Below are 72,089 nucleotides of genomic sequence, written 5' to 3'. Positions count from 1 at the left end.
ATAGATTCATGATGCGAACTGTGAACTGAAATCCATCTCTACTAGAACCCGTCAAAGTCAGCACAGACAGATATAGAAACAGTGACAGAAGGTCAGAACAGATGAAGAAGAAACAGACTTACAAAGACTTGATTTTGATCATTTTCTCATAGTACATGAAAGTAGCAGCACAAACACAGACACGTTAAGTCAATCTGTTCCTTCTATCGATTTCAGACTGTCTCCCATTGATCTCCATATGTTAATGCAGAGGAATGTGTGTGTATTTGAGATGCTAAATAGCAGCGATGTTCACTCACTTGAACAACAGTTGGGTAGTATTAGAAGCAGACCACTTTCATGTATATTCATGTGTGTTTGTGTACTGGACTTGTGTATGTTTATAGTGAAGACTTTACCTTACCAGTTTTATTTTCTGACATTATTGCTTTATTTACACAGGAAGACAACAAATTGATCTAAAAAGACTCCCTGGGTTTTTAAGCAGACCAGGTTCTAGAGGTGGCTGAGTGTAGATTCATTCTATACAGATAGATTTCAGGAAGTTGCTAATTTTATTAAAACATGGTGACCAGCAAAAAAAAATGTATAATGATTTTGGACAAATTAAAAAAATGGAAAAGGCATATAAACACGTTTGTGTGCTCTGTGCCTTTTAATGTTCTTTGATGAATGAAGATACATGTATAAAGTGCAGGGCACTCCAGATATTAAGATGGCAGTTGTGTGGTATTTGTTACAAGTCCTCCAAATTAAATGACCAAATAGGTTTTTTGACCATGCTGAATGACGCGTATGGCTTCCTCAAGACTGTTTACAGTTTCACAATTTAGTGGTAAGTCTGTCATGTAATTTTTACATTATTTTCAGGCTTTGAGGAGCATTTTAAGCTCTGAACCAGATTTTTAAGCTCTGTAGAAGAAAGTAACCCTCTGTCAGCCACACTGGTTGCCTGAATGCTGACTGATCACATTTCTTATATGTAATATTTTGTTATTTTTTCCAAATATAAGTGGAAAGATAGAAAAACATGGCAGCCTTAATAAAACCACACTGCACAAAGCAATATTACAAAATAAAATTAATTATTTAAAATATATATATATATATACATAGTTCGAGATGAGACAATTTGTCAACCAATGGATCGACATAAAAAACAATTTACAGCTATTCTGCAATCGCTTAATCATCCAAATCAGTTTTTAGAGCAAAAATGACTCTTTCCTGGACTCCAGACTACAGCAGCCTGTTGCACCAGCTGTGTGTGAGTTCAAACTTAGCCTGGTTATAACATAAATTATTACTAAGTTGTTGTGATTTATGCATTACTAAAATAAAAGTTGGTTGCACCACAGAGATAAGTTACAACATAACTCTAAATAACAATTAAACAGTTACACACAGGCCCTCGGGGTGGGTGTAAATCATAAAATGTCAGAATTATACTCACTAAATGTAAAACGGCAGATTTTCTGCTACACGGCATCATTTTTTAATTAATTGCTGCCATTTTGCAACACCGTAATCCAGCAGAGACCTCATTTATTGATAGCTTATTAAAATGTGCTCTGATGCCAGGTGGCTCATGCCAACCAGAAAGCTAATGCACACGGTAACCATGACGATGGAACTCTATCTTTGACTGCTGATTGGCCACTTGCTATAGTTATGACTTTATATCCAAATTAGTTAAGTTGTGCCCCAAGTAATCGTGGTGCAACCAATTTTAGTAGCTGATTTAGTTACAAACTATCTAGTAGTTACTGAGCCTTTCATGTTGACTTTACACTCTAACTTAGGAGAGAACTCACACATACAGTAGCTGGTGCAACTCAGTGCAATTTCTGGCCTGCAGTGGTTTAATTTAACACATTATCAGTTTCTTAACCATACCAGGTTATCTAGCTAGTTTATTTGCTACCAATATAAAATACATGCTACAGCTACAGCTATGAAGTAGAGCTAAAGGGTACAAATACAAAACTATGTATGTAAAGACTGTGTCACAGAGCATTTGCTTTTATTTAGACAGAAATGTAAGAATTTCTTTCTGGATATAGTCGTGATGTTTTTCCTCCTCTCCTGTTTTCTTTCTCTTTTGTCTTTTGTATTGTTTTTACTCTTTTTATGTTGTTTCATCTCTCCGTCTGGCGTCATCTGCAGTGTTTTTTTCATCCTGATTTCAATCCCCATGTCTCTCTCTCTCTCTCTCTCTCTCTCATCCATCTCTCTGTGTGTCTGCCAAAAGCTTTATGTACCTTTTCTCTCTTTGTTTTCTGTCTCCATCACTTCTATCTCCAGCATTCCTCGCAGTTTCTTTTTCTTTCTCTTTTTCCTCAAAGGGCATGTTGCAAGATCCAATTTGTCAAGTGGGGCCAACTCAAGAATCAAAACAGTCAACTCCGTTGTTGCTGCAGTCATATCGCCAACTTGTTTGTATCTCCAAACAGCTTCTTATACAGGAAATAAGACAACAGCTTTATGACGTTTGCCCCTTTTGACTTACCCTCAAGTTTTTTTGTTGATAGAAAGTTTTCTTGTTTTCATTTTGTGACTCACAAGTCCCCTGTAAGTCAATTTTATTCATAGAACAAACCTTCTGTTTGTCACAAAGAGCTTCAGAGGCACAACAGTAGATAAAAACAAGAGTAATAAAAACAAGCGATAGAACAGCTACATCACAAGCTCATGGAAAGGACCTGGTTTTAATTCTTTTTATACTGTAATTAAATTGCTTAAGGCCATTTCCTGAAAAAAAATCTATTTTTTATATTATTCATACAGAGAAAGTTGGCTAAGCATACATTCTATTTCAGAAAAAGTAGGCTTTATGAAAGAGTTTTATCACGTATGATATTTTATTAATAGATGTAGAGTAAATTACTTATTAGCATATTTGCCCTTTTGCAGTTGCTCTGCAGCCAGCTTACTGTTCTGATACAAATGAGGGATTCTTTAATGTTTCTGGGAATGAACTCTTCCATTATATATAGAAACATGTATGTAATTTACAGTGCTGAAAAATGAACAATTACATCCTAGACTACAGGTTAATTTGCAGCTGGTGACTTTAAAAAATATATAGTTAGTATAGTCTGCTCATGTAAGCAGTGAAATAGAGCTTCGGATCAGTAAACTTATTCATTCATTTCTCACATCACATCCAATTTGGATAGCCTCGGGCTATCAGTAATGTATTCATTTCATATTAAATCTGCAGCCATTATTTATTTTCAACTTAAAGAGATCCAGTGTCTCTATTATACTTATAAAATTGTTATGAAACACCACAGTGGAATGAAATGGAATAAAAAAAAAAACTGTCTCTGCTGTTTTTAAAAAAAAAAGTCTTGCAAAGCATTATTCAGATTTTCTGAGACAGTCCTTAGAAGAAAAACAACAGCATTTGTCATCTGTTCAATTGTTGAATACAGTTAATGTTTGCAGCAGAAGAGAACTCATAATTCACAAGGCCATGTGAATTATGAGTCTTGTCTGTCAGGAACAGACATGGGTGTAGTGTCATGTTATTACAGAGCCACAAAACTCTGTAGGAAGGATGATTCGGTTAACAAAGCATTGGACTTTAACACAGGAAACCACTTCTTGTTTCAGGTTTCCAACGAACAGTCAACGTTGTTTTCTTTTAGCCATGATCATGATCTTACTCTAACATTAACCTGATGATGATTGTTTGCTTTTAACTTTAACAAAGTAGTTTTTGTGACTAAACCCATTCAAACCTTATTCATACTGATGGTAAAGCAAATAACAGTCATACCTATCTTTTTTTTTTCTTTTTATGTAATTGTTTTGAGGAACACTGACAAATTATGTTCCTCTGCCACTTTGATATTGGCATTTAGCCATTAAGACTAACTCGATTTATTACCACCCAGGTTTTCATTTATCAGTTATTGTCTCTCAGATTTGTGCTTCTGACCCAATACAATGGAGACAAATTAAATTTCATGTATCATTGTCACTGAAAAACTGCATTCACAAATTGAGCAGTAACTTTGTCAGTGTCCATATTACTAGCTTTTAAAGCATATTTCCTACACATATTAAGTTGTTTTAAATGTTTTCTACAGTAAAGTTTCGCCTTATTCTTTCTTGTGTATAAAACAAGATGATTTTCTTACTGCATTGGCAGATTTTTTCACTCGTTTTACAAACATTAGTCCCAGAACTCAATTTCAGGGAGAAATTACTTGATAATATGCATATTCCTTGCAGTGTGTTTGTCATTTATACACTGTATATAGGTGTAAACCTCTCAGTCCATCCAGCGACTCAAATTTTGAAGTGTACTCATGAATGCACACCCCTTTGCAGAAGCATCTACACCCTTCACATGCTTCTCACGCTGGTCTCCACAAAACACACGCAACCCGGCACAAGAAGCATGCCGACGAGAGATCTCCCATTAACAGTCTTTTTTATTGATGAATCCTCTAGCCATGCGGAACTCTGTTTACCCACAGTGCCACTGGCTTCAGGGGCGCCATGGCAACACGGTAAGTAGGATAAATGACATCACAGCTACCTGCCACTGCACAGCTGGAGGGTAAAGAGAGAGAGAGAGAGAGAGAGAGAGAGAGAGAGGGAGACTGACAGAGAGAGCACAGAGAGAATGAGGGAATTTGGGAGAGAGATAGAGACAGATGCTGAAAGAATAAAACAGAAGTGATGCTGTGCTGTGGCTGAGAGGTGGAGGAGGGAAGACAGATGAGAGAGTGGGGATAGAAAGGAGATCAAGGAGGAAAAGTGTAATGAAGATGTTGAGTGCAGGAGTGAAAGGGGAAAAGGGTGATGGATTTACATCTAGATGAATCTGTAATGACCTCTCTGGGGAAATTAAAAGTTATTGTATAATTATTTATATGTGACGTTGGTGGCTCTGGTGCAAGCGCATGTCATCAACTAACCTGATGTCATTAATCGCACACTGGCTCCCTTTACACCTGCTATTAAAATCTTTGTTGTATTCAGATTATGTTTAAATGATATGTAGCTGCACTCTGCCTCAACCCTGACTCCTACCAAATATATTTATATTCTACTTATTTGCATTGTCAGACACAATGTTTCAAGGAAAAAAACTGGATTACATTTACTGGCCATGTTTTTCCCAGGAAAACATGTTCCTCGTCTACTGCTGAGGGGATTTAAGGAGGAAGTTGAGATGGTTTGTGTACAAAGTGCACAACTTTTGTCGCTTGAGTTAACCCCTGGAGGCTGTATCCCATGTTAATTTAAGTTCATATAAGAATTGTCACCTGAACATAAAACCATAAAAGCATTCATCATTTTAGTGCCAGTAGTGGATGTTGTGAGGAACGCAAAGATAAGATAAGATCAGATAAGATGACACTTTATTGATCCCACAAAGGGGAAATCTAGGCATTACAGCAGCGAGCCACAAGTAAGAATTGGACGACATACACAACATAAGAGCGCAACATATGAATGTCTATATAAACAATGTACACAAACAACAAACACATAGCAGCCAAAAGTGTAAGACCTGGGATATAACTGCTTCAAAGTGACAAGAGTAAGATTATGTCAGCACAGACCCTGGGGTTGGGTGGTTCAGTGTGAGGAGATACAGCACATATCAGTAGTAATACTAATAATACAATATTACTGCTACTATTAATCCTAATGATACCGCTATGAGCAGCGATGACTGCTGTTGTAGAGTCTGATTGCTGCAGGGACAAAAAGATTTGTGGAACCGCTCCTTAGAGCAGCGTGGGTGGAGCAGCCTGTTGCTGAGGGAGCTGCCCGGGGCACACAGGTACTCGTACAGGGGGTGGGAGGTGTTGTCCAAGCTGCCCCGGAGTTTAGCCATCATCCTCCTCTCACTCACCACCTCCAAGGTGTCCAGGGAGAACCCTGAGACAAATCCAGCCCTGCCAATCAGTTTATATGGTCTCTTTTTATCCGTTGCAGCAATGCTACTGCCCCAACAGACAACCGCATAAATGATGGCTGGTGCCACCACTGAGTCATAGGATGACTTCAGAAAGGACCTCAGTCTCTTCAGCAGGTAGGGTCGACTCTGGCGCATCTTGTACAGGGCCATGGTGTTGTCTGTCCAGTCCAGCTTGTTGTTAAGATGCATACCCAGGTAGGCAAATGAAATAGTTACTAGAAATTCAATTTCTAGTAGAGTTCTAGTTTGCTCATTCACACACACACATCGATGGCACAGCCTTTGGGAGCAAGTTGGGGTTCAATATCTTACCCAAGGACACTTCCAGATGCAGACTAGAGGAGTCAGGGATTGAACCACCGACTTTCTGACTAGTGGACAACCTGCTCTACCACCTAAGCCACAGCCACCCCAAATGATGAACATAGATAAGATAGACACAGAAAAGTAAAAGTAATAAAAAGAATGAAAACAACAGAAATCAAATGAGCGATCAGGTGACAAATTATTTGAATGTGAGAATTAGGACATTTCAGATAAAAATGAACTCATGTATACTGCAAACATCCCTGTGTTAAGTCATGAGGTGTTCGGCACCTACAGATTTTATCAAGAGAAAGAATGATTCATTCAAATGAAAGAACTCTACTCCAATCTGCATAATCTTATATCATATATCATGGCAAACAAAGGGAAAGGGAAAATCCACTACTTTAATGAAAAGCATAATTATAATGTATTGAGACAGTGAGCTGAAATTGGGTCTTTTTAATGCGCTGCACGTTGTAGAATCATAACTGTGTTTCACATGAAGGCATTCATGAAGTAAGACTAACAACACATTCTTATTTTATCTCTGAGCACTTTCATCTACCAAAAAAATCAAGTTTAGCTCACTGCTCATATGTTTGGATCGCTTGGGTCATACTTGATAACACCTTACCAACCCACAGCTGATTAGGTTTGAATTTCTCCCCAACAATGTGTAGGTCTCATTCTGCCCTCTGTGAAACAAGACAGCATCATTCAGAGTCATAGTTGCTGTTAAGTATTTTATTCATTAAATAAATAAAGTTTATGAAGTTTACATGGCCTCCCCACCGTCGTGGCTTACACCTCTAGGATGGAATAGTTGCACCCACAAGTAAAATGTTGGACTTCCCTCTGGAGTATTAAACAAACAAAAATGAGCTGACTGGCCTCAATGGTGATTTAAATCATCGGTTCTCAAAGTGGGGTTTGTTGACCCCCAAGGACCCTTGAGGGGGTTCACCTAAAAATGGGGGATAGTTTAATTTTACTAATATTCTATTCACTAGAAGTTATGTATAAGAATGACTACTCTGATCAGAGGTTTCACTCTCTCCACGGTTATCTCCCCACCTACAGTACAGACAGTTATAGAATTCTCTACTAAATCATATCTATCAACTATCTCCTCAGATAGGGGTCCCCCGGGACAAAAACCTTATCAAATCAGGGTCCATGGCTTGTTACATGTCAATATGGGGGTCTTTGACGTGAAAAGGTTTGAGAACCAATTGTCTAAGTACCAATGGTTCAACTGTCAACTGTAGGACTGATTAAGAATAATGCACTATAATTGCAATATTCAATAAACAGCATCCAATTCTATATCTTAAATATGAATAATAACCTTATTAATTTAAAGTTCCAAAATCAAAATGTAAGGGGTGAAGTGACACCATAACCATGGCTAACCGTACAGTAAACTAATATTAGCTATGTAATCGACTTAACCTAGCTTGTAGCTGTTGGTTAGCCATGAACAATATGTTAGCCCGCTAGCTAGCGGTCCTACTAAGAGTCCTAGTCCTATTTAGCACATGGGATAGTGGTGCACTTGTGGCTGAAATAAGTATTACCCCAACACATGGCAAAACTTTTTCCTTCCACCTTTTTCACAGATGAAAAAAAAAATCAGGGAATTTAGAAAGATTATCCTGGCAAAACCCTTTTTTTCCCTCTGTTCTTAAGTCACAAAGGAGAGAACATAATTTAGATCAGACTTAGAAATTGGATCTCCAGAAATATTTTTTTCTCACTTGCCTCTCAGGGCTTCCGTAAAGTAGTAGCTCTGATGTCCTGAATATTACTTACACAGGACTTCCTGGAGGAATCAACATGCAGAAGTTTGTTTCCACTAATGTTCCACTTGTCTTATGCATAAATAATAAACATTTCACTCAGTGGCTAATATTGCCAACGCAGCTCTCATTATCTGCTGGAGGTGGTTTGGGTCACCTCACTGGGTCAGTGTCAGTCATGGGTACAATAAGACGTCACATTCAGTGGAAAAGGACCGAGCAGGAAGTATAATAGACTGCAGCTCAGCAAACACTATGACGTTAAGTAGATGTCAAAGGGACGGCCTGTACCAACACTGAGAGCCTCTGCAAATATAGTATCAGAATGAAAGCTGAGACAGCGACCGCGGTTGCTCATATCCGCCAAATGGACTGCTTGGTGATATCAGCACTGCCGTATATCAGTTCAAAACAGTTCCCACAGCTATTCTAATAGGATTTTTCTTTTACCTTCTCTGTAATATTACACAAGACGTTAAGATTTATGTTGCAACTGCATGTCTCTGTCAATCGGATTTTTGCTGAGGAGCTGTACGCATCACTCTACATAAATACAGAAACACGCCTTGTTTAATTATGCACATATAGGAAGCAGGTTGTGATGCAGTGGAACAACAGGAAAAACCTACCTACCTATGACATAGGTAGTGAAAACAAATTGAGCCTCATAGCAAACAATTTGAGAACCGTAACTGATTTGGACGTTCAATACAATGTATCCTGTCATATTATTTCATGAGTCTTGATAATGATCTTGTGATACTGAGCCAACTCCATTACCCTTCATTCCTCTCTGCCTCCCCAGATGGTTATCGGACATCAGCGTACAGCTTTGCAAAAGAATCCTTCACCTTGGCAGTCTCCTTACTGTGAACAGGTAATGGATACACAGGCAGGTGAATGCACTGCAAGTCAGTTCATATTGGTTTCACACACGCACAGGAACACACACACACACACACACACCTCAGAGTCTGTTAATGTTGCAGACAAAGGAGATGCCGATCGATCGCTGGCAAGACCAGACATGAGAAAAGCACTATAGTCAGGAAATAATGCCACACACACACACACACACCCTGCACAGCTGCTTGCTGGGTGAGTTAAACGCTGATGGAGGCAGCGGTATGAAGGTGAATGCTTTGTGATTAGAAAGCCCTGATGATAGAGGAAATGTTCAGAGACATTCTGCTGGCAGTTACCAGCTCGCAGGCCAGGAGGTTCATTTATCAAAGACTCTTACCAGGGTCTCTGTCAGTATTCTCAGGGTCTGCAATAAAACTTGATGTTACGGAGCCAAGTGGGAGGGTGCCAGGTTGGCACAGTGCAGGTTTTTAAGTCCGCCAACACAGATACTGACACTGACATCAGATCAAAAACACTTACAGGAATGTTTGTTCCGGCTGTGAGCTGGCAGGAGAGGGCCTGCAGGTAGTAAAGTCTCAGTCTCAGTTGGGAGAGCATCAGACTCTTAATGTGAGGGTTGCTCTTACTTATTTATTTGATTTTATCTGTGGTCTTGAATTCTGAGTGCAGTTGGGGCTGCAGCTCAGTGGCTCACCGTCAACTCTATCATCCCTCAGGAGGAAGGCGAGAAAAAGAAAATGTCCTTAAAAAGAGCAATAAATCATCACATAATCAGTGTTGCTATTAGATATATGCTAGGCGAAGGAATTTCCCCTGTCATCTTTTATTGTGACTTCTCTGTGGGAGTATTAAAGACTATGAGGGTGTGTTTCTTGTTTTTCTCATTGACATCTTATGCTGGAATCAAGTTCATCTACATGTAAACTGTCAAGATGTCTTATTAGATGATGGTAGTATCCTCTATTTTTGAGTGAGAGGCAAAGTGAGACTACACACTGAACCCCATCCAATCATAACATGTATGATGTGTAATTGGGGAGGAGGGGTTAGAGACAGACTTCTAGGATCAGGAACGTCGACAACCATGCCTTGTTGTTGTAGACATCGTCAAATCACTGTAGACAAGAGGAAGCAAAATAACTTAGATATGCTAGTGTTTCTTTTGGGGCCTTGGCATCATAACCCTAGGATCGGCTGTCTTTCATTGTGTCATCATTTGGAATAAAAAATGGCATAAAAACAGTAGTTGTATTGAGCCATTTTCAAGCTTTTACCATGTAGCCTGTGTCACCATTATGGTTTGTATCTGGCACAGATTATGGATGTTCTTCTGTTATGCAGATTTATTTGCACAGAACTGCCCTGAGATGGACAGTCAACCTATTTAAATTGATCCAACATTACACGAGTTACATTTCCTTAACCGGTTCATAGTAGTTCATGAATAAATATTCCATGATCAAATATCATGTTCATTTAGCTTATTTATGCCAATTTCATGTATAGCTGAAAAACTGATTGACATGATAGACACCTGAATGGACAGGGGTCAGACTTCTACTCAGAAAATGACCATTGTGGTAAAATCGGATTTTGCAAAGCAATGCAAAAGAGTGTGTTTCAAACGTGCATTATTAGACATTTACAAATTTAAAGAGGGATAGGTTAGACGACACTTAAACCAAAAGGTTCCCTCAGTGTTTGTTTTACTGATCAATATAGAGAAGCTCCTGTTGTCACTTTCAGGCAGTTAATGAGGACAGACAGCTTAATTTCAGTAAAAAATGTTTGTCCTCAGAGCTTGAGGCAAACCAGAAGAGCAATTTGTTAAAATTATGTTGGTGTCAGAATCAGCAGTTTTGATTCATTCACCTAGATTTTGTGTTGCATCAAAAAAGTAAAACTAATTTCTGTCTCAGTGAAAATACTGTCTTAATATATCACTGCACAATATAAATAATATGAATGCATGAGCAGTAAAAAATAGAGGATAAAGGGGATAGATCTTTATAAATTAGCTCTTCAAACACACTAAAAGGATGTGCCAGCAGCAAGACCATATAATTTAATTTGCTTCTTAAAATGACAATCAGTCAGGGGTTAAAGTATTTCTCTGACTTCCCTCCAACCCATCACACACAAACCAAAGCACCCGACTCAAAGTTAACCAACCATCCACCAACTGTGACTCTGAATTACAGTCACACACACACACACACACACACACACACACATACACACACACACACACATTTTGAAATAACAGTTGTGGATTTATGAAAAAAATAAATCTTAGTGTCAAAATCAACTGTCTGCACTGATTTTTTCCAGTTTTCTTAGTGTATCCAAACACAATGAAGGTGTACAATATTCAATATTTTACATATACTGCATGGTAGGAAGATTAACCCAAACTTCTATTCCATATTTCTAATTATAGTCTTACTGCACAATACCTTTTTTTAAGTTAAAGTGAAAGAATACTTTCTAGAAGAGGGAACAGAACTGTCAAAGTCTGTGTAAAGTTATTTCAGCCATCTGTTTTGTAAGATACAAAAACATATTAAAACAATCCACTGGACTTGTGATGGTTGTTTAATGAATTGAGAAACTGGAAGAAGCTACTCAGGTAAAAAAGAAATTATTAATTGCTTTATTCTTCTCCCCTCCTGATCCCATATCTTTGCTTTTTTAAACTGCCTACTTACTTCCTGGATAACTAACTCATAAGCGAAACATTGTTAAAACACAAACAAAGCCTTGTTTCTACTGTAGTAAGGTAGACAGCAAGCTATGACCTAATTTTCACCCAAACGAGCCATCCTCAGAGCTGGACTAATAACATTGGTCTCTTTATGTATAGCCGGCTGTGAGACGACTGTGCAGGGACCATCTAAGAAGTGCAACACCGAAAAGAGATACTACAAAAATATTCATTAACCTTACACAGTGTAGTGTCCCCAGAGTCACTTCACACATCAATGGTTCCCTGTTGGTCCTACTACAACACTTAGTTTGGAAAAATGTGCTTCTGCATAATATTGGGGTAATGTAAATATTCAATAATATTCAAAATGCCTGTTCTGTAGTCTGTAGTGTAATATACCGGCTACTGTCTTTACAAAGTTTGTAAAGGGGGTGATATTAGGTATTTTCTTTGTGTTGCATGCATCTTAAGGAATGTAAGAGACCTTTAGTTGAGGCACCATGTTCAATAAGACAAACTGAAACATCTAGTATGGGGCCCTTAGATGTAAATTCAGTAGCTTGATAGGAACGACGCCAAGATGTCTGACATATTGACAGGTCCATATCATAACTCATCATACAAAGGAGAAGTCCACTGATAATGGAAAACATATGTTGTGGCAAGGTATAAAAGATCCCAGATCTCAAGTTGGCTTGTTGTTGATTATATTTGCATGTGACAGAACCCCGGCCGGAAATAAAGCCATATTCAACTTATGCTTCTTTGTGTGTCTCACTCTATTCGGATCATCAGAAATACATAGTTACAGGGAGGTTGCCTGTTCTATAGTTAGTTCTTTAGTGTAATATATACTGTATGGGGGCAATTATGCTTAGGGCACCCAGCAGCAGCCCTCACTACTATATTTATTTTACACGATTTAATTCGAGTGTGTCTGAATTCTGAGTGTAAAATTTAAGCTCTACATGCCCCCCAAAGATTCACACAATGGAGTGAAAAAAGTAGTACCCAAGGCATGTACAGTACACTACTTTCTACTTACAACCCTGCAATGCAATGAGCTGAATCCATTCAATGCACATTTAATTCAATACGTATTTAGAATATGGTCCAATCATTGTGTTTGTGACTAGAGGCAAGAGACTAAATCTGTGAGTTATACTGATGTCAAAATGAATGGTTAATTAGTGGTTTTGGTCAATGAGCCATGATTACATGATTTGTTTTTTTTTTTGTTTTTTTAATCTATCTGATCTATTCACACAGAGAAGTGTGAGGTACACTGAAAACACATGGAGAGCTGTATTAGGAGGAAACAGAGCAAAGTAAAAATGTACTGTAGGTGGGAATACAAATAGGTTTTTCTGGATCCTTTTCACTAATTGGCTGACTGTTCTACCCTTCCCGACAGGTAATCCGTGATGTCTCACAACAAAACACAAGTTGTACCATTATCTTATCACTTTATCACTTTCCCACTGCCTCATCCAGCTGGAATACCCAGCCTCGTCTTCTTCTACTGAAGATGAGTGAGCTAATTTAAAGTTTATTTTCAAAAAAAAAAAAAAAAAAAGCATTTCTCCTCAGTGAGAGGCAAGTTAATGGTTAAATAAAATTACAATGTTAAAGATTTATGGTAACTCACTGTGAGCACACTGCTTTTTGTTTAGAGGCAAATCTCTCTACTCACCCTCTGAAAAAAAAAAAAAAAGATGAGCTGGAAGCAAAACCGTGAAATCAATTTGTTTAGTAATATGACTATAAACCCAGGGGTTAAAACATATTTCTCTTTGTGGTCAGTCTGCCTGTTCTGATCTGTGATGCAACCCAGCAGGTGAGCAGAGCAAACACACACACACACAGACACACACGGTGAGAATAGTAAACACCGAAATCAATGTTCACAGCAGGATCTGAATGGACTGCACTAACCCAACTAAAACTATTAGCCTCTAATGGGGAAAACCAATATGGACCGGCCTTGCACTGCCATAGCATAGCTCAGAATGGGGCATTAACACACACAGTGAATACTGACTGTCAGCAAGCTAACTTTATTAGCAATGTGGCTCCATGCTGGTAATGGAAATAGGACTGACTGCGGGATCGTAGGGAGAAAGTTAGCATGCTAGCACAAGCTTTATAATAGAAGTCAATTGAAGTCAAAGCATGCAAGGCTGAAAGCCAGAATTGGTGCACGGCATCCCTCTGTTCTGTGTGTGTGTGTGTGTGTCCACATGTGTGTCAAGGCATTAGCATCAACACACACACATTTATAATTGCAGTCAACTCCCAGGGTCAGTAATGGAATTATAAAACACCATTCATGGCATGCAGTTTGTGTGTGTATGTATGTGTGTATGTCTGTGTGCGCATACTGTATGCATATAAGTGTGTGTGCGTGTGTGTGTGTGTTAACAAATATGTGATGTATATGCTTGTCTATCATCTAGGAATATGTACCTGTTGGCACATTGTATCTTGCCATGATAATTGAAGCCAATCTCCTGTGTGTAATAGAGTTGACATATGACATACATCTCTCTCCTCAGTGTCTGATAACAAATGACATAAATGAGGATGAAATGTCAGTTTGCATCATGAGCAAATGCAAATTGAAGGTATCTGAAGCTGTCTGTGAAATAATTCAGAATAACAGTAGGCTATATGAAGAGTGAATTCTAACAGATGCTTAGTTTTCGAGAGTCAGTGCAGATTTCCATGCCATTTACATTATTTCAAATATCTGAGCTGTTGTTTGATGATTGTAGAGGATATCTGCACTCACATGTCATATGTTGACACACTAAAATGACATAGTGGTCAGAGAAGCTGAGTGAAGGACCAATTCTGTTTCTCAGCAAGTTTCCTTTCTGTTGACGTGTCCTTGAACGAGACACTGAGGGACAGATTTATGTAGACGCCATGCAATTTGGGCTCACACTCAAATTGTGTGATTTACTATGGTAGGGGCAAGGACACACTTGGTGAACTGAAGTGGCGTCTCTAATAATAATGTAGGTTAAGTGCAGATAATTACAATCAAAGATAGACCACTCTAACAGAGGGAACAGACCCAGGTGGAGCAACGGGTCCAGCAGACACTCCCATGAGCGGGTGAAGGATGGAGGATGGCGCACACTCCCAAGGTAATTAGGTATTGCACTGTGCCCCGATGTAAACTGGATGAGCTCCTCGCTAGCCACACAGAATCCAGTATATATCAGCCAATCATGCAGCACCATGTTTTGAAGTGTATTTTGGTTGAGGCTTGCTGCCTTTCAAAGCTCCTGAACAACATGTATGGTATAAAATTTTCAACAGTACGTTAGAATACAAAAAGCTACAGTTTGGCCTGTTTCTCACCTCAGATTTATTCAGAAATGAATTTTGATGGATGGTTTAGAAGGAATTTGCTGGTGCATCCAGTACAGTTGACATGTTTTTGAAATCAGAAGCTAGTCTGTGATTGTTTCCAACATACAAATTACCCATTTCCCATCACTGTGACAAACTTTCAAACATCTGTCAATTCAATTATTGCCGCTTGGTTGGAATATTTCACACCTGATCTATATGAGGGTTGTCTCAGTGCACCAAAATGTCTTTCAGGCTCTGTTGAGGACACATGAACACCAGGCAGCAGCCTGACAAGAATTTGAACCTGATCAAATGGGCCTCTAACTGCAACAGACATTTGCTGTATATCAGCAGTTTCAGAACTGAGCCGGTAGGTGCACTTCAAGATGAACTGGAATAGCCGGACTGTCACACAGCTTTAGATATTCATCTCTGACATCAGCCAGTTTTTTTTTTAAAGTAAGATCTTTTCACATTTCATCATTTTTGCATACAGATCTTTCTGGTTAAATCTCTCTGAAAGCAGGACTTTGGCTATCTGGCTATTTCAGCTGTAATTTGTACAAAATCATAGATAATTTATTTGAGGCTATATCTTCCTGTTCATCACATTTTTATTTCTTTGCAGTTTTTCAACACCTTGCTTTAGAAAAAATCTGTTATTGCATTGCTATCACATTACTGTGAGGACAGAATCAATAATGTTTACTGCCTAAAGTTAAAACATCCATTCTTTTAGATGGCTGGATGTTGACCTGTTGTCACTACAATGTGACTGTTCATCCAGTTCGATTCAGGATAACAAATTGACCTACAACCCACCCATGTGCATGGATTGCACATTCATTTTAAAACTTTTCTCAAGCATTGGGATCTGTCCTCTGGCTTCAGTGTGAATAAAATCACCAAGGAGGTTGTTTTCAGCTGTTTGTTTGTGCTTGTTTATCAGTCAGCAGAGTATCTCAAAAACTTCTTAACAGTGAAATTTGGTGGAGATGAACACGTATGTTTTGGAATTTTTTAGCCTTGCTAGCAGCAATGGCAATGGAGATGGCAATCAGTCGTTGGGTCAGTCCATCAATTTTTATGCCACTAGCAGGTCAAAACTTTCAGTTGCCCAGAGAAATATCATCAGAGAAATATCTCAACACGTAGTGGATGGATTGGATTAAACAGATATTGGATGGACAGCTATTGCATTTGCTACAGACGTTCATCTCCTCCTCAAGATAAATTGTAATAACTTTGTGATCCCCTGTCTTTTTATCTAGTGCCATCATCAGTTCAAAGTTTGTATCAGTTCAGTACTTATGACTAAATATCTCCCAACTTAATAACATCCCCATCACCCTCAGCTGCACTTTGTGTTTACTGCTAATTAACACATTTTAGCATGCTAACATGCTAAACTACGATAGGGATCATGGTAAATGGGTTGTCTTTGTTACTGTGAGCATGGTTGCATGCTGACATTGACATTTAGCTTAGAGGACTGCTGTGCCTAAGTATAGCCTAACAGATCCCTTAGCGTGGCTTTGGACTCTTCTTGAAATTGTGAGATATATGTATTGTGTCTTTTGTATGTGTATCTAAGTGCACTTTAATGAAGTCAGACAGAAACTTCTTCATTTCTTTATCATTTTATTCATATTTGTATTTTTATCTCTGAGGCAAGAGAGTGTACCGTTGGTTTAACCTTCATTCTCCTCCGTTAGTTGACAGAAAAGACTTCAGATATGTGATAATAATATGTAATGTAATAAGACATAATGCTGAGGTTGTCTTCAAACACTTCACATGCCATTTTGAATAGATTCTCTTCTCTAAAATGTACTTTTCAGTTTTTACTGCAAGTCTCCCCTTCAAAGCCGCAGCAAAGCTAAAACAAGGTCATACTGAGGCAGCGACTGATAAAAATATAAATATTTCTTATTTCATTGTTATTTTAACGTTAAAAAAGTCACAAAATACAGCTTTAATTTACACTGACAAAGAGTGGTGTCATGACACTTGTCATTTTTGTCACAGATATTTTATCTATCCACCAACTGAATTCCTTAGTATACTGCTTCGGTTTATTTTATTTGACAGAGGCTGACAGACAGAGGGTCAGTGTCAGCAAACAAAGTGACAATCAAATGACAGCTGGGTAAGTTGTGGAAGATAACATAGAGTCCTTGGGGGGAGGTTTAAGGGAAAGGTCAAACGGGTGCTACTTCTGGATTGGCAACTGTTCCTAATGCGTACATTCTGATGAAGTATGTGAAACCGCACGGCTTATTTAATCAGAACAGACTAAAACTGTATTGTGCAGGGAGGGAGTAGTGCAACTGAAATGAACTCCTTTTTTTTTGTTTATCCAAAATACTAAAGCAGAGACAGGTTGGCAGATAGAGAGCAGAGAGCTGACAGTTGAGCATGTTTGTGGAAGACAGTGTGGGAGGCAGTGATGTTTTTGCCTGTCTCCCAGTGAGTCAACTCTAGCCCCGGATGACTCCAGTACAAACCATCTTCCTTCAACAACCACAGAAATCTGTTTATCTACCTCTAGGTGTTCAGGCCTCTCACCGGGCTCAGGCACACACTCCAGAAGTAATAGGTTGGAATCGGCTCATGACCTTGCTTTTCATCTTTGATCTCCTTCGCTGTCACTTTCAACTATATAAAAACATAGAAATACCTATATGACAGCCAGAGTACGGCTGAGCATGAGAAAGCAGTCTGATGAGACGAGTGGCACCTGATTCCTATTAACTTCTCTTTATCGCTGTCCTCTAGTTTCAGATGGTGTTAAAGCCTGGGGATGAGACTAGAGCTCTGGTGATGTAGACAGGCTTAATCCTGTTATCAGACAGGATGCTTTTTTTCTTCTGCTCAAACACAAAAGTGCAGCTCTGACCGTCACTATAAACAAGCGGGACAGATGCTCGATGGGGCTTGTTATGAACGAGTTCAGAAGCAATTTCCCAGCTAATCAGGTAGCATTATCAAAGTAACATGAATCAGCACATGCATGTTGATGACAGGGAGGTTGTTGGATTGATTCCCTAGACCAGCAGGTGAGACTGTACTGTCGCTGACAGCTCAGAGGACTGAAGTTGTAAAACATTGTCAGCAAGAAACAATCCTGAAAGGGTTTCATTTGACTAAAGTAAGGCTTTAAGACCAATTTACCACATTAAAAAAAAATAAATTGAGAAGAATTTTCAAAAGCATTGTAAAAGAGAAGATCAATTATTATGATAATGGGGAAAGTAGCGTTCATGAAAAACCGGAAATTATCCAATTGACCTGTGGTTTGACAAACTCAGTCTGATGGGTCTATTGATGGGTCTATTGATCATCATTGTTTGAAAATACTTGATGTATGATAATACCAAATTAGTACTGGATGAGCATTTGGTATGACCTTCCCAAATGTGATGCAATATTGGTAAGTTAATAGCAAAAAGGTGTCATGGCACCATTTATTGACTAATTTCCACCAAATTTGGTATGCTAACCTCTTTCAGAGGTTAAAAAAATAATCTTGACAAATACAATAGTTTCCCAACAGTGTTTGTGCGCGGACTTCTTAAAGTGCTACTGTTTGTTCTGAATAACAAAATGATCAGAACTACTGCTTGCTTATAGAGAGCTGAACTCATGACTTCACTTTCCATCTAGCCGCTGTTCAACTAGCTTCTGTAACTCAATGCAATCTCTCATTTAATGTTCCTTTCATCTGTCTCTCTGAAAAAATGAAGCCTGTTAGCTGAGTTTTCTTTCCATATTCTAAGACAACTCGACATCCACTACAGCACTTCCTACTCAAAGTTGACACCTTCATAATTTTAACAAAGTTAAACAAAGATTACGTTGTGAGCACATAAAAAAAACTACAAGCGTGACAGCCCATCTAACTTCATTGCAACTTGGTTTCATTCACATCCATAAAACTCCCCAAAGCTTTCTTCTAAAGTCATTTTTCAACTTTCTAGTTGGAATTACTGCCATCTTAAAATGTCTACGGCGTTCGTTCCTCTCTGCCTTCCTCTCCGCTAGCCGCAACCCCTTGACTCGCTCATAGCCATGCGTCCTGTGTCGGGCTGTGACATTTAGGCAGCAAACATATAGGGCTTATGGGAAATAGCCGCTAAAAACATGAATATTCAATAGAAGATTTCAGATCTTTTTTCAACATATAATTGACAAACTGACTCTGTTCCCAGGCTGGATTCCTTTTGTTATTAATGCACATATAACTATATACAGTGGTATTTTGAATGAGGTTTTCTTACCTCTTGAACAGAACCTGGAAGTTCCGGTTTTACTTCAGCTCTCTTTCGTGACTCAGTGTCATACACAGAGCAACCAGCAACCGAAGAGCAGTCGACCGCAGAGGACCGCCTTTGTCACGAGGAAAACATGTCACTAGATATTCAGTTATCATGTAGTGTATCTCTCCAATACTTTTCAGTTTAAGAGTGATGACATTTGATGTGTCTGATTTGATTTCAGTCATCGGTGAGCAGCGGTGCTGGCTGTAGTATGTTTGATGCAGGCAGCCTCCTCTCGGTGTGTTGACGGGAGCTTTGATCTTCTCTCCTTTGACCTTATCTGCCCTTGCTGCCTTTTGGACTGACAGGGATGACTGATGTGTTTTACACAGCTGCTCATCACTCCCCAGCAGTGATCACCGTCTCCAGATTTTGGTTACATCTGGCAAAGCGGCTTATATACTCTGTGGAGGAAATGTACAGAATATAACAGCTTATCATTTATTGGTTGATATGCCGGCTGTGCGGCTGGATAACATACGTGTATTTTGGTGTTATTGGGTTTGTGATTTGATATTGAGTTTGAATACAGTATCAAATCTCCTTATTGGATGTGAATAGATGGGATAAATGTGAATCAAGTGGGTATGGGGGGGGGTGGGTGGGAAGAAAAGCACAAAAACAGAGATGAGTTTGGAGACAAACAAACATGAGGGAGAGAAAATGGGGAAAAATGCGTTGGTAGGAAAAGAAGTAAGAGGTAGATTCAGAGTGGACAGCAAAGAGAAAAAGACAAACAGATCAAATACAGAACAGAGGAAGATGAATGACACCTTTTAGTGCTCTCAGTTGTTTTTCTATTCTTTGACAAACAGTGACGAATGATGGATGAAATGAAAAGAGAGGCGAGTGAAGAGGAGAGACCGGTGTCCCTGCAGGCAACAAATAAAGAAGTAATGTCTTTATTACACTCCAGTCTTCCACCAACACCCTCTGCAGTGTGTTAGTATGTGTTTTCAGTATATTTGTGTGTGTGTGTGAATCTATGTCAGCATGCTACTTCATAATGCTTTTGTGGAAGAAAATCTTTTTTTTTTTCAAAATGTCAACTTAGCAGATACAAATAAGAGATTACCTGAAAGTCCGCGGTTCTCTGTACAGTTTTAAATTTATGTACGGGCCAAAAGTGTATGTGCATTTCTATGTGTGTGTCCTCTCTCTGTCTGTCCATGGGGCCTATTACTCCGGCAGGGTGTTAATTATTCTGCTAATGCTTAAAGTGTAGCTCCCTTTGAAGATGCTCTCATCATCAAAATAACACTTTAATCAACGGTGTGTCCCCACTCATTTACAACTCTCCTGGTGTCTAATTAACCAAAATTCGAAGAGAGACAGCAGGGACTTATATGTGTGTGTGTGTGTGTGTGTGTATGGGTGGACGCAGAGGAATACATGGTGTGGAGACAATGAACACTGACAATACAATGTACATACAAAAAGCTGCGTTAGATGTTCTAACTCTTGCGACTTTAAAGGGATCCGTTCATGCACTTGTTTTGAATATGATGTAATAATCTTAACAACCTTGCGCAGCACTAAAACTGATATACCAACTCAGTGGATGACGTGATTGCAGAACAAATCATGCAGTATCACTATAATAGAGAATGTTTTCCAGTGAGCAGACATTACATAGCATTTTCGCACTGTCTAAGAATAGCGCCTCTGCACAAATTTCTTCTGTCAGGCCATTAAAGCGTTATGGCTTCATGAGTGGAATGTGCATTACGCTGCTGAATGTAACTCATAGAATTTCAGTGCATAAAAAGCTGCACAAGACAGATTCGTGTTAAAACGGAGCTCTGCTCTAAGGGATTCTCTGCAGGATGTCCTAAAAGAGAGACTGAAGAAAAACGACACAATAGGTCATAATGTCAGTCACCCAAAAACAGCATATCGTTACGTTTGAGTGACAGATGCCATCTAGTGACCGTAGTAATTATGACCCGGAGCAGTGGCACAGTTCAGGTGACGGATATATATGTCGACAATGTTCCTCATTCAGAGGAGGAGGGGTGGATGGAGGCACTGACCCTACAGTGGACTTTGCTACAGGAGACCGCAGTTCGTCTCCCAATTCTAACCCTGAGTGTCACATTTCCAACCGCGAGTCGAGACATTAAAAAAAAAACGATCATTATTGTAGCAATGAAGACAAATGTTGCCTTACTTTAAGGAAGTAGTAACTTTAACCCACCTCACATGTGATCATTTTAATCCAAACTATGATCTTTCCCTAAATCTAACCAAGTGGTTTTTGTGCCTAAACCTAACCAGACCTTAATAACAGCATTGTCACGTCATAAAACATCATTATTTTTCAACTGTGATATGTGACAGTTTTGGAAAGCACACACAAATAATGTTGATTTGAAAATACTCCAATGTGTCCTACTGGCGTGCACATGGTCAAATGACCTATTTGGTCCTTTAATTTGGAGGACTCGCTGCCAAAAGCAATTGGCATTAGCATTACATGTGTCCCTCAGTTATGTGAGAGTACATGACGCTACCTACTTTAGAATTCAAAAGGCAGAGATTAAATTATTCTGTACTGTTAATTGTAGAAAAGGCACTGTTATTGGATGACCTCAAGCGCCAAAGAACAATTCCACTGAACAAGGTCACAGCTGTTTAACTCGAGCACCTTAAATAATCTTTCTTGTAGGTAACTGTCTCCTGTTCTTTCATTCTTTGCCACATGCATATACTTATTTATTTATTTGATTTAACCTTTATTTTACCAGGCAAGACATTAAGAACAGTTTCTTACAATGACGGCCTGGAAAGTGCCAGAAGACACTTGAAAGGGGGAAGGAGGGTACGGGACAAAAAAACAAAACAAACAAACACACAAACAAACAAAAACAAAGAATAACTAATTAATCAAACAGACAATTACAAGCAAAACATTTACAGGTATCATTAAGCATATCCATAACTAGGCCCTTAAAAGCAGTGATTGAAATAAACGTATCCAGTTTTAGTGTTTTTTTAACAAAATTCCAATCATAAGCAGCTGGATTGTTGGATTTAGGGGCTTTTACTCTGTTGTAAGAGGAAGACCGCATATTGCACTTGGCCACACATATTGGCTGCAATAACTGACTTAAATAGGGGGGGTGAGAATCCAAGAGATTTATAAATAAGCGAAACCAGTGTACATTTACAAGACAATACAGAAGACAGTGGTGTGTTTTGAACGACGGGGCATTCCTAGCAAATCAAATAGCAGAATGATAAATTCATTTCTTTATGGGGGCATACTTGTCAATAACTGCAGATATATGGGATGGGCTCATCACTTTCTTGTGTAATATCTTTTTTCTCTCCTATTATACTGTTGTTGTAACAGAGTCCAACCATTATGTATGTGTACAACAATGGTATCCTTCATATTTCATTTAATCTGCATTAGAACTACAGATGTTACAGATGTCTGTTGTTTTCTCTTTTTGGTGAGTAAATAATGCTGTGAATTGAACAAACACACATGCACATCCACGCTGAAAGCTTCAGTGAATCGGCTACTGGCGGTAGTTGTGTCACACCTAATGAAAGGCAATAAAGATGGTATGGAGTTGGCTCAGTATCACAAAATCATTATCAAGACTCATGAAATAATATGACAGTACACATTGTATTGAACGTTCGAATTAGTTATGGTCCTCAATTTGTTTCCACAACCTGTGTCATAGGCAGGTAGGTAGGTAGATACTTTTTTATTTTTGATGTACTGGTGCACAAAGTCCAGCCTAAGTTTAGTCCAGAGCATACAGAACATTCAGGTCAGTTTGTGGGATCTTATCACAGGGGTGGCAAGTGGTGTTTGGTGTTCTAACTGCTGTAGGAAAGAAGCTGTTTTTGAATCAAGTGGTATTGGTTAATACGGACCTGTAGTGCATATTACAAGTTGATTTTCAATTATGCTAATAGCTTTTAATGCTTTTAATGAGCAGCTGCAGAATCTAAATTCCACAGTTCTTTTTTTTTTCCTTTCTTGTCTCTCCCCACATCTAAATGAGATCATTAACTGGAACACTGGTTTCATACTTGGGAGAATTTTAGTCTGCTGGTCTGTGATTATATAATACAGGTAGTTTCTCCTCTGAACAGTCTCAATGGTTCTACATATCCTGGCTGATAGATCTCATAATATATGGTTTTCAGTGGTGGAGAGGAAGATGTTGAAGATAAGAGGAAGAGAGGTACTGATTTTAAGTGTATATTACACATCACATTACATTTTTAAACTGGTATTGTTACTTAAGTAAACAATCTGACACTTCCGCTGAGAGCTTGTCACATTTCATTAGTTCAGTCGGCCTACCCATGTGGATTGGATAATTATTGTGGATTATCATAGAATTATGTATGTACAAAGTTGACGTTTAACCCTGTCACCCCCCCAAATAATAACACCAGGCTCAGAACTCGGAGTGGAGACTGAAGATAACAACATGATTATGTTTCATCCTCTGTTGTGAGTACATTTTGAGAGGTTTTCTCATACACGTATGCCTTGATAACTGTTGTATGAAAGCTGTCCTTGAATATGTTATTATTTTGGTTATGAGAAGCGAAGCCAATGATGCTTCCAACCTATTACCTCTCTGTTGTGCCTATATTTACATTACAAAAATACTAACTCTCTGATGTTAATGCTATATTAAACAAAGGCTTTTTAAAGTTGGAATTAGATTCATAATGGGTCTCGGCCCTTTGGCTAGTGAGTCCCCACAAGAATACTTGTGTGTTTTAATAAGGCTGCTTTCCCATGATGCAAGCTAAATTTCCCATTTGGGTCTTTGGGATGAAGGGCTAAAAAAGCCTGAATTATATTTTGACAAATAGTTATGACTCATTCTCCTTAACTCTCCATAACTCCTTCTTGCTGTTGTCAAAGCATTCTTTACAGTATGGTCTATTTGTGGTGATTTATCGATGTTCAGCATCATCAAGTCAGCCTGGCTGTCCTTGAGCTCTTTCTCTTGCAATCCTGGCGAAACAAAAGAGGAAAATAATGGCCAAAACAAACTGTGAGACCTCACTGGAGTCATTTGTTTTTGAGGTCATCAAGTCTTAGACCAATATTTCAGACTACTAAGGTCTCTCATTCCAGACTAATTTTTTTCCACCAAACAGGTTTGGATTCTGCATACGCAAATATATTTCAATATCAGAAAAAGAACATTGAAACTAAACTTTTTAAAACGTACATTCTGGTAAAGAATAATGGAATAAAAGTACAGCACAGATGCAGACAAAAGGTCTCCTGTGAGTTTCATGTAACTAGCAACAGCAAAACAGGGAATTAAAATGAGGTCACAGCATCTTTTCCAAAGGAACCACAGCTGACAGCAGTCAAATGTATCATGATATACTTAACTTAAAGCCTGAAATTGCGGGCTCATGTTTTGCTGTTACACTTTTTGTCTTCAGTTTCAAAAATCACATCCCGGTGCCATAAACAGATACAGCCCTTGTCCTGTAGTTTCCCTTTATAATGTCTGCTCTCTCTGTGTATTATGAGCAACACTTAACTGCAGTACTAATGCAGGACGTATGTGAGGTAAACACACAGATATCCTACCAGAACTGTGTTGTAATTCTTAGTAGCAGCAGTTTACACAAGCATTTCATATAAGCTTCATGCAAATCCACCTCAGAATCACCTGGCTTCTTTAGCTGTGAACTCCAGCAGAAGTTTCTGTTGACAGTAGCCTGCAGCATATAACCTCTGCGGCAGGTTTGGCATATTTCAATAAACTGACTGTGAAATATAAATTCAACGCTTGATTAAACCTAGAATCCCTTTCAACAAGTTTCTAAAGTCTTATTTGAATGTTCACTGTTTTTACAATATTGCTTTTATTCTCAGCTCCTGTCTGATGCCAGATATTTGCTTTTATATGACTATTAAAGCATTATGTAAATATGTAATACAACCAATTTCTTCTCTGCCTCTAGGTTTTTTCCTTTCAGTGATTCATACATACTAACCATGGAGCAATTATGTTTTGTGAAATAGATTAATTTAAGGAAGAAGGCCTTATTTAAAACGATTGGTGCAAGCAGCGCTATAACAGTTTGATATTTTACTGACTTTGAATTTCACTCTGCGTGGTATTCTGGTGCCGAGCACTGGGCGCGCTGGGAGCACGGTGCACAAGTGGAAGGAGAGGCACTGGTATGGGAGGTTCATTGAAATGAGACAGCATAAAGCGAGTTGTTGGTATTTTTGTGGAAATTGGGAATAAAATTAACTTTTAAAGAATTCATTAAAACACTCTATTCAATAGATGCATTTAAATCAGAATCACAAAACAGCATTTAATGTGGTTAAAGTAAGAACGTTGGTAAAGCGTGTATCTATAAATGAATGTGGGTGATTGTTTCAGCAGCTACATAATATTGAAAATGTTCTTCTTCAGTGCGTTAAATCCCTGTTGTCATCTGAAGGCAGCTGGACAGATATGTTGATAAATATACAGCCTTCGATTACAATATCAATTCCAATATGATTTACGACTTGTGATACGGTAGAATTGAAACTGAAAGCGTCAGATCGATGTGATCAAATGGGCCTAAACTGCTTCACCAACGTTTTGTATTATTTATTTCTATTGTCATTGTATTATTTAACTGTAAAAACCCTCACCATCTGTCTGTGGCTGCAGATTTGCAGTGCTGTGTGTTCATATTGTGATGTTTTTGCACCTTCGAGACAACAATGTTATTTCCCTAAGAAAGATCTTTCCATTTGTGGAGATTGTTGTCATGCTTCATTGTGATTGGTACAACTGTTTCAGAGCTATGAGACCAGTGATGTGAGCGTATTTATTAATCACCATCCTCTGATCTATATTCTTCTCCACCAAGCCCTTTTGCACTTTGCATTGAACATGAAACAATTTAACAATGCGTTTGGAGACACACACAGTCCGTGTGCCCAAGACCCATCGCTCTGTGCTTGTCGTTGCACATTTAAATTGGGCCCTAAAAGTATTTTAAGCAATATTGATGTGTCTATCTATCTATCTATCCAGTAAAAACTACATACATATATCATTTTAGTGATCAGGTAGCATCTTCTAAGTTAGTTGGTTACATTGCAAAATCCTGTTCAACATGCTGTCAAAGAAGGAATTTGAATTTGAGTGGATCTGAAACTGGATAATTTGATATACAAACAAATGAACAAACGCACATAGACATAGAACTATTACATATCGATAGCAGGACACAGTCCAAAAGTATTGCAGTTTGATAACTTTCTCTCTCTTTGCTGGTTCACAGATGTTCTCTTTACCTATAGTGACAATGTATGAACTCAATTTTACATTCTGGATCTAGATATCTGTCAAGAAATTCAACAGTTTACCATGTTTTCTCATATTCATTGACTAATTTAGATACTGAAATATGTTACTCAAGTGTTTTTCTTATGTCTTACATTTTAAGTTTATAGGTCAGTTGCAGTTGGAATATTAAAATGCAGGTGGTGACAAGAAGAGGAAAGTGAACATAATTGTCACTAATTCCTGCTGGTTGCACACTACATATAATGTACATAATATGTATGTAGTCTGATGTAGTTTTAAGGGGATGTGGGGACCATCTTCACAGTAGTCTGAGGGTCTTCCTGTTTATATGGTTATTCTTTTAAGCATTAACATAAATTGAGGCATGAACTTTTTTCTCATGTTTACAAATTTTGAAACTTTCTCTGACAACATCACTGCAGCGGTAACGTTGCCAGTAATGGAACTGTAATCACAACAGCTTATGAGGGGGGGGGGGGGGGGGGGGGGGGGGGGGGTTAATATCTAGTAATTACTGTCTGTATACTGGGGCACAAAGGCAACTTCATGTTGAAGCTACAGCACTTCAAAAACTGTTTACTGTTCAGACATGATAGCATGTATAATTATCAGACGATTTGCCCCATGGAGAGGAAATGTCTCACCAAGCCAAGTCAATGATAACGGATTATGTGCTACATGGTGAAAAAAAAACCAACATGGTGCTTAAACTGCACCGATTTTAGACATCAGAATTTGTTTTCTTATCATGAAGATTATGAAATACCAGTTTCATTCTATGGCTCTAGAGGGAACTGTGGAAAGACTGAGAAAATTACCTGAGTCATATCAGTCCTGTATTAGGAGATTCACTGAGAGATTAGGCTGTAAATTTGAAAAAAAAAAAAAAAAACTTTCTCTGGCGGTGTAGTTGAGTTTTACTCCTTTTCTCCTTGGACATGTCATGTACAGTACCTTGGATGGATTAGGGAGGTAGCCAATATAAAAAAGCCTAGTGTAATAGAAAACTATTAGTATTACTACCAGACTTCTCAAACTGTATGTCATGTGGTGGTTTTAGACACTTTTTCATTAGATTTTGAAAAAGTGTAGGGTGTCTCTCCAAGGTGCAAATGTAATATTAACCTGTCCTACACGAAACTCCCTCTGTCAGGAGTGTAGACACAATATGGTGAGCAAAACCTTTGTTTTTCTTGTAGTCCATCCATGTGATCATCCATGTATTTGTGTTAGCTGCTGTGCAGTTTTTAGCACAAGTTCCTGTACCTGAGTGCATTATGCAGACTGGATAATGGCCTTCAAGTGCTCATTCATGCCAATAAAAAACTGCACAGCCAGCACATACACCAAAAAAGTTGTCTTGCCTCCCAGTTTACTTTTGTGTTGTGCACATGTGCATTAGTGTCTCTCTGCCACGCCAAACTGTTCCATGGACTTTACATTGAGATGATAACATGTGTTAGCTTTTCTCAGCTCAGGGCAAGTTTCACAAAATATTTAAACCATCATGGGTTAAAATTCATAATACAAAGAAGAATAATTGATCATGTAGTTCAAGTGGTCCTGTCAACATTTTTACAGATGTCTTTTATAATGGTGGTCTATTGCGAAAACACTTTTTTCAGCTGCAACTTTTAGTTGCAGTACCAAGATTGACCACTGGGACAAGTGAGAAACAAGCCTATCCAGCTCTCCTACTGACCGATGACAGGTTCTCCAGAAACATCTTCTTCTTCCTTTCCTGGTTCTTTTCGGGTGGCTAGTAAACAGCATTGGTGCATTAAATTGTTCAACCAAGTACTTTGTAACTTTGTTTTGAAAAAAAGGTTTATTATTAAACTCCTTATGGACTACAGTGTGTGAGAGACTACTTACATTTCCCTACTAGATGGAAAACGGTCTGGGTTAGGTTTAGGCCCAAAAACCACTTGATGAGGGTGAGGTAAGGATCATGGTTTGGGTTAAAATGATAATTTGAAATGTTGTTATTACTTCCTTAAAGTTAGGCAACCTTCGTCACCATGGCAACAGTAAAAACCATTTTATTAAAAAATGTCCTGATTTGGGGTTGGAAACGGGAAGTGAACAGCGGTTTCCACTTTTGCCATCTAACTAATTATCCAGCCATTCACCTAACCCACCTCCTCCAAATAAAGGAGTCACCTTACATTGACGTCATCTGAACTGAATCACTTCCCCAGGTCATAATTACTACAGATGGCGTCTGTCAGTCAAACATAACAACAGGTCGTACGACATATGGAGTCTTTTCTCTTGGGAGGACAGGCTCACTTAAACACAATGTGACTATGTGTGTGCAAAACAGTGATTTGGTAATATGCTTTTGTTCAGACTTGAGTGTGCTACAGTGAAAAGACAATGCATTCAAACGCTAGCACGAATTTATGTGCTTGCATTTATGGACTACATTTTGGATTATGGTATTAAATGCACATAAATGCTATTGTGAACATGGTTTTCGTGTGTTTTGGAAGGAAAACACATGCAAGTTTAGGTATGCATGTTTGGACACTGAATATGAATATGGTTTTACATGCATGTCTGATTGCCTGCTACCGTTTCTGTGTATTCAAGAGGTGTTGAAACCGGCTATTAACATGACGTCACGTAATTCTAAGTAAACCGTTTCATTGTTTGAAGTTAAGATTAGGACAGAAAGAAGTGACTGTGAGTGAACTAATATTTCTTCTCAGCAGAGAGAATGACAGAAAGAGGTAAGATGGATACAAAAGGGGAAAAAGAAAGGGAAGTAAGCTGGAAGGATATTAGCAATGGTGTTTGTTGTTAGTTCAGGCTATTTATCTGACTGGAGCCAAATGTAATCGGTGCTTCCCCTCCCCTTTCCCTTGTCTCTCTTATCAGTGTTTGATGCAATTAATTCTACTGGAGGGCCAGCTTGCCAACAGGAGATAATCTTGTGAGCGAACACCCAGGGAAATATACCATGACCCTGAAAGACTGACTGTGAGAGACAGAGATGGAACAATCAGAAGCGAAAAAACGTAAAGACACGTGACAGGAAAGCTAGAAGTTGAGGAGAGAGGGAAGGAAAGAAATAAAGATAAGGGAGAGGAGGGAGATGCTGTGGAGAGGAGAGAGAGAGAGAGAGAGAGAGAGGCGGAGGAGGAGAAGAGACAAGGAACAGACTCCGAGATCTGATGGATAATTTTACATTTCATCCATGAGTAACCGACCGTTGTAAGCATCATGAACATGCAGCCTGGAGGGGCTGGAGCTGTTTGTGTGTATGTGTGTGTTTAGTCTCTGTGTCATTGTTTGTTACAGACATTTTCTGATTATACTGGATATTTATGAAATGACATATTGTGGTCTTTTAAGTAACAACACATTTAAAGAGTTGTGTTTCTATCAAACTGATGAATGTAAGCACAATATTTACTGTCCTTTTAGTTCTGCTTTAGTCTCAACCAATCTCTGACAAAAAAAGAATAACTGTCTCTTTAGCTAGATGTTCCACTTTCTCATCAAGTAATCACAAACTTTGTCTCCATAAACCGCTAAGTTGGATGATACTTCATGCTTGTTTCACCACAAGTGATCGCGTTCATATCACAAATAGCCATTTGAATATTTACTCAAAAATATTGATTAATAAAGCTATAAAGAAGAATTCTCCCTAAATCAATTTAATCTGGTTTTAACAAAAAGCCATTGGCAATGCTAGTTACGTGCACTTTTTTTTTGGATCAGTGGTGTATGTTTCATACACATCTTAATGTCATGATGAAAATAATAGCAAAATAATCCAATACAGTAAGGAACAACATAAAGGGAGGCAAAATAAAACACAATAAAACACACAGAATCCTAACAACTACACTTTTGTTGTGTTTCCAAATTGTTTCCCCTATTTTAGTAATCATAAATTTAAAATGGTGAATTTACCAAGCCTATATATGTTCTTCCTTACATTGGATGGGGCAGGTAAAAGGAAGAGACACCAAAAAACATAAAGTACACTTCTTTATTTGTAATCAGTAACTGTTCTCACAGGAAAAAAATGACAGGATCAGTCATTCAAGTCACTGAAGGCCTCCAACGGCTGTAGTAGTTATGACACTATTATATAGCAACAATGAACATATAGGGACGAGTTTAGGGTGGATGGATGATTCAACAAAACATTGGACAAACATTGGAGATCACTGTTCTTGTCCTGTTTCCAACCACGCTTTTTAAAAACCATGTATACAATCGTCCTGGGGAATGCGACGGTTCTGGGCTGCACAGACAATTGATGTATTTTGTCATTTAATTTGGTGGACTTGTGTAAATTATGATATTCAGGATTGATGATATGAAATTACTGTATGTAAGAACATCTTAAGGTGCGTTTTTTCTTTGTCACATACATCATGTGGACTGGGAAAATGTCCAGAATGGGGAGGATCATCCTCATCTTATGTAATAATGTGGGACATTTGTTCCTTGTAACTATAGGAATATGATAACAAACACCCCACATTGTTATTTTGTAGGCTGCTACGAAGTGGAATTAACATTCAAAAAGCATAAAGTCACATGTCACATGAATGAACAATAGGTTATGAAATGCCATAGACCTACTTTTTCTCATGTAGAGAGATAAAAAAAAAAAAAAAAAAGGATGAGTCAACATTTACTCGGAATAAATATTTACCTCAGTGATAGAAGCTTCAGTTTTCATGGCGTTGCAAGCAAGCTCGGCTTATTTCTGTGTAGGTGGGTATGTGATGGTTTGCAGGGAGCCCTTCGCATCGGTTTGCTGTCGAGCCTCCAGTGCAACACACTCACACACACTTGTTTTTCGTTGTGTGAGAATGTCCATGCAATTTTCTGTGTGTTGTGTAAAATTCTTCTTTGAATGGCTGCAGGCGCTGTATGTGATAGACATAACCATTATCTAACAGGCCCATTAAACTTCCTCGAGAGAACGACTTAAAGGTTGACATCACACATAGCGTTTGCTCTCAGACATCCAGTAGAATGGAGGTTTTCCTGGAGAGGCTGAAAATTGAAAGTGAATATCATTACTATTTTCTTTTCTTGGAAGTATTACATAATGTATTTTACGCCTATGGCCAAGAACAATGTGGGATCCTCCTGAAATTGCCGAGATAAAATTAGACAGGCATGATGAGGGGAAAAGTGTGCAGACAGACTTCAATTTCTTACTTGAGAAAACATACATCAGGCCCCAGAAGATTATGCTAGCATGTTAGCAGTTAGCTCAGCAGCTACAGTGGTTCACCAACAAGCCCTGTGAGTTGTCACTATGCCACTGAGCCAATATCTCAAGGAAACACAATCTGTACGTCTCAACAGGTCATTCGTCCATACCTTTCAAAACCGTTACAAATAACTGTTAAAAAATAATGATGTTTTATGATGTGACAATGCTATGGTTCAGGTCTGATTACCACTTGGTTAGGTTTATGGAAAGAAACATGCAGTGTGGGTTAAAGTTACTACTTCTTTAAGGTTATGTGGCTTGTTGTCATGGTTATAATAATAACCATGCAGTTAAGGTTAAGGGATGATTGTAATAACCTTTTTTAAAAAACAGTCTTGACCTGCGGTTGAAAATATGAAATCACCATCTCCCATGGCAAAGGACTTTTATTGACCCAAACATCCAACCTGACCTTCTCTGTATATTGGCATCATCTGATTTCCTCCTTTGCTCTGGTCATAATTACTACGGCTTCTAGGTGGCATCCGAAAGTACATGCAGGTCATTTGGGGCATTTACAACCTATTATGTTGTTTTTCTTGGGAGGACGGTCTCATACTCTTGAATATTTGACCAGCACAATAATTTGGTGCTCTGCGTCAGTGGCGTTGTAAGGGCTGATCATTTGGGGTTTCATCACCGGATGTTTTGATCCTGGCCCTGAATATATTTGGTCCTGGTATTTTCATGTAACAGCTGAAAATGTGTATCGGTGGGATGGGGACTTATATAACGCTGCACATGGCAAAACGCAGGCAGTCAGGCAGGAACGTTACAGTGAGCTGCTGCCTCCAGTTTCCGAGTTTTCTCCGCTTTTCAGCTCTGAGAAAGTTTGCTTGGCTTTGATTAGCAGAGTTGCACGCGCAGTTCTCCAAAATCACAAATCAACTTGAGTTTTGCCTTTTACTTCTGTATAGTATTTCTCATCTTGTCTATTGAAATGTTGGTCAAAATACAACTATTAATGTGATTCAGACACGTCTATAACAGGTTAGATTAATGTCTAAATCTAAATCTTACTAATTGACGTTGGTCACATCACTGAATATAATCTGTGATGTTGCTAAAGAATCACTACTAACGTTCTGTTTGTTGCCAACAGCTGGCTGTGTGTAGACTTCTTTCCTTTGAGTTTATGAAATACCTGCAGCGATCACACGGCAGGTCAAAGTGATATGTGCATCTCTAAATGAAGAGGCACGTGGCACAGCAGTGGTAACTTCTTTCACGATTTAAATTCCCCCAACAAGCCGGCTGGATCGGTTAGGATCTAACACCAATGTTCAACGTTCGTCTATACATCTGACAGGTCTGTTAAACACATTTCCAAGGTTTAGGCAGTGAGCGGCCTTTCTCAGTGTGAATCCTGAACTCCATCAGAGCTGTGAGGGCATTTTGATTTCAAGCAGGTTAAAGTCCAATCTCTGTCTCCTCTGTCCTGTCAAATTATCTTAGTTTTCAGTTTTGCTGCTGAACTGCAATTTTTCTCAATATTTGCTATAGTGACATTACTGCACGCATGGAAATGTTTCCATATGCTGAACAAGTTTGTTGCCTGATTGGACAAATATCATTACACACACAAGTCGTATCAAGCCGCAGACAAAAATGGCTTAGCCTCAGATCTTTTCAAAACCTAACAACACCCCTGCTCTGCGTCCTTGTCATAGAGGACAGTGTATTGGAATCGGTTCTGGAGAAATGCTGCAACTGTATACCCCATACTTAGTGACAGAATGAGCAATCTCCATAAAACAACAGATACAAAATTGCTGTTGGGCAAATTGCTTGTAACATAACAGTCATTTAGTAAATTGGCAAGATGGGAACATTGTCCTCTGTGCACATTAATATCATGTTTTGTTATGTCTTTTTAAATGTTCTCAAACGATATTTTGTAATGTGTGTGTGTTTTCTGCTGCTATGCAATCCCCGGTATCATGGAAACATGGTTATTAACACATGCATGCTCATAAGCCTGTTCTTTTGGGGTTGTGGATGAGTATGAATGTGGTTGTCAGTCTCAGTGCAATCTTTTGTGCACATGTTTGTATGCCAGGCGCATGCCGTGGTCTGTTTATCTGTACTTTTGTGTGTGTTTTCTCTCCCACTGGTGCTTTTGTCGGCATGTGTGCATTAGAGCCTGCCTATGAATGCCTCCCTCGCGTGGGAGTGTGTGTTTTGTGCGAATGTGTGTGTATGCGAGAAGGGTACGCTAACCTTTTCAGAGCTACATTGTCTCGGTGGGTTTTTAATTGTCCCTCGTCTTTATAAAGCACTTGACCTTCTCTGCTCTGTCTTAATGATTTGCTGCTACTGCAATGGCCTGCTCATTTAGGAACATCAGCGAGGAGGGCAGATGAGGAAAGGAGAAAGAAGAGAGACAGAAAGAGTAAGACACCGATTTGCTGCTGCTCAAACAGGCAGTTAATTTAGACACAGAAGTGGGAAGGAGGAGACATGAAACCTGTGGCAATATGAGTAAATATGTTTACAAAACTGTACACAAGCAGGAATGTGATCATGTATCTTGTAGTACCACTAAGCTTTTGGGAAAGGATATTCTACCCACTCATTGTTTCTTGACAGAGACCATCAGAAAACACATTAACTTAGGGAACTTGTTTCACATGGTTGTACTTGACTTTCAGAAAGTCAAGTGTGTGCTTGAGGGACTCGGATATTAAATAGTCTCTTCTATGTCAGTCCAAGTTGTGATTAAATATTTTCTGATTCTTTGATTTGATGTGGGACACTGTGGAAAGTGTCTAGGCCCATTATTAGCTCTGCTTTGTATCAGTGTACTGCAAATGTGTGCTGTCACATTAGATGTGTCTCTTAGACAGCAGATCCATAGTGATCCACTAAGATCTGACTGTGCAAAGGGAACTATAGGAACTGTCAAACATAAAACACCCCTGTAGACGATAACCACATAACTAAGCATTGATTATCACGCCTTCCCCAGCAGAGGAAGAACTAATATATGTGGTGGAGATGATAAACAAGTCAACACTACAGTATTATTACTAAAAATATATACTATTTACAAGTGTTGACAGTGCGTTGTTTAAAACTTGCCATTTCAAATTTGAGAACAAAAATCTATATGTATCTCTTTGAAAAATGTTTTCTGCTTTGTGTTTCTGAGCTTTGTGACTCTTTGTGACGAGGTTAGAATTAGTAGTTTATCGTATAATGTTGATAAAATTTTGAAATGCTGACTTGTTTGGAGTCTGCCAAATAAATAGCAGTTTAGGTTTTCTTGGATTAACAAAAATATGTTTAAAAAAAGTCCTGTTTTATATTTCCTCCAATAGTTCCTTAATACAAAAAGGCAATTGGAGGCAATATCCAAACAATCAATAATAGCAGAATCATGCAGAACACATCACATAATATTGTACGTTCCTACTAATTTTTTGATTTGATTGACAGCTTGATTGATCAATTAAAAATCACCTTGTTTCAGGCCTTCTCAGATAAGAAAACCTTAGAATTATACTAAGCCTAATTAAAAGACAGGTGATGGCAGGTGCCACCTAGATAACCCTTAGTGACAGATATGATTCAAACAACCGATCCTGTAACATTTAGATTAGGTGGCGGGTGAATGGCGCTGTCTGTCTGTCTTCTGGTCATGTAGATTCATGACAGCACAGCTTGACATTATCTGTTGCCACCATTTGTGGGTAAACCCATCATTCTTTTCAAATCTGAAATGGGTTTCTATATAAATGCTTAACTTTGATTGGTCGCAAAGGGTTTCAATAATATATTCGTCAGTGGATAAAGTGTTTTAGTTGACTTAATTTAACCACACCTTAAACATAACCATGATTTGTCAGTTTTTCAGCATTCCAACAAAGGCCTGTGAGTCTTTTTTTACGGTGAGGGCAGTGTCACATTAGGTGATTTGAACATTTTGTGCACTTAGCATGTTGTCAGCAGTTTGCATAATCATGCTGATAGCATTTTACTCAGTGATGTTGGCAGGGTTCAGGCCCTCACTTGAAACACAAAGAGAAGGAGAAGGGAAACATTCATAATCCATATTCAGTGGCTGTTCATGAGTGATAATCACAGCTACTGGTGCAGGCATACTTATTCAGCCTCTCACAGAAGGAACAGACTTTAAGGACCCATTGAACATCAACTGAATATGAATCAAGGATGTTTGTTTTGATCCAAAGCACCTCATCATACCTTGAGTGGATATGTTTTTTTGTGTGTGTGTGTGTTGACCACACTTGAGGAATAAACCTTAACCCTGCTAAAGCTGTCATTGCTAGTTTATTACTCTAGTGGCTCCACTTCATAGACAAATATTCAAAAAATCACCCCCTCACTGTAAGATATTTGGATAACCAAACTGACAAAGAGAAACTGTCTTAAACACCCCCAAACTCCCAGATAATTACAAACAAAAACAAGGAAATAATTAAAATAGTGGGTCTTTTTATGCTAAATTAGAGAGATGACACAAAAGGGGAAAGAAGAGGAATACGCTGCATATTCAATCTAAGCTCATAGGTATCGGTATGCTTATTAAAATACAGCCTTTGACACAAGAGACAGACATGTATAACCTTATAAAGAATCTAGGCATCTAATGAATATGAAATGAGTAGTAATTTGTAGAATTTTATGGATGCTTTAATCCAAAGTGCCCTTAAAAGTAAGTGGTAGGGGCTTCTACAATAGTCTTAAAAGTAAGACAAGGGCAGCCCTGACCTCACCTCCTACGAATATATTAAATCAGAATTTAATAGAGAGGGGTTTATTGGAGGACAATTATGAAAAATGCGTTATATTTGTGTGTTAAGGATAAAGAGATCATGCAGAGCGTGAAAGGGATTTAAAGAACATTTGGTTTGACAGACTGTAAATGGAAGATAAGTCACATACATACACACACACTGATACAAACACAAACACATACACACACCTTGCCTTTGTTAGGAACGTTTAGCAGTTATTATTATTAGGTAATGATATGCACACATCTGGCTAAATACTTTAAAGCAATGTCCCATAGCTGCTGATATCAACAGTTCTACACACCTGGGTAGAGCATATCATTACATTGCCCACCCCAGTGCAGCCATCTGCATTAACATAGCATAATTTATCATAATGTAATTTACATTTTCTATTAAATTAAACTTTTTGCAAACGATAACTTACATCATTAGTGTTACTAATTGCAGTAAGTGGTTTCCTTCTTGCAGCTCATTGTTACTGTAGTGTTTTAATTTAATCTTTTGTTTTCAAAAATATACACGTATTGTACAATTATTGATACTTCCTGAATTTTTTGCAAATTAAGTAAACCAAAGTTTGTAATCGTTTAATTTATTAAGTAATGCTGAACATGAAGGAAGTGTATATTGAATGGGAGGAGACCAATTAAAGAGAGACTCTTGTCTCAAGACGATACCATTATTTGAAACATCCAACCAGTGAGAGCCCACTCTAATCTTCAATCTCTTGATCAAATCAAGATTTTTTCCTCCCTTTTATTCTTCTACAGAACAATGTACAATAAAGCTTAAGCTTTTAAACACTTGATGAGCTGTAAACTTGCCGTGTGGCATTGTTTTCTGTTTTCTAGGAAGAGAGCAGTGTTGCCCAACACAGCGGTGAGTGCAGCAAGCACAGCTCATCTTGTGAAATTTGGCAGTAAAGTTGGGTAATCAGAATGGCCAACACATCAGGTAATTAACGGATTGAGTATTCTGTCCAAGAATATTTCCGTTCCAACCTTCAGAAGCTGAGCTGATGCTGAGACACTGTCTGTTTAACAACGTCGTGGAAATGACTTTGGGTTAATCATGTGCCAAGATGTAAGTTGTTGCAGCCAATATATTCATCCTACTCAGTTCTTGGCATCGGTGCTCATCTTTTTTTTTTTTTCTTTGTTAATGCAGTCACTATAAATACCTGCAGGACTCTTTTGGCAAGGATGTGCCATAACTTAATTTGCATAAATGTCTCACTGAATAAATCAGTGAAACCCAGAGGTGGGAGCTTGTGTAACTGAAGAGCAAATGAAAACTGGGAGCTGCTCAAGCAGTGAGGGTCTTCGGAGCATTTCTGTGTAGCTATACAATAAGCTAATGTCCTGCTTAAACTCAATCTGTTGTCCACTAAAAAGTCTGTCAAGTGGCCACTTAGATTGTGTGCTCAGAAGTGGCCACTCACTTACTTTTGTGTTTTGCTTGAAATTAGAAATTAACACCTATTTGAGTGAACACTCAAATTTGCAAATGTAATTTGGAGGCCCTTAAAAGACCACACACTGCTTTCATTAAACAGCAGCGTTCAAACATAAGTGCATGAGGCGTTGCTAGGATACGGTTTTGAGATGTGCGGACCAGATGTTTCTGACACCTGATGCAGGTTCTTGCAGAAATTTTTTGCATGCTGATAGACACTCACTTGAGATTATCGATTCTGACTAGACTGAGGAATCACACTGATGCTGAACTGCAATTAAAGAATGAACTGGGTGGGAGTAAAATTATGGCTTGTATGTTATTACCCCAGTTGTTTGTTTTTTTTTAAATCATCCATATGGGTAATTTGTGTGGGCTACAATTTCATGCAAGGTCCATTCAGTAAAAGATTATACATTGTCCATACGGTATACAGTATGTTTGGAGCAGACAGTACAGAGGTGAACTAAGTGAGGAGCGACTTGCAACAGAGGTCCAAGGCTGGACTTGAACTGGCGACATTGCAATTACATGGTCAACATTTAAACCCACAGGCCACAAAGAGACCCTGGAGACACTGGCTGGTTCTGATGTTGTTCTATTCTTCCCCTTTTTTGTGTGTAAAGTTCATTTTAATTGCCATATACATGCATGAACTATTGTGTGCTTAAAGCATAATCACATCACATCTATATAACAAAAATGGGGCAGGGGTGTGCACATACTTTTGTTCTGTGGCTGTTTTCCATGGTTTCCTTCAGGCCAATCCAGTTAAGGGAAATTTTAATGCTACCACATACAATCAGAGTATATAAAGTGTTCTTCCAACTGAATAGACCTCAATAGAGTAATAGATCTGACACCTTTATGGATTATTAGAAACACAGACTGTAAGTCAGGCCAATATAATTTTGTGTGTAGTTTGGAAGACAAAAGACTGAGCGTAAAAATACACTTGGGGTCACAGCTATGAGTGTAAAGCATGTGTGAAACTCGAGCCTTAATTGGCAGGTGTAGACAGCTGTATTAATTAAAAGAGAAGCATATCTTCTTCTCCAGATCCAAGTGAAGCAGCCAACTGCAAAACATGACTGAAACGCACCTGATGTAGAGACCCTATATTAGTATTTCGCTGTGAGGAAATTGGGGTGTGGATTTAATTATAATATTTGAGCGTTAATTGTAAAAAAATTCTAAAAGTTAATGACTTTTTTGATAAGGAGGTTAAAGCACTTCAGCCCCATGAAATCAGTAAGATCCTTATTCATGAGTTAAGCTTTAGGTCAGAGCTGTTTGTTTTTCGGGTTTGTCGCTTTGGAGAATCTTTTCAAAGGCTTAAACAATAAATAAACCTGTACTTTTAGAAAAATGCCAGGTAAAAACTCAGGTTGGATTCCTAATTTTTCCATATTTAAGTAAGAGATAATTCCTCACACATCTGCATAATTACAAAATTGTACTGGCAGGAAAAGGTCTGCGTCTTTGAGTGTACTTATTTATGAATATCTGACTGACTGTGTGTCTGTAAGTGTTCTGTCTTTATAGGTCAAGCACCACTCAGATATCTAAGTCATTTTTGCGTTCTTGTGGCCCAGTTACCTTGACTACAGTGCAATTTAGACCGCCCTCCTACGGAATGGTTTTTCATGGGAAAATATGTAATTTAAAAGCAGACATACAGAGAGGTGGCAGATGTTTTTTAAATGGTGGATATCATGTTTGGGAGCAAAAGTTTTCAAATACAGTGCACCCCTCTGACCTATACCAATATTCTGGTAAATTGAAGGCACCATTTCTCTAACCAGATGATCTTTGCAGCAGGGACTCTGTCATTTTGCTGGCCTTGTCACAGAAAAAAAAGGTCTGAAAACAAAGACAGACGGGTGAGGCGGGAGCAAGACTGATATATTGGGACTCTCCAGTGCACCCAGAGGGACCATTAGGAGCACATCAGCCTTACAGAGTGCATCCTCACTGGCTAATAGGCTGTTTTCACACTCACATTATGGAATAATAGGTGTAGTTGTAGCAAGACATCAGCAGTATTTTTCCAGAAGTGGCTCGCAGCAATTCTACAGTGCCGACCAAGACTGGAAACCGGCCCTTAAGCATGGCACTTATACCGGCTATAAATTAGAGATGACTCAATATGTTGACCCCTCAGCAGAATGTAATGGGTTGGAGGTCTATTAAAGAGAAGGTCTTGTGTCCTTCAAGGAACTGATCCCAGCCAGATTAAGTTTAAACATGATCTAACTGAAGATTTAACATTTAGACAACCCAACTTCAGATTAAAACATTTCTTCAAATTGTAAAATAAAATGTAGAAAATAAATGTTTGTTCACTTTATTGAAGTTATATTAATATTCTTCATATGAAAATTAAAATGGGACACTCTGCCCGACACCACTTTCTCTGCAGTACTTACTTATCTCGCTTAATGACTCATTATTGATTGTCCCTAAATTTACATCCTTCTTAGCAATTATTGATGAGAACTGAGACTCAATAAAGATTCAGACTATGTTTCCAGCTATCGATTTAATAAAGGACTATATGAAGGTGAACAGCCATATTCTATAACACCAGTCACCACTGACAGAATATGAACACTACATTACTGGATTGATGCCTGCCAGTAATCTCATAATGGCATGAATCAATGCAGCTATCAGATTTGTGCTTCTCCTGGCTGCCATGATAAATGTCACCAGCCAGGAGACATACTGAGTAGGCCGAAACCTGATTATGTTTGTAGAAAAAAAAAAAAAAAAAAAAAGATTATGGTCTTGAGTGAGTGGGTGCGTTGCAGTAATGAGGTTAAGATCGTGTATATGTGTACGTGGTTTTGCATGATGTATGCATGTATAAAGATTTATGTCTGTGTGTGATTCTGCCCTCTGTGCATAAATCTGTGTAACTTTTCTCTGGAAAGTGTATGCATGTGTAATCATGCTGTACTTTTCATGTGCATGGGTTTGATATACTGTGTATGTTTGTGTGTAACATAGGTTTATTGCCGTATGAGTGGGAAAATCCAGGTTTTAAAGGACTGTAAGAATTATGAAACAATTTACTCCCTGGCCACAGCTCACTGAGCTCACCGGTGTTTAGTAAACACATTTGGTAAAAAAAAAAAGTTGGTGGTTTGCAGGTCGGGTCAGGTTTGGGTGGTTGATTAATGCATATTTTTTGCGGGTTGGGTGGTGCAAATTGGCTCTCACTGGCCAGCGGCCACAGTGCAACAGGAGCCTCTGTGTGTGTGTGATTGTGTGTGAGGGGCTGACTGACTGGGAGTGAGATGCTTTGCAGAAACACAGTGCAAAACACATTGTTAGAGATCTTTTATGTTATTATGAGAAGTGCAAGCGAGGAAAAAGACGGCTCAGCTACGCTCTTCGTTAGCGACAACTCATCAAGCCACTCTTAAAAAAGAACATTCAAGACACATCACTAATGAACAAATATAAGCCCATATCAAACCTCACATTTTTAAGTAAAATCACTAAAAAAGCTGTTTTTCAACAGCTGAACAACTTCTTTGCACTAAACAACTGTTTTGGAGGTATGCGGATGTCTGCACAGAGCCTACGCGTACACCCTCTGATGACGAAATTTACGTCTAGCGGACCTCCACGGACACGGAAAGTATAATTGCAGCTCAGACCTGCAGTCGACACAGTTGACCACAACATATTACTTGACTGGAAAACTGGATGGGACTTTCTGGCACAGTACTAAACTGGTTTGAGTCCTACTTAAAAGACAGGGACTACTTTGTGTGTATAGGCAATTACACATAAAAACAGAAATGACGTGGAGTTCCCCAAGGCTCCATTCTGGGGCCTCGTCTGTTTAACATCTACATGCTCCCACTAGCCCAGATTATGTAAAACAACAAAATATGTTGCTATAATTATGCAGACAACACACAAATTTACACAACCTTATCACCAGGGGACTATGGACCAACACAAGCACTGAACAAAACAATGATTGGATGAGCCAGAATTTTCTTCAATCAACAGAGAAAAAACTGTTTTGTTTTTGGAGCCAAGGAAGAACGTTTAAAAGTCAGCATTCAGCTTCAATCAATAATGTTAAAAACCACAAACCAAGCCAGAAATCTTGGTGTAGTCATCGACTCAGATTTGAATTTTAACAGCCACATTAAGACAATTACAAAGTCAGCCTACTATCACCTGAGGAATATATCAAGGACAAGTCCTTTCACTTATGTCTCTAAGATTTGGAAAAACTTGTCCACGCATTTATCTCTAGAAGACAACGTAACGGTGTCTTCACAGGTCTCCCAAAGAAATCGATCAGGCAGCTGCAGTTGATTCAAAACGCTGCTGCTCGAGTCCTCACTAAAACCAAGAAAGTGGATCACATCTCTCCAGTTCTCAGGTCTTTACATTGGCTTCCTGTCTGACAAATAATTTATTTTAAAATACTACCGATGGTTTATAAAACAGTAAATGGTTTGGGGCCAAAATAAATTTCTGATCTTCTGCTACATTATGAACCATCCAGACTTCAGGTCGTCTGGGACAGGTCTGCTTTCTGTTACTAGAGTCAGTACTAAACATGAAGAAGCAGTTTTTATGCACTGCATATCTGGAACAAACTCCCAGAAAACCACAGGTCTGCTGCAACACTCAGTTCTTTTAAAATCAAGGCTGAAGACTTTTCTATTTGCTGCTGCCTTTTTTTTAAATCATATTTGAGGGTTTTGATTAATATCTTACACTTCACTGTAACTTTTACTCATTTGTTTTATTCTCTTTTAACTTATTTTTATTTCCATCACTTTTTAATTGTATTTAAATGTCTTTTTGTATTGACTTGTGTTGCTTTTACATTATGTCTTGATGCCTTTTATGTTTTATGTAAAGCACTTTGAATTGCCTCGATGTTGAAATGTGCTACATAAATAAACTCGCCTTGCTTTGCCTTAAACCGCTAAAAGAATGAGTTGATTACTGTTTTCTGTTTATTTTCTAATAATGCTACCAAATTAACATTTGCAATTAACTCATTGAAATTATGTTTCATTATGATAAGTAATACAATTGCAGTGGGAAAAATACACAACTGATTACTGAGAGACCCCTGAGCAGATGGAAATGAATACTGCTCAGATTTTCACCAAGTTGCTTGTAGTGTGCACCAGCAGTTACAACACAGAATAAAAATGAGCAGGCTTAGTGTTGTATACATGTGCACTTCACCTCCTTCTCCCTTGCTGGCTCTCTGATTTTTTTCTATACTGTCTCTGTCTGATTCCCTCCTTCCCCAGTGGGATTCCCCCCATGTTGGGGTGGTCCTGTGTTTAATCCCCAGCCTTTCTTTGAAGTATGCCCAACTTTCTCCTCTGTTCCCCTCTTCGCTTTTCTCCCTTCCATATTTCCTCCACTTCCCATCCTCACCTCTCTTTTCTTCTCTGCCCCTTCCTCTCATCCACCACCTTCTTCTCTTTTTTCCCTTTCCTCTGCTGTTATCACCTCTCAGACTGCCTTCTCATGCCTTCCTTTCTATTTCTCCCCTCATCTCCTCACCTCCCCTCCTCCTCCTCTTCTTCCCATGTAGCCGCCCAGCTCGCCGCTATGCTGTGTACCCATGCATCACCGTGACCACCCTGCCTGCACCCGCTGTTAAACTATTCCTGAGAGAGCTCACCTGTGAATGTAGGGCTCTGTTGAGAAGAAAGGAGAAGTGTGTAGAGAGTAATGGAAAAACAAGTTCTATCCCCCTTAACAGCTGGAAATGACCAGATATTGCGTTTTGTGAAAATGTAGTGTGCAGAAGCATAGCACCCTATACATTGTTGTGTGTGAATCTATATAAATTCTCTTTTGTGAATGGTATGTTGCAGCTTGTGAGTAATTGTATCAAACTGAGAAAGAAATCACAAAGAGGTGGAGGGCAGAATTGCAGGAGAAAGCACAAGAAAGGGATGAAAAGTAGAAAAGTTCTGCAGTCAGGTTGGTTTCTTACTTTAAATAAGAATATGTTCTTAGCTCAACTCCAGTGGAGAAGATGCAAAAGCCAGATGCTTGATGTCACACCAGATTTTTGTCCTATTTATTTTAATAGTTACCTCTTACTGTCGCTGCCAGTGTGTAGTGTTGCCAAATCCAGCTTCCACCTCCCCAAGGTAACTGATGATGTAGGCTGAATATTGAAGGATTAGGATTCTAGCATATGCTATCTTATACTTAGAAGAGCTCAGATAATCATCATTCTTTTAAAATCAACGATTGAATCAAAAGGGATGTGGAGACTTGTATGGACATTAGGGATGTGCAGAGGGCCCGGTATTTGTATTTGTATTTGTATCTGTGTTTGTTGAGGCAGCAAAATTATTTGTATCTGTATTTGTATTTGAATAAAAGTGGAAATAAGTGTAAAAGTCCTGTTTTTGTTTTTATGACACTTTTAATTTTAGAAATTTAAAGTGTTCATGAATAAACTACCTTACAAAGGAGGTCCCCACACCAGGTCTTGAACTGGAGTCTCCCAGATCATAGACGACTGCGCTGATTAGTGAGCTAAAAGTTTACTCATCGCCTCATTGCAGACAGACCTCTACCTATTTATACACCCATAACACAGAGACAGCGCACGATGTAACATGTAGGGAGGAACTTCAAAGGCAATTATTGCTTTGCACTTGTCATTTATTGCCTATTTTTATCTCTGGGGAACACCAACAACAAATAATTTTTAAAATATTTGTATGAAACAAATATTCGTATAAAACCCACTATTTGTGCCTTGCCGAATAATGTATTTGTATTCAGGCAAACCCCTAATGGACATACAGTATGTTACATACTGTGCCATATAGAGCCTGTGGCCAGGTGCGCTGCTATGTGCATGGAGTCTAACAAGCAGAGCAGTAGTGCTCTAGATGCTGAGGCAGCATCTATATGTGTTATTCTCAGTATCTGTAACACATGGTGCTGTCTAACTAATGCTGGATTTTGCTGTGAGCCAAATGAGCTGAGTCTAATGAGTTAAAATTAGAAATGTCGCCTCACAGCAACATGATGTATGCAAGGAACATGCAGCGGATGCATATTTACCGCTGCAAGTAAATACATGTGTTGAAAGTAGTCACCTAGCAGTTTTTTGAGGTACATACTTACATACCAAGATACCTGATTCTGCAGGAATGTCTCATTTGTCATCTTATTCTTAATTTAAAAAGATGCACTGTTCCAAGTTTTCCAAGTGCCGAGAACCCTGCATGCTTTCCAAAGTATTTTGACTAACGGATTATGGGTTTTAGTCAAAGATGCAAGGTGGTATAGCAATAGTCTGAAACACTGGGATACATAAGAATACAAATAAATAGAAAATTAATTCATACAAAGATTAATACAAAACCAATCCACTTAAAAAATACAACTCAAGTGCAAAGTTTAAATACAGTCTGTCAAAATATAATGTATATGTACATGAAAGGCAGTTAAGTCGGTGGGAGAAAAATCAATCAAATCATACATTTTTAAATAGAAATATTGAACAATAACTAAAATACCTATGCTGAATCTATCCTAGCATGTCTACATCTGTGACTTCTTTCATTGCCATCTTACTGAAAATGGAAAGAAAAGTTTTCAGAGTTTAGCAGTATAACACCTGCCCTTGTAATGCAAATTAGGTTAAGACATTTCCTTTACTGAAACTTGGTAAAATGTTGGTGTGGTGGAGCAGATGGAAAGATGTGTTGATAAAACTGATCACGTCATACCTGAAGTAAATTAATTTACACCTCAGACGGCATGTTTCACATATAACAGCTGTGGTTGTAGTATGTGCTATAAAAATAGTCTGTATTGCTTAAAACCATCTGCTTGTGCTTTTGTCTTTAAGACATTTATCGGAGTTGAAAGACTGATAAGGGAGCGACAGCTATGACCTGCGAGCAATGGGTGTAGCAAACCTAGCCCTTTTGCTAGCAAGTTAATCTGCTAGCATGTTTACTATCTGTCCACTATTAGACTAAGATACCTGTTCTTACCGAGCTGGCTGTGGTTTCGACAATGATGTTTAGTGTGTTTTTACTTGGAAAATTATAATGGACACATTTCAGGAACTGAAATGCTTTTTTTACGAGAGTGGCAGTGAGATGTGCCATTTTCATTATTTAATATTTCTCTAGCCAGATATTGTGAGCACTGAACTACTGCTTTTGGCTGTCAGTCTCTCATGTGACTCTTGCCCTGCAGGTTGTAGTAGAGTCTCCTGTTTGGCAGTGATATATATAACATCTAAGTACTTCTCTTTCACTGAACATACGATTGTTTTATGCCATTTGAAGAAGGAATAAATGATTTTTGGTTTTGGGTTTTTTGAGGGTTTTTTTTGGTAAGTACAGTCCCAATGTTTACAGAGCTAGAGCGGATGAACCAGGATATATCTACAGTTCTTACAATAGGCAACACTTAAATGCTCAACTGAGGCTCCTGAATGGACCTCTCTCCTGCTCTGATCCTCCGATTTGTAAGAACATTCCTACATATAACCAATTTCCTGATTTAATGATGGAGAAATAATCCTTAAAAACAACTTATTGAAACCACCACACCATGTGAAATGACAACTGTATGACAGACATAAATTCTTCATATCTCCTTTCTACTCCTGAGAATTGATTTTCCCATCCTGTCTGACTCTAGAAAACACAATGTACTGTACTCGCCTGACTGTCCCAAAGGAATCCTGCAGGACCCATGTGATTACACATCCGATGTCTTACTCCTCTGAACACACAGGCCCACAATGTGACATATAACACTGTATGCTTCTGAGTTGTAATATTTTTTTTCATTGAAAATGAAATACTACAGCTAAATATAAAGCTGCTATGATTGACAATTGTGCAATAACATATTCACTGTCAGTCAGTACTCTCATTAACAATATTTTTACGTGCCTAGATCCTTCAATTAATGTACCTTAAGTATTAGGTTTAATTGAATCTATTAACATAAAAAATGTATTTGATTTATTTGTGTATAATTTATGTTATGATTGTGAAGCATGCAGACACATACAATGTATGGATTACACATACGTATGTAATGTTGTACTACAAAACATCCTGCATAGTAGGTAGGCTGTTACCAGTATGTTTTACACCACCTGCTGGGTGACAGATAGCAGGGGTCCTTCGACATTTCCACTGAAAGACTTCTTCTGAGTAAAGGTAGTCTAAGCTTAATAAAGTGTACAAAAGTTGTCGAGTGTCAAAGTCAAGTTAGGTCAATGAGAAATGCCTTCTAGCCAATGGAGAAATACTTGGAACTTACTGGATCAAAGTGGAAGAGGAGACAACAAAGGGTTTTAAAAAAAGAGAAGTTGGAGAGAGAAGAAAAGTCACAGAAGATGAGGGCCCAAAGTTGGTTGAGAGAAGAAGTAGAGCAAGGGAAAGGGGAAAAAAAAAACAGAGAGGGAAGGGTGATGAAGATAGACGAGGAGATAAGAAAGGAGGTGAGAAGATGAGAGGGAAAATAGAGGAGAGGAAAGGTAGATTGCATAGGAGAGGAGAAGAGATGGCTCGACTTCAAAGAAGCAGCAGATTCAAAAGTGGACCGCCTTTTCATGGAGAGACCGCCTACTGAGAGAAGGATTGAGAGAGACAGTAAGGGAGAAATGGAGAGAAATTAAGAAAGAGGGGCAGGAGGGTGCAGAGGAATAGGGAGTCACGGGCAGGTTGAGGCAAATAGAGGCAGAGAGAAACATGGAGGGGGAGTGTCAAAGGACCAGCAGAGGTCATCTGAATCTGTTGGTCGTATGTATTTCCAAAACAATTTTGACAACTTTGAGTCAGCTTTGTCTTTCGGTGATGACCTCAGAGTCATGCATGCAACTGCACATCATTTCCTATTTGTTTCCCTGATGCAGAAAGTCAGACAGAATATTTTACTCTCATAGACAAGCAAGAGGGATTCTTGTTTTCCCAAATCAGAATGCTATATATTCATAATTGATCTGCATTATCATGAACATAATGCATTTTAACATCAGATATTTTATTTATTGCACAGTGAAATGCTGCTATATGGACATATACTGTACTAGCAAGTAAAATGTTTGTTACTTGTTGAGGTGCGCTCAGACTGAACACGATGCTGACTTTACAGGTCTCTCAGCTGCAAACCAAATTAATAGAAAGATGCAAGTGGATGCAAAAATATTCAAGTTCGACCCAGTCCATGCAAATTGATACAAGGACACATCCGTGCCAGTTGTAAACGTTTCACTTAGAGCAAAACATTTTGCACTTTATCTAGAAGCTGTATGACTTCATCTCACAAATGTACACAGACAGGAGAAAAAAGGGGAGATGTGCTGAATAAATAGAAACTGCCAAAACACTCTTACAGTAAAATTTGTGATGTGAAGTATTACAAAAATGCTTTGTAAATGCATTTGCTCTGTGTTGAATCTGACCAGAGATCATAAGGAACGTAACCACGAACAGATTAGTGAAAGATGGTCCTGTTTTTCCTTTGAAGACGGATATTCTGATATAAACTGCATTGAACTGTTTACTACTTTGTATGAAACTGATACTTTACAGTGACTTTAGGTCTTAATGGTGGATTAAAAATCCCCCAGAAAGGAGAATAATGTCAGTTTCATCTGACAAATAAGAAATTGTGATACTTAGTTTTCAGTGTGTAGTTTTGTGTGTCAAACTACATATTAGCGAATTGGGTTGTTTCTTTAAAAACGCCATAATGAGCACATTTCCAGAACACGACCAAATTACATAACACTTTCAAAGTTATGTCCCAAGAATTAACAGGTACACATCAGCTACTTTTAGGAAATCACTGAAAAACTTAAAATGCTAATATATCTTTTGGCACACAAAATCACACACTGAAAACTAAGTTTTTTATGTTAGAGTCTAATTTGTTAAGAATTTAATTACACTTTTTTTTTTTTGTTATAATTTGCACCGAATTGCACCACCCTCTCTGCAGAATGCCTTAAAAATGAACTGTTAAATACTTCCAAATTACTCTGTATAAAATTAAGGGACCTGTAAAATAAACTGTTACCAAATTTACATAAACTATCCTGAACTTGCAACTTTGTCCCCTAAAAATTAAAGTATATCTCATTTGCATCACCTAATATGTGAAGGAGAAAATGTAATGCTGTTCACATTGAATTTATTTGTAAAATATACATCTTTTTTTCATTTGCTTCCTACAAAATCAACAAAGAAAAATTACATTAGGGCTGGTAATGTGTGTTTAGGCAACTGAATCACTTGATTAAGATAAATTGCTGGCATCCACTTTGTTTGTGAAATTCCATGTCTCAGGTTAACGGTCTGTAACTTAAGATGCTGAACAATCTTCCCGGTAAAGTGAAAGAAAAAGTAAATTAGAAACAGAGCATAGAAAATATTAAGCATGAGGTAGGAATAATTCAACAGTATAAATGACAAATTTCAGCATCAGTGGTTTGACAGGTTGTTTGGAGGTTCAATCCAGGCCAGCCTGCCTTGTGGGCATCTGATAGGTGAATTAATTCAGGCCAGTTAACCATCTCCACTGTCCAGCACATCACATAAACAAGACCCTGCTGTATCATTAACATCAGGGTTCAGGTTTTTGAGTGTACGTGTGAGCTTTTCTGGGGAATTTAAATCCGTCTTCTACCCATAGTTACCATTGTGTGTTTGTATAATTTACTACTCTCTCACTTGTAGTTGTCACTTTGTGTGCAGGCATATGTATGCTGGTACATTATGTATGTGTGTCAAAACACCTATTTCACTCACCCAAAGAATTGGAAAGGACCACTACAGTGTTTGTGTGTGTGTGTGTGTGTGTGTGTGCATGTATGCCCATAGTACCTTAACTGTCCAGTTCCCAGGGTACTTGTAATACAGCCACAGTGCATTTACTGCCTCTGCTCCAATTAGAGAAGAGTAGAAAAGGGATTTGGTCGCCACCTCTTATGAAATCCACACTAAAAGCTTCCTGCAAACCACAAGAAACAGTCTTAATTATCTCTCTTCCTCCTTTGCTCTATTGCTCTGCGCCCCCTTTATTTACCTATTGAAATAAAAAAAAAGAAATCAGAGCTACATGTGTATTTAAGTGCACTTAAAATCATTTGGCGGTGGCCTTGTTATGTTTGTAGATGAAAAAACTGAATAGAAAACAACATAACTTCAAACAGGGAATAGAGGAGCCACTTTAAACGGCATGTTTGACTGGTGGCTGCTCAACTGTTGCCTCACCTGTGAACACTTTGTTTCAAAGTGTTCAAATTTAGGATTTTTCAAAGAAGAGCCTGTCACTGAAGGAAGAACAGACTACAGTTGCTGTTCAGATCAGGTCAGATAGATCTGTGGCATGCACAAGTCAAATTATCTTTATTCAACCATATGTTAAATGTGGACTAATTGAGCACTTTCAAGTATAATTTTTGTGACCCCAGTGCCACTCTAGTGTGACCTTAATGAGCTCTTACCATAACTCCATGCATGGTGGTGCCCTTTTTTTTTTGCCGGCGCCCCTTATGGTGTTTTAAGATGAAGCAGATTTCCTGCTTTGTTCATGTAAATATGATAGCTGAAGTTTTTCTTCTTTCTATGTTTATTTACTCAAACAGCCAATGTATCTGTTAAGGTGGTGGCAGCTAACTACAGTATATGTGTGTATATGTTAATCTCATAACTTATAAGGATCTGGATCCTACAGCTTCTGGATGAGCAGAGTTTATTTTCTCAACTTTTTCCACATCTGCACAGGCGTCTTTATGTCTTTGGCATCTTCTTGCATCTTCGCTTTGACTCCTCATGCAATTGCACGACTTGTAGAGTGCACCTGCAGCGAGTCCTGCATGCCACAGTGCATGATGGTTGAGTTTTTTTTTTGTCGGAAAAGCTACGGCAATTGCACACATCAAACAGTTAGTGAACACTTCACACTTTGAAGTCGACATTTTGTTCAGGAGTAAACAGCAAGTGATTTTGAAGGGGATACCAAGAGGTACCTCTTAACTATACCAGATGCACACACAAACTTGTTGTTGTGTAAAAGAAGCATTTTGAGTACAGCGTGGTCTGCCCAACAGCCATAACAAAGTGAGGGCCATCACATTTAAACCCACATGATCACGTATTGTTACATTTGATGAAAAGAGGGCTCTCTAACCTGCATGATGCGAAAGTATTTCTTGAAATGTGAGTCCATTAAAATCACTACCTGTCCTCTATGGAGCTTGCTGTGCTGATTTTTGTAGGTGTGTGTGTGTAACTCCCTAAAGTAGGTTTCACACCCACTGGAATTGTACTCTACCATCAAACAACAATGTTTTAAAACCCTCAACACCCACTAAAGTCTACTTAAAGCTGCCTGTAAACCTCACAAGTCCTGTCTCTCATTCACAGTGCTCTTTCTCTCCCCTCCTCTGATTCTTCCCTCTCATCACCCTCTATGCTCTTCCTCTTTCTTTTATTTCACACTCTCTTAATCTTTCTCTCTGTCTTATTATCCATGTTAGTTATCTTTTCATCAATCCTTTCTCTACACCTATTTCTCACATCTGTCCCTTCTCTCTCTTTGTGTGACCCTGAAACTTGTGCCTAATGAGCTCTGTCTCAGTGTGTGCGTACATTTGAGATTGTATCTGTTTTATAGTGTGTTGTGAAGTGGAAGCTAATGATATGGTAATTAGTGACAATGTCTTAGCTATTATAATGCGCAGTCTTTCAGATGACACAATCAGCTATTTTTTCAGTAGAGTGAGACAATTTATTAAGGCTCAAATATAATCTGACAGTATGGTATCAATTCCCCATTTCCCCCAACTGAGCGCACACACACACACACACACACACACACACACACACACACAGGTTTACTTAAGTCTTCATTTCCTGGAGACTCACTCCAACCCTAACCATAACCACTACTTGCCTAACCATAACCCTAACCTTAACCTTAACCACTGACCCAAAAGTCAGTGTTTTACCAACTGGGAATACGGTTTTTGTCCCCAGTTGCACAAGCTGTCCCAAGTCAACTACAGGCTGGTTTCACAAAGATAAACTTTGACTATGGTTTAGATATAACAGATAGTCAGAATTCAGATAGATGTCTAAATTCATCTGTTGCACAAAGCAGTTTAGTTCTTGATTATCTTAAGTAGGACTACGGTACAATGAATTCTGGGTAAATTAAAACCTTTTTCAAAACAAAAAAATGGCCAACAAGTGACCACATCCAGCCGTTTACCCCAGCAGAAAATATGTGTCTTTTGGAGGAATTCAACCGTTCAAAGGACATTTTACTCGGAAAATTTTGTGACATGCAAAGAAAGAAATGTTTTCCTCTTTTTTTGGGGGGGTGCTACTGGTCAGTTGTTGTCACTGATTGTTACCATGGTAACATGGGCCTTAGGCCTGAGTTAGCCTAGGGGTAAGGCATCTAATTGTTTTGGCTTAAAATTAGTCTTTATTTTTGTGAAACAGTCTAACTTGCATTAGACTAATAATAATGAGCAAAATTAAGACTGGCCTAACACTACAGACCAGTCTAAAATACCTTTGTGAAACCGGCCCCTAGTCTTGAGTCTGGTGTGTGTCTCTGAAAGTGACTTACTTAAGTCATACTTGGTATTGCAGGACCACATGACATCAACTATCCAAAAAAACCCCAAAAATTCCCCCATACGCAATCATTGCAAAATGAATAGCCGTGAATCAATGAATACATTTTGTGTCACAAACATCCCAAAATTACTCTTGGGATTATCATAATTTTATCCATCAGGTCCAAGAAAATTTGAAAGGTCCTGAAGAGCTGTGTCAGTAAATTATTTTCATGCCACTGACGTGCGCACACAGCCAGCAGGATGTCAGCCTGCTCAGTTGAGGAAAGAAGAGGAAGGAAGGAAGAAGCTGTAGAAGAATGTATGCTTTATGAGCCCAAAAACATGGGAGCTCAAGCAAGCCTGAAAAACCTTTTTGTTCCTACTGAGCAACTTTTATTCAGAATGAATGGGGTGCCATCTTGGAACGCAATGCCCAGTTGTAATACATCCATGATTTATAGTATTACGTCTCAGAGATGGCAGAAATTCTGTTTTATGTTATGTTTTTTTCTTAAAAACCTGAAGCAAGATGATGGAAGATCTGAACATTTTTATTGTTATCATTCAACACCTGTAACTCCCATGAATCAAAACCTCATGGAAAATATAGCTGTCAAACTGCTACTGTCTTGTAAAAGCCATGTCCATGTAAAATTTAAAACAGACCTTCATTTTAACAATTTGTTGCAGTGCAGTATATGGACAACCTGGATGCTGGCCCAAACCCTGAACTGGCTTGTGGAAGTTCATGTTTTTTATAAAGTCAATTAGAGGAATCTACCCGTGCTCATATAAATACGGTTAAAATGCATGACCTTTATTATAGCTTAAGAAGACACAGTTCAGTTTTTGCTTACAAAAACTGTACAGTGCAGAAAGAATCACTATAGTTGGTTGAAACAGCTGACTTAATAAGTTTTGGACACAATGTCAAGCACATAGTACATATCAAACTAGCAGACAATGCCTTACTTTCACAATGTTTATTGTAAAGACAGGTTTTTCCTGAGTTGTTTTCAAAAAGGACAAAGGTAGAAATATTGACTTGACATTTCTGGATTTGATAATTACCCTTTACATTATCATCTACACTGGCAGCTGAAATATACAGTCAGATACACAGCTGAAGTCTCCCCCCTCCCCCCCCCCCACCTCCCCATTTCTCTCTGTTCACTCTGGAAGACAGAGAAAGAGGAAGAGGTCAGTAGCAGTGTTTCTTCTCTTCCTCTTGTCTTCCAACTGACCTGTCTGATGGGAGTTGACAGTAGATCACAGCCTGCAAGTACAAAAAAAAAAGGAAGGAAAGGGGAGAGGATGACGGTGCCGGTGCTGGGGTTTAGAGATAGACAGTAGCTGTTGGAGGAGAGGTTTTCTCACAAGGAGGGAACCGTTCAATCCCTGCTGGGCCAGCAGATTACAGAAAACGGGGGAGTGGGGGAGGATGGATGGATAAGGGTGCAGAGTATGACAGGACATCCCGGCTATTATCTCTGCCCTGCCTTCCCTGATGGAATAAAGGAAGAAAGAAAGGGTAGGCAAAGATGAAAAAAAAAGGTAAAGATGTTTTAGGAATGTTGGGGCCTGAAGCCCAGCTCTTTCTTTCTGTCAAGGTAGAATTTTTGATGGAGACAGACAGATCTTAAAGGTTTTCAGTGTCTGAGGTAGATCTGTTCCTCTGCGTCTTATAGCCCGGGGCAATTTGAGCAATGAGAGGACACAGTGTTTCACCATGTTTTTTTGGCACAAATCATGAATGCATTTGCTTTTCCAAGTTAAGATTTAAGATTTAGTAATTTAACTGTCCCAAAATAAGGCTAAACATCCCATTTACACTTTTGTCACATCAATTGAGTTTGGGCAAGGCAGTAATGTGGCTCAAGAAATCTGTAAGAAGTTTATAGTCATAGCAGATTTTAATGGCAGTCATTTAAATCCAATAAACCCTAGACTGATGTGTAATTAGTGTAGATGTGTAATTCCTCCTTTCCAAGGACCCGCAGTTCTCTGAAAAATATAAGACTGGAGTTCTGAAAAGTTCAATAGGCCTTTTATTTAAACCCGTCATAAAAAAAATGTTAAAAAAAACGGTGACATGTGAAATGCCAGTGAAAGGGATATTTGACCATGTTTACACTGAGCCAGCTAAATGTAAAAATGCAGTTAATTCTTATTTTGGCTGCTTGCAAAAGAACAAAGACATTTGGAACGAGCTCAGAGTTGAACCCACTGTACCTTTATGTTAGGGCAAGTTAAGGTGGTTCAGCATGGGATAAGGATCACTCCTAGACATATTCTGGGCATGTCCAACTGGGAGGAGACACTGGGCAGACCCAGAACCAGCTGGAGGCATTAAAAATCCCATCTGGCCTGGGAATACCTCAGAATCCCACAGGAAGACCCAGAGACATGGGTTAGGGAGAAGGAGGTCTGGACTACTTTGCTACCTACAATCAGATAAGCAGCAGAAAATGGACGGACGGATTAATAGATATTTTATGGTGCTGTCCCTGACTCAGGATATTCACAGTTGATTCAGTGGACACTTCAGACCGATGCATTGACTCGGAAGGGAGGGTGACAAGTTTCATGACATAAACTGGTATAATGGCCTGCATGAGTCTCATGTTTTACCTGCAAGACTTGTGTTTTAACGCCATTATTCATCATTTTTGGTGTGAAAACGTCAGATTTCCACACAGTCAGAGAAATAAAAAGTGTGCGTCCTGGTATTACATCAGTTTCAAAATCCAAGCGCAGCACGGAGCATCTTTCCCGCCCGGCTGCTGACAGCACTGTCAGCCGAAGAGTCGATCACACTGAGCGGTAGAGGAGGAGACGGTAGAGACGCTGCTAACGCTCAGCACCAGACCTGAGCAGCTTGGAGCAGGAAACACAGTCGGTCTGCATCACGCTGTCCTTTGTTTCCATCACAGTTATATATTTAAGGTAATTTAGAGACAAGAACCTGCAAAAGTTTACAGACTGTCATGCTGTCATGCTTCGTTACTCTGAGTATAATGACATAGCTTCAAAAAAAAAAAAAAGGCTGTGTTTGGACTGACAATGTGAGTCGATTCAGCGGGTTTTCGACTGATGCATCGACTCAGCGACTTTTAGGGGGCAGCCCTATAATTTCCCTACATTTAGCAGATTATTTTCACACCCAAAGAGACACACATTGACAATGCATTTATCTGAAAAAAATAAAAACTGGGTTCTTGCATTTTTAATACAAAGACGAATAAGTGTGCAGTAGACTCCTCTCCTTGACAGACAGCTTGAAAATACCTGAAAAAATGTGGTCATAATTTTACATGTACATCTCTTACATCTTATGGTATATTTTAACTCTGTTCTACCTTTGCCTCTTTATTCGTCTCTCTTAACCCAACGATTCTCCTTCTTGCTTTGTGTCTGCAGAATAAAAAAAAAAGGAAAAAAAAGGCTGAAAGGTGACACTGAGAGTTCAGCAGTTTTATTTGCAGGGCAGATGCAATCCTCATGTTCTCAATCAGGTCACTTCACATTATTGCCACAGCTCCACCCGCCACTCACCTCTCTCTCTCTGTCTCTCTCTCTCTCTCTCTCTAACATACACTCACTTAATATATGTAATATGGTCCTGCTTCAGCCCGAGGTAACTTCATTACACATGAGTGAATAAGAACCACATGATGTCTGTCACGACAAATGGGTATTAGCTCTGTGTGGACACTGTGTGTGTGTGTGTGTGTGTGTGCATGTGTTTGCATGAGTTTGTAAGGTTAAGGAAGTTCATTGGAAAATCTAAACCATTTAAAAACATTACAGCCGTATTATGTCTGGCCACTCTATACCTGTGAATCCCCTACATTCAATTTGAGGTCAAGACCCCAGAATTAGTCACCATCTGCTGAATCTCTACATGGGATAAATATACCGCTGCAGGCATATTATAAATAGTGTATATATTTATAGTATATTATATTTGTTTAGACCATGGCTAATGCATGACTTTATAGGATCCCATACAAAACATGTTTTCTACACATTTTGTCATCAAAATAAAGCACAAAAGTGTATGTTTTCTCGGTTTTACTTAGTATTTTGTGATCTCCTTTGTCACAATTAAAGCCTGTAAAAGTAAAATGAGTTCTAAATCTGGTTGGTGTGATGTTAAAGAGACAGATGGGCTCAGTAAGAGTGATTATTGTTTTAGCACCATAACAGTTCTGGACACTGTGAAAACTGTGAGAAACGTTTGCAAGTCACGCATTCACACAAAGGAATGCAGGCTGCCTTCCTTTTTTTTTTTTATATCACCTTTTAAATTACTCTGGTAGCATAGGTATCTGTATGTCTGAAAGCACTGTGTGTCTGAATGTATGTCTGAAAGGATTCTCAGTCATCCAGGTATTTGTACATCCAGAAGAGCAACTGGACTTGCTTTAGATTATTATTACGTTTCAACTCTCAGCCAAAAGACACACAAAAACACCTCAAAGCAGAAACAATATCCGGTAAGAACACCACAACTATGAGCGGAGAAAGAAAAGAACAAACGCAATAACCTTGTCATTCCATTTTTGGCTTGAAGATATTCAACAAGCACCAGATCCCAGAAGCTTTAACTCCACCCTAAAGACCAGACACCCAAACATAAGCAGATGTAGTATATGCAGTCCAATTCAGCTGGGAGTGTACAGACCTTTACATCATAAACAAGTGCTAATCAAGTGCATAGCCCAGCACAGGTCAAGACTAAGCATCTAAGGACGTCTAAAGGAGGAGAGAGATGTACAAATATTTGACAGAGAGGAAAGGTGAAGGAGACCATTTATGTCAAACTAGAACAATCAACGCTCAACAGAGGAGGTGCTCTACGACACCACTTATCAGGCACTTACAATGCTGTCCTGAAATGGCGCAGGTTGCTGTGACCTATGGAGGGTGTCATGCCTAATGAGAAAGCTCAGTCTGGATTAAGGGTTCTCCCACCCTCTAGTCCAATTTATAGCCCTGCTGATGACGTCCTCCCAGTGTGTCCAGCTTCTTCGTTGCTGCTGTCTCACTGCTTTGATGACTACTTGATCATTTCTGAGATGTTTTCTTTCGGTCTTTGTGGCTTTTGATCACATCTTGGGAGTTTCTCCTCACCCCAGTCCTGTCCTCTCTGACTGTGTCCCGCTCAGGATCTCCTGGTGCTGCAGCCTGATGGTCAGCTATTTGCGCCATCTTCAATTTGTACCCTGTTCGAACTACGGGTTTGGTCCCAAGTTGCCTTAAAATGCACCTGTTTAATACAGATTTAATTTTTGAATTGATTTCTGCTTTTGGTTTTCGAAATGGTTGTCAGGGACACCCCCTCCTCTTGAATCATTTACCTAAAATCCTCATCTTGCACCCATTCACACATATCCTGCCAATCTGGTTTTCACAAGTAGCTATTCAAACTAGTGTTGTCTCTTAAATATTTTACAGCACTTCCACACAAAGGTTTATTTCTGGTTTAACAGCTCATAATCACGCGGTTTGGAGAGACACAACATTTACACTTTGTTGTTAAAGTAGACAGAGACAATCCATCTGATTAGAGCCCTGTTGGCCTGGATGCACATTAATGCTTATTAATGCCAGCGTGTAATGCCGACTCTCTGTTTCTGCCTGTCTAAGAGAATGCATGTGTGGAAAAGAAATGCCATGTTGGCTGGATGATGTGTTGATATGAGTCCTGAAGCACAACAGAAATATAACCATCATTAAATTTATACCTATTGAGTTTGTTTGTTTTAAAAAATGGTCAAATTTAGACAACAGCTGGGACAGGATCTGTTTTTAGTTTGAAGTCTGTCCAAGAAAACTCAATGAATTAATTAACTAAAGTATCAAAACCTAAGCATCTAAGTGTTTGATTTTGTTCTACCATTTATTCATCTCCTGTGGTCACATTGCTTATATTTGTTAATAAAAGTCTGTTTTTAATCTCTCTTTATACTTCCTCTTCCTTTACTCTTTCCATCTCTGTTCTCCCTGTGTCTTATTAAGTATTACTAAGAGAAATATCAAATTTAGAGGAGTATAAAATGAATTGTAGTTATTCATCTATAAATGAGACACATATATGGTCCCTTAGAGGATGATACATCTATGGAAAAAGCAATTAGAGCTATAGTTGTAGTATTCGCCTTATAGTGTCTGACACAGTGTTACTGTCAGCAGTACAAATAGAAACTATTTTGCTGATAGAAATACTTTTGTTAAATACATTTTCAGCAAAATGAGAAAGTGCTACAAATGTGTGTATGTGCATGTGTGTGTGTGTGTGTGTGTGTTGGTGAGTGTGAGATAAAAATCACCGAGCTGTGAGATGTCAAGCCGCTGCTGACAGGAGTTGAAAATGTCAGAAAGACTCCAGATGCTCCATCAATACACACACACACACACATACACACACATACACACACACACACATACACACACACATACACACACACACACACACACACACAGACGGGTCACATACAACAGCTGTGGTGGTTGGACTTGAACCCACCTCTGAAGTGTCATGTGAGACCCACCTAGTCAATCACTGTTCTCTCTCTCTCTCTCCCTTTCTCTCTTCCTGAGTCCATCTGTCTGTCTCCCAGTAGACGTGCAGACTCGCCCCTGGTGCTACCCGGCCCTGCCAGTGAATCAATTTAGGCCCTATTAACTGTCATACACACACACACACACACACACACACACACACACAGTGATGCCATCCTCTCTTGCCCAGTATGCCAATGAGTCAATTTCAACCCAATTAACATACAGAGGCTCTCAATTTCTCTCTCTCTTACACAGACACATCTACCCATCTTGGCCTTGATGTGCCAATGAATCAGTTTCAACACAATTTCTATTGACACACTCTCTCTTTCTCTCTCTCTCTCTCTCTCTCTCTCTCACACACACACATGCTAACGAACTGAACACCTGGTGTTGCTTGGCCTGGCTAATCGAAGATTAATTGTTTCCTTGTTGTAAAGGGCCAGGGTGTGTGTGAGTGTGTGTGTGTGTGTTTGTGTGCGCTAATCCTGGCTAAACTCTATCCTGACATAATGAAGCGAGGGTGCATGACACCTTTTTGAGCGTGTGTGAGTGTGTGTGTTTGCACATGCACGTGTGTACATTTGTGTATATGAGTGATATTAGGCTCACAGCCAGAAGTCAGATTTTGCCACTTGATTAATTACACCCTATTAGCCTCACCTGGTGCTAAGTTACACTACGCACACACACACACACACACACACACACACACACACACACACACACACACACACACAAGCTCATGTATAGCCCACTGTAAATTCCCACTTTTTCCCATTTACCATAAAAGTTGTGACAGCGGTGCGCTACATGCTAGAGAACACAGCTTGAAGATTGCTTTTCCAATTCTCAGACCAGAGTAGTTTAAGTTAAAGAGCACCACAAGGTGCCCTTGAGCAAGGCGCTTATGTCACATTCACATAATATCAAAGAGTGGAGGAAAACGTTCATGTTAGCCACCTACTTGTTTTTTTTCCAAGAAAGAGATATTTGAAATTTTCTGAGAGCTAAAATGTCAACACACTGGTCTCAAAGTAGCAAAGTTACATCAAAAATCCAATATCAACATTAATACAATTGATTAAGCTCATTTAAAAAAGGCAACACACTGTTTGTTGGTATCTGTTTCACTTAACAATCCACTACAAATATGTAACACAAAAAATACCTAATTCAGGCTTTCAAAGGGGGATAATGGGAGCTTTTCTACTCTTTCTATTCTGCCAACATGTAGCAATCAGACCACAACAGCTCCAGTTGAGTTGCTAAGTGGCCAACCGAAAAGCTTGTTTTACTTTGCGGGTTCCAGGTGTTAATGTGTCTGACAATATGAGTTTAGAGGGAGGGAGAACATTATGAAAAAAGAGCATCCTGGTTAAAAATATGTTAAAAAGGTATGTGGTCAAAGTACTTGGGGGAAAAATAAGAATAATAAAATAGAAAATTGGAAAAGGAGGCAACAAAACGAGCGACATGAGCAGAAATTGATATGTGTGATGAGAAATAAATGGAAAGAGTAAGAAGATTAATTGTTTATGTCTTACTGAAAGGAATACTATATTCTGAGGTTAGACTGATGTATAATAAGTGCTAAAAACTGCGCACACATACACTCACATACACCGCCATACATCAAGGTTAATGCATTCCTAACAGAACATAATTTGTTCCATGTACGACAGGTTACGGACTTTAATGTTTTAATAAAGCAGCGCTGAACACCGAGTCTCTCACTTTAGCTACCACTGTGACTGAATAATCATTTTTATGGGTGAAACTTAATCTACCTATAAATTGCTTTGTTACAACCTTCAGTGCTTTTACACTGAAAGACTCTCATAGTGCATGGACTGCAGCACTGAAAACGGTTCTGTCTGGGTTTCTCTCCAAATGTATTTTGCATTTATTTGAGTCCTTAACCTCGACTACTGTTGTAGTTGGTTCTGTCCATTTGCACAGCACATGTGAAGCATGATATGAAAGGCACTCACTGTTGTATTTTCTTAATTTTGTGTATTTTGTGAATATGTTCATATTTGTTGAATATGTGTTGAATGGTGAGTCTTCTTCCTGGTTTGTTCAGTTGGATGTACGTCAGGGCTGTAAATGATGACTCCACTGGTCACAATGTCCTCAGCTACTTCTGTCCACATGTCAAAGTGTCCTTAGAAAAGATAATGAACCTGATATTGCTCCTGATGGTTATTTGGTATTTGGTAGCTTACTGAATGGATAGATGAGAGTCCAATTTTACAGCGTTTTAGTCCAAAACAGAGGAAAATGGCAAACCAGACATTTGAGAAGCTGGGAACAGAAAAAGTTTGTCTTGATAAATTACTTAAATATTAAGCAATTATTAAAATTGCTGAAATCATTTCAGCACTAATGTGAGGTATACTTACAAAAGTCATAATTTTACATCTGCTATGTGTCTGTTTTACTTTAATTGCAGGTTATTCTGTTGTTACTTTGTAGCTTCCTCATGCAGGTGTCTGGAGGGTGGAATGAGGTTAATCAAGGAGAATAAGACTCACCTGGTCTGATTAGTTGCTAAACTCTTTATGCCAGAAATCCAGACAGAATTCTACTGATTGTTAGGTTTGGCAATTATCCATCGCGTAGCCATCCTCACCATATTCACAAGATAAAATGGGTATGGAAATGAATGGATGAATAAAGGAACCCCTGTTTGAATCAGATTTGTGTCATCTGTGTTCTTGAGCTGTGAAGTTGGCTCAGGAGGTAGAGCGGGTCGTCCACTAATCGGAAGATTGGCGGTTCGATTCCTGGCTCCTACAGTCCACATGTCAAAGTGTCCTTGAGCAAGATACTGAGCCCCAAATTTTGTGTGTGGATGGTTAGATTCCCCTGATGGGCAGGTTGAGACCTTGTATGGTAGCCCCTGTACCCCTGTATGAATGTGTGTGTGAATGGGTGAATGTGGCTCGTAGTGTACAAGCACTTTGAGTGGTCAGAAGACTAGAAAGGCACTATGCAAGTACAGTCCATTTACCATTTACTTGTTCAGTCTGGATTATAAAGTACCAGTCAAAAGTTTGGACACACTTCCCCATTCACTTGCATGGGAAAGTGTGTCCAAACTTTTGACTGGTATCGCTAGAAAAAGAATGTAAAATTCTTCACCTATTCAAAATGTTTTTATGTTTAAAACATTAGGAAGTTAATTTAACCTAACGTGACTTAAACTTAATTACATGATGGAAGTCATAAAACAAATCCTGATGAGCCTCTAGTCTTTTTTTAATTTCAGCACTGTGTTAGTTTTTATTCAAACCTAACCCACTCTTGCTCCGAGTATTTATTTACACTGGAGTTCTCCATGGAGAAAGCCTTTATAAGCAAATACTGCTTTGCTGTGGTTTCTGTTATTGTTACCTGCTTTGCTGTTATTACTCTTAGTGTATATTGTACCACTAATAACAGGAAACCACAAACTAATTTGGACAAATTGGACCACTTGTTGGGTAAGAAACTGGCAACTCTCCACTGCAGTTTTAATGGTCGTTGGCAGAACACCATGTGGCCTGTTTTTGAACGACAGAGGAAAAACTGAATTGGGGGAAAATATTTTATTATGTTCTGGCTAACTTCTCCTCTATTTTTGATTACCACATGTTTGTTTTCATTTGGCTTTGCTTTATTACCTTTGCATTATTGACAGTTTAGTTATCAGTGTTATCTGTGTATCCATTATCTGAGGTTAATTACTCCCCTGTCTCTGTGATAACGATTTGTCTTATTTGGAACAATTTACCTGATCCCTTTTCAGTCTCCATTCATTGTCTTGTTTCCATTCACTCTTACCTCAGTCTTCTTCTGCCTTTTTGTTTAAGTCATTTCCATCATTCCTCATTTCTCTGAGACCCCCAAGTCTGTTTTCTTTGGATTTTCCTTAGTCCTTTTCCAGTCCCTCCTTTCCTTTTTTTTTCATCAATATGAAGCATTTTCCTTGGACAGCATCCATGCTGTAAAGCATTTTTCTTTATCCCCCACCCACCCACCCCCTCCGTCTCAGTTGCTCTCATGCTCACCTCTTTATATTTTTTGTTTTTATTCCTTTTTGCATCACTTATCTTAATCTCAGCTTCTTGACTTCACCTCTCCACCCTCCTAACCTCTCCCTGACCCCCTCTCCCTCCTGCTACTTCTCCTCCAGCTCTCATCTGTCCTTTGTTTCCTCTCCACTACCTTCCTTAATCTGCCTTCTCTGGGTCACTCTTACAGTAAAAATGGCTTTTTGTGTCTCCCTTAGACAAAACTCAAAACAACACTAAAAAAGAAACTTTTACTAAATTAATATAACACTTTGATTGCAGTATATTACTGTCCATTCTCAAAATAGGTTGCTATTAGCTTTTAAAAATGTAATTCTTATGCATCTTTCAATGCTGCCATCTCATTCAGTTGCTCTTTTTAAAATGTGACGCTTTGAATGTTTATGCATGAATACTGTTCAGTTTAAACTACAACCTAAAATTAAGGCTCAACTGGTATTTACTCATTTAATTTAATGCAAATAAATGTAGCAGTGGTGAGAATAAAATGTCTTTCTTTCTTGATTTTGTTTGTGCATTAGCTTGACCAATAGCCTTATTTAAAACACCTCATGTAGATTTAAATACAGCATTAGAGAGAAAGAGGTAAGACAATAGACTGAATGAAGGAAGACACTCTCCAAACATGTCCTCATAGAGAGAGCAAATAGCAAGGAGGGCAGCTGGTACGAAAGGAGAAGCTGTACAACGATGCTTAACATCACCTCTAAATTCAGATCCAACAAGCTTAGCCTCAAGGTTAAATGAGTGAGCAAGGCCTGGGTCTTGCCAAAAGTCACTGCAAATTGCAGAGGTTAATGTACTAAGCAATTTGTGTTAAGCTGAGTGATTTCAGCGAGTTATATATATGTGTGTGGTGTCTGTGCATGTTGATGTAAGAAATAAACCAGACGCTTTGAGGTACAAGAAAAAAAAAAAAAAGTATCCTACAACTCTGCAGAGACACAAAACAATTTTCCACACTGGACTGTTGACAGCTTTTAAGAGGAAATACCATCATTCATCTGAAAACCAACTGAGACTTACCACACATCAGAAAATACAGGTTATATGAAAAGAAATAAACTGTTGTATAAGCAAAACCATGCAGAAAGCCAAGCAGAAGCTAAAATGCTCAATGACAAAAAAGATAATGACGAACAAGAAGAATCTTCGTCAAGGGTCGTTGACTGGAAACGCTCTCTCATAGTGATCAAACTCCATCAAAACCTGCATCTTGTTGTGCCTACTCTCTAGCAAATGAAGCTGCTGCAACATTCAAACTAAGAGTGCTTAGCAGAGAGGTCTCGTTGCAACATAAAAAGCAGGTATTGCATGTATGGAAAGAGTAACATTAGTAAACAGACAAGCTTAAAGTGCAAGTGATGAAAGTGACTGAAAGTTAACTTCCTTTAACACACATTCCAGACATGTGCAACTGTTCTCTTCAAAGAAATGCTCTACTGAAAGAGTGTGTTTGAGTGAGTGTCAAACTGTAAAGTCTGCAGCTTGCTCATTGTAGCAACTGATGTCATCTTGGATTCAGTTAGAATGGACTCCAAAGGCGACCAACTTCTAAAACCGGTCTTTCTGCAGCATTCTGTGTTAAGACATTTCTCTTTTTTCTCATTTGTCATTTTTTTTCTACATAAAAGCTGGTCACCATTGGAATCGATGGTTACTGCGGTTAATTCAAGCTGACTATAAAGATATACAACGTCTTCAAAAGCCAACTTTAAAATTACCACACTGACAGCAAAGCAAAAAAAGGAAAAAAAAAAAAAGAAGGAAAATACCAACCTCTCAGTGTGCAGCTTGTTGCCAGAGTTGCCATGAAAATAAGGCCCTTGAACTTAATAATAAAAATGCAAGATGGTGGCAGACTTAAAAAAAAAAATACACTTAATATTAACTCAGTATCATGTAATGCACATCATGTGTTGTTGTGTTATTGTTGCTGAGAATACTGCATGTTAAATTCTAATAAGACTCTCTCTGCAAGTTTGGAAGAGAAGTCTAAACTTTTTCCATCAACTAACAGAAGGTACTGCTGGTGGTTATTTTGAGTGGACCACCTCACATCAAAGCAAAACCATCTGGCTGCATCTCGACTCAGTGCTGCAGTGATATGTGCAGAGCTGTCATCCAGATGTGTCAGTGATCCTCTTCTTTAGTGACTGACCATGTACCCGCTACAGGCAGGAAGGTAATTTCTTCTTGTTATTCAGTGATTTGAGTAATAGAAGCTTTCAGGTACATGAAATTTCTTTTGAGGTGAGCCGTGGCGAGGCAACACCTGACGGCGTAGGAGGTGGTTGTTAAAAAGACAGGCTGATCAGTTGGTGAGTCAGTGCTGTGACCTACCACATGAACGGACTCTCTATCAAGCTCTCCCGAAGCGAAGAGCACTGCACCGAAACAGTTTCTTTGACAATACACAAAGGCAGAGCTGGCAAACATCCCAGCCAGCATGCCATCTGTTCCTGGAGTGAGGAAGATTCGTTATGGTTGGCACAGTAGGGAGACATCTTCAGGAAGGATGCTGCATGTAAGTGTACCACAAGGAAGAGTGTAAACAAAGATCTACCAAAATAGCCAAGTAAACAAATGATTGCTGATGCCAGTACAGAGGTGCCCTGAGATAGACGCTGTATGGACGTTGATTTGTAGAAATACAATTTTTTCCTCCTGATAAAATGTAGTTTCAATGGTTGATTTCACTTCTAATGTATGGATGAGTCGCAATTTTGAAACTCACTGTGCCTTCATTTTCTTCTTTTATTGGGTAAATAGCAAACAAAAAAGTCCAATGAACCTAAATCTGCATCTGACACAACTTCTTCACATGCTTAAAAGAAAAAAAAAGACCAAAAAATGTCCATGGTTGCAAATGTACACAAGTAAAACAAACAGGAAAATTATAGTCTTTTGATTCTGATAAAGAATGAAAAAGCAATTAGACCATAAATCCATCTGTGTTTAGAGTTTTTAACAGATTGGTTTTGAATGTACAGTACTAGTCAAAAGTTTGGACACACTTTCCACAGACTTAATGAGAAAGTGTGTCCAAATTTTTGACTGGTACCATATAAGTTTTTTTTCTTCATTCCCCAAAGTCAGAAGTCCTTAGGCTGACCCAGCTCTCTACTCTCTACTTCTCGGTTCTCCTTCTCCTCTTACTCCTCAGGAAGTCCACTGTATTTTTGTTGGACTCCCTCCCTCTGCCTCCTCGCCATAATTTCTCTCTCTGCTTCTCTTTTTTTTTTTTCTCCTTCTCTTTTTCGATCCCCCCTCAGCTTGCGCTGTCATTCTGTTTTCACTGGACTGCCTCCCGGTGGGACAACATTCTGATGGCGCTCCTGACAGGAAAAACCCCCACAGCTGACTTCCATTAGGGAAAACTGAAAACCAAGACAATCCCATATTGTCAGGTAGAATTTCATACTCCGACTCAGGCTAGAGAACTGAATAGTGCAGCTGAAATCAACTGAGGCCCCAAAAAGGCTGCTATTGAAAAAAAAAAAAAATCCTCAGGCCAGCATCTGTCCTACTACCAATGTATTCATAAATTTTAAATCAAAGACTGTACATGGAAGTCACCATGTCATACACAGTACAACTCTGATCTTTCTAAATTTTCAAACCTTCTGGGAACAATGTTTGAATTATCTTAACAGGAGGAGCGAGCTGACCAGCAGAGGTGCAGTATTACAAAAAAAAGTATGATTTATAATATGGGAAATCTACAATAGTTATACCCGCACAGTCAGATGCCAAATATATCCTCGAGCCCAGTGTGTCCCTGACATCTGTAATTTTCAGCACCTTTCAGAGCTGATGTTGCTTGGCAACAAATAAGCTCACAGCCAGGAAGTGGACTTTTGGCTCAGCCTGATTTGAAGGGCCTTTTTTAAAAGTATTTATTAATACTCCAGACCTTTCGCTGAACCGGTGGCTTTGGCCAAATATCCCAGGCAACATAATTAAAGCGAGTAACCAATAAATCACAGCAGGCAGACAAATGTCCCAAACTTTTTTTTTGTTGCTTTTGAAATTGATATAATGTGATGATTTGTTTGGAAATGCCAAATAGAGATAAAAAGATTGTCTAAAACCAGATGTTTGAGATTTGGTAAATCATTTCCAACTGCAAGTTTTTTAAAAACCATAACTAAGATCGTGTACTAACTTTAACCCCGTGGTTATTATTGTTGTGACGATGATTGTGATGATAATGGCGAAGGTTGTCTAACTTTAATGAAGTGGCAACCGACACCACATGTTTATCCAATTTTTACCAAAGTGATTATTTTAACCCAAACCATCTTTCCTTAAACCTAACCACGTGGTTTTTGTGCCTAAACCTAACCACAGCATTGTCACATCATAAAACATAATCATTTTTTAGCACAGACAAATTATGTTGTCCTTCTGATTACTGCCGATAGAGGCACCAGATCAGAAAACGCTCCTATGTGTCGTTCTGGAGTAACATGGTCAAACATTATATTTAATTGTATTTGGTTGAATGACAGATATGAGAAAAACAGTTTCACCAGTGTATAACAAACAAACAAACAAACAAACAAACAAACAAACTTAGACATCTAGATGGCTAGATTTTGCTAAAATTCACCAAAAAGTAAAAGTATTTTAGACAAACATCCAGGTTACAAACACCGTTTCAAATGTGTTTTATATCTACATGTCAAGATGTAGTTCTGAGAAGCTTCACATTGAAATAATCTCATTTAAAATATTGTAGAATGAACACTAATATGTAATGAAGATGTTCAAAATTAACCCACTTTAAACATATATTAACCTGCAAATCAAGTCGAGTCGAGTGCATCGTGCAGGGTATTTACTACTGTGAACACAGCAGGTAAATAAACCTTCCTCCCATGCAATATTTTATAGACCGTGAGGAGTGTTAATTGCCTTGTTAACTCTAGCAATATGACCGGGACAAATATTTCTGTTACATAGTTGATACCAATGCTCTCATTTCTCCTCGCACTCATGAGAGCAATTTGTATTTTTTGTGTTTCTTTACAGTGAATCTGAAAGTAGACTTAAATTCAAGGCAAGGTCAGTTTACTAAATAGTTGCTTTGTAAGTAAAACCCACAAAACATCCTGAGCTCATTCTGATCAAGGGCTTTTAGGCGCAGCTCTCAGCACTGGGCAGGTTGATTAAGATGGAGTAGAGTCCCTATGCTGAGTGACCGCAGCCGTCAAGTTCTCACTTTCCTGCTGCTGCTGTGTGTTACTGTGCATGTGTTGAAGCGAGGGGGGTTTCACTTTACCAGGGGGGTTCAGGAAGGAGAGGGGGGGGGGGGGGGGGGGGGGGGGCAGACTGTCTGAGACTGTCAAGACCGGCTTATAAAAAGACCCCAAGAGAGACAGAGGGAGTGATTGAGCGAGGGAGGGAAAGAGAAAAAGAAAAAAGAGGGAGAGAGGGAGGGAGGGAGGACAGAGGGACAGGGAGAAGGAGGTGAAGGGAGCGAGAGGAGGAGGACAATGAGGCTTTTGATGAGGCCTTTCTGGGGAGCATATGTGGGTCACGGCATGAATAAACAGACTTTCACTACCCTGAATTGATGATTTACACACACACAGCCACACACACAGAGCCAACGTTGTATTGTTTATGTTCCCCATTTTGCCATCTACACACATCATTCTTAAAAAGCACACACACACACACGGACACACACATAAAGACAGAGCCACGTTGTCTTGTATTCATTGTTTATGCCTCTCCATTTCACTCATTTATGAATGTGGCCCCTTCGTGCCCTCTCTTTAAGTCAGTTGGCTTACTCATACACATAAAATTTGGCTGTGTTTCTCTCTGTCACACATACACTGCCGTTCCTACACACACACACACACACACACACACACACGCTAATTGTCTTTCCCTCTGGCTCACTTTTTTTATTCTCTGGCCTAGCTGTGCTGCGTAGAAGTTGCATTTAAAAAAAAAAAAAAAAAAAGATTTGAAGCTTAAAATCTGTATTCAAAAGATGAAAAGATGCGTAAGAGAAGGGCACAGTGTTGTGTTATAGTCAGCAGGGAGACAATACTTAAGTCTTGTCACACTACTTAAGTATCCTTGAGCAAAAAAACAGTCAATTCCCACCAGCGCTGTAACTGCTCCTCTGCACAGTTGACCTACACCAGAACCGCAGGCGGCAGCATCTGATTCACTGACAAAAAAAAAATGAACTCCGCTGTGGCAGTTTTCTCAATCTAAATGCAAAAATTGGTTTCATCTTATAATAATAATTCACACGCCATACTGTAATTGTCAAGAGATCAGTCATTGTATAGCCAGATTATGAGAAGATTAATATTGTAAAGGGTCCTGAGGCAATTACCATTTCTATTCAGTAGCTGTTAGTCCCCATCACTTGATCTTTCACCATCATGTTCCCTCCAATGGGACTATATTGTTTTATGGTTTTCATTATTTCTGCATGTTGTTTTTCTGCAGTTTGTCACATTGCTAACTTATGATCTCATTTGATTTCTAGGTCAAATTCACATGTTTCTCAGTTTATGGTTTTTCTTTTGGTCCTCTGCTTTTTTGGTAATGCTCATCCATTGGGAGTGTAAACAAATGTTAACCTTAACAAATATATTTGGCTACTGTTACAGCACCATTGCATCATACTGTTCACCAATTAAACAGACAAAGTCTAATAGTTATTTTTACACTGTGAGCAGAAATGGACTGTTCCCTCTGGGTTGGGAGTGAGTTGCTGCCCCAAGTGAAGGAATTCAAGTATCTCACAAGTGAGGGTAAGATGGAGCATGAGGTTGACAAGCGGATTGGTGCAGCGTTAGCAGTAATGTAGGCGTTGAACCAGACCATTGTGGTGAAGAAAGACCTGAGCCAGAAGACAAAGCTCTCAATTTACCAGTCGGTCTACATCCCAACCCTCACCTGTGGTCACAAGTTTTGGGTGGTGACTGAAAGAATAAAGTAGGGATACAAACAGCCGAAATGAGTTTCCTCCGGAGAGTGTCTTGGCTCAGCCTTGGTGACAGGGTGAGGAGCTCGGACATCCAGGGGAAGCTCAGAGTAGAGCTTCTTCTCCTTCGCATCGAAAGGAGCCAGCTGAGGTGATTTGGGCACCTGGATGACTCCTTCTGGAGGTGTTCCAGGTACTGGTAGGAGACCCCGGGGCAGACCCAGAACACACTGGAGGGTCTATATATCTCTCCTGGCCTGGAAATGCCTTGGGATCCCCCAGGAAGAGCTGGAGGGCATTGCCAGGATGAAGGATGTCTTGGTTTCCTTACTCAGTCTGATGCCACCATGACCCGGTCTCGGATAAGCAGCGGAAAATGGACGGATGAATGGATGGAGCAACACAACCAAGTTAGTAGAGGTGTGTTCATTCCTACGTAACTGAGCAACCACAGAAATTCCACAGAAATGTCTGGAAGCTCAACACTGTACGTTTAATGTCTGCCAAGAAAAGCTGGCAACTGTTGAATGTTTCACAGCCATCTTGTCACATTTCTATGTGTCCTTGTTTTCCTACTGAGTGATTTAACTTTATGAACAATAGTTCTTGCTACAGTATATACAAAAAGCTGATTTCAACCATCCACAGCTCTGAGGTTCTCTCCAAATATTTGAAAGACCACAGAAGTGTATCAAAGGTTTAGAGATTAGTGGCTTCAATTTCTGGGGTGAGTTCTAAAGTGTTTTTGCAAATTACATTAAATTAATTTAACTAATTAGCATGTAGTAGCTAGCAATTATATACTCATCACTCATTTTCATCAAAATAATGTCATGACAACACCTACAGTAAGACCAGCCAAGTTGCCAGTAGGAAATTTGAACAAAATTGGTTGTTTACACCTCACTCAACCAGACAACAGCAATGCCAGTAATTTACATTGATGAGTGCAAGGTTTTATGTACCCTATGACCTGCCATCCTATATTTGCAAAAGCAAAAGAAGGAAACACCTTATGTGTAGAATTTTAACATTTTTGATTAAATGGCAAAAACATTTGCAATCAGAGTTAAGATGTTATAATCACATAAAAAAATCTCCCTATAGAGTCTTTAAAATAACAGTATGGAGTATTTGTTTCTCAGTGGGTACTACCATGAGTGGATCTGGACTTTTAAATAATAAAAAAAGGTTTAGGATAATAAGACTGTTTGCATTTATTGCAACACTTATGTAGCCAGGATTGACAGCGTTATCTGAGATGGTAGTATTTAGCTTTGATTTGAACTTTGATCATCTTATTTCAAGCCCTCCTCACTGTAGTTGTTTTTATTTTGTATCTGCTTTACTGCTCATTCTCATTACTTTTTCTTAACTAGCTCAACCGCCTTCACCTTCCCTTCACCAATCGCCATAAAATGAGAGATAATGTCTTGTTGTTAACTAAGTCACTGGTGTAATTTGTCCAAATTATCATGGTTCTTTACCGTTATTGTTTTCTGATGGTCAACTGGGTTCGACCGGTGGCCCCAACACAAAAACACCCTCTGGCTGCACAGGAAATGAAAACCATTTGGAACTATTTATGCTGCAAATGGTTTAAAACACTGAAAACAACCTGATGTTTGACTGAGGTGCAACGAGACTCTAACCGAAAAAAAACTTTTTCAGTAGCTGCCACAATGATGAGAACCATTGTTTCAGAGTGGCTGATTTGCTGGCTGCTTGTC

General features: G+C 38.9%; 1 long non-coding RNA gene across 1 annotated transcript in view; it reads left to right on the top strand.

Annotated features, from left to right (window-relative positions):
• The first annotated feature begins 70,415 nt into the window (after nucleotides 1–70,415).
• LOC122997173 overlaps nucleotides 70,416–72,089 on the top strand; it is a 5,341-nt gene continuing 3,667 nt past the window's right edge. Inside the window, exon 1 of the long non-coding RNA XR_006407165.1 lies at nucleotides 70,416–70,779. This is a non-coding gene — a long non-coding RNA (uncharacterized LOC122997173). The remainder of the gene's footprint in view (nucleotides 70,780–72,089) is intronic.

The sequence above is a fragment of the Thunnus albacares genome, chromosome 14 (genome assembly GCF_914725855.1).
Source record: "Thunnus albacares chromosome 14, fThuAlb1.1, whole genome shotgun sequence".
NCBI lineage: Eukaryota > Metazoa > Chordata > Actinopteri > Scombriformes > Scombridae > Thunnus > Thunnus albacares.
This window is presented reverse-complemented; position numbering and strand designations above follow the sequence as displayed.